The sequence below is a fragment of the Ixodes scapularis genome, unplaced genomic scaffold (assembly GCF_016920785.2).
Source record: "Ixodes scapularis isolate PalLabHiFi unplaced genomic scaffold, ASM1692078v2 PGA_scaffold0__279_contigs__length_252992795, whole genome shotgun sequence".
NCBI classification, from domain to species: domain Eukaryota; kingdom Metazoa; phylum Arthropoda; class Arachnida; order Ixodida; family Ixodidae; genus Ixodes; species Ixodes scapularis.
Genome location: NW_024609835.1, coordinates 130,953,015 through 131,025,103, shown reverse-complemented (window position 1 = coordinate 131,025,103; position 72,089 = coordinate 130,953,015). Strand labels below are relative to the sequence as shown.

General features: G+C 47.3%; 1 protein-coding gene across 1 annotated transcript; it reads left to right on the top strand.

The window, feature by feature from the left end:
* The first annotated feature begins 24,891 nt into the window (after positions 1-24,891).
* LOC121837401 lies at positions 24,892-29,773 on the top strand. Its single transcript, XM_042293018.1, has 4 exons — positions 24,892-25,051; positions 26,775-26,946; positions 27,331-27,479; positions 29,562-29,773. The coding sequence occupies exons 1-4, from the start codon at positions 24,892-24,894 to the stop codon at positions 29,771-29,773; spliced, it is 693 nt and encodes a 230-aa protein (XP_042148952.1).
* Positions 29,774-72,089: the final 42,316 nt, after the last annotated feature.

Here is a 72,089-nt window from a genome sequence, read left to right as displayed (position 1 = left end):
AACAGTTCTTCAATCGTCTTTAGTCTCTATGACCCAAGTTTCTAAATTGATTCAGCAACTAACCCGCCATCTTACAATTCCAACCGACTAACACATCACGTAATTTCAACTAAAAATAAATGATATCGACAGACAAGTGTTCGGTAATTCGTGTCAAGAATGCCTAATTATGAAACGTTCAGTTTCATGGTTTATTTCACAGCATTCTCAAAAATAAAGAGCAGTAAAGGAGTTACATATCGCTAGCATAAGTATTTGTGGCTGCTTCGTGCTTTTGAGTAAGCCAACGGCCCAAATTAACCCGCTATAGCTTGCACCGGTCATAACGTTTCAAGGAGACAATGCTGGTATTCATTTGCAACACTCTATTGGACACCAAGTGGCATAATTTCGGCTCGTTTAAAGAAGCCCTCCAATAATATTTGAGCTTCTTCCCATGTTGTGTGATTTACTCTTTAGTGATTCGGTGAACTCAGTGAATAAAAACTAAAGCATAAAATAGCAGTCCATCATATTTTTAATAGAACATACGAGAGCCTGGGACTGGACAAGGTTACCCAAGGAAGTATTTGCGATTACAAATACTGAGATACATGAAAGGGAAGGCTAAACGCGAGACGCTTCTGGTCAAGAGATCCAACGAGACAAAAGATCCAACGAGTCAAAAGGTCCAATAATGGATCTTTTGACTCGTTGGAACTTTTGACTCGCCAGACACGAGTCAAAAGATCCAATGTGGGTCAAAAGGTCCAACGAGTCAAGAGATCCAACGAGTCAAAAGATCCACGGCGAGTCAAGAGGTCCAACGAGTTAGAAAGTCCAATAATGGATCGCTCGACCCGGCAGACGCGAGTCAAGAGGTCGCATGCGGGTCAAAAAATCCAATTACTCGAGAACTGCCGCGTCATATGGCAAGGGGGTTAGGGAAGGCCCCTCACCACTCCTGCCCTAAACGCGGCCTGCGAGGAGGCATTGTGCAATAAAATTCAGAAAACAATGTTTGACTATACCCGTTTTCACGTCAAGGAACGTAGTAAAAAAAAGACCGGCTTCTCGCAGAACACTGCTGATTTCCGCATTCACGTAGAGAATTAAGATATAAGTAGGTGAATGAATTTTAGACTAGATATATGTTATCTTATTAATACTTACACGTTCCAAACGCCAAAAGCATCGCTTTTCCCTCCGCCTTCCAAATCTCGTAAGAACTACTTCGCGCCGCGTATGAATAATGCGTAAAGCTTGCTTTTTTCTTGGGGTGGGAATGGGTATAGGTGCCTTAATTTTTGTTACAAAAAAAGTTGGACATTTAAATTTTACACGCCGTTTAACTCCTCACTGTTTCCCGGTTTGCGGACGGAAAACGGGCCCGAGCTAGGGGGGCAGAGTACAGGTTGTGATAGGGTGTGTTTGTGTTTGCAAACTAGTTCGTACAATAAGGCCGATACAGATTGCGTGTATATTTTTTAATGAAAAACTGATTTGATCGATTTTGTCTGTTTGTTACAAAAAAAAAGCCCCACCACGACCATCAAAAATGACGCCCTTCGCACTTCTTTGAAACGCGATTGTGTCGCGTTCACGCTCGCTAGAAATATGTACTAAAAAGCACCTTGTAGGTGGTGTATGACTTGTTCGAAATGTGTTTCTTTTTCGCGAAAAACTAATTAAATGAGCGCCGCAAAAAAAAAAAAAGGGGGAAAAAATGACGGTCATGCGTGTTTGAGGTCTGAATCTATTCTCTCAGACACTTCATTTGACAGACATGTTCGTCGCTGTTAAGGTTTCATTGTACAACCAACTGCGAGATTCCCCGGTTGGAACTTTATCATTACACAAGAAAAATGACAGAAAGAAAATGAAGAAGATGAACCGTACGCAGTCAACGCAAATCTCAGTGGTGTTTGTGGATATTGAGGCATCGCAATGCCTCAATTTGAGCCATTCAAGGGCGACATATTTGTAAACCGCAAATGAGCAATTTAGCCGGGGCCGTACGACGTTGTACTCTGTTTCACCCTGAAGGCTGGTTCACACTGTTGCGACCGACTACGACCAAGTCTGACAGAACAAGGTTTTAAGTCCCTCGTATACACCAACTCATGTTTACAAACAAACCGGAGCGCCCGGAGCGCCCCTAGCGGACGCCACCGGCGCCGCGCATGCGCGATGGAGGTGTGGGCAAAAAGCTCGCCGTCGCCCATAAACACACCATTGAAATGCGATGTTGTCGGCGCCGGTGTGAGTACCCGCGCTCTTTTTTGCGTTGGAACTGTTGATTCCACGTCCTCCTAACGATGTCTGACTACTTGAGCAGCGTCAGCGAAATTAACGAGGCTCGTTACACCGCAAAACTTCGCGTGAATCATCTGACATGCGGCGATTTATTCCGCGTGGACGCCGTAGAACGTACGCTAAAGCCTGATTCGCATGATGAGATTTCGCTCTCAATTTTCAGTAGCGACGTCGCTCGAACTGCAAAAGCGTGAACCGTAGCTGAGATGGTCGACGTCGATACTGAAAATCGCAAGCAGAATCTAACCAAGTGAATCAGGCATAAGAAGTCGGTGATGGCCACTGGTAACAATGACCAACATCTCCTTGTATCTACTGTTTACGTCGAGCTTGCTTACCAACCTTCAAACTTACGTCTTTTAAGGCTTGCACTTAATTCTTATCGCAAGTACCGGGCCCACGTTTGGTCTACGGGCCGGTGTCCTTTAAAAGAGCAGACGACAAGCAGAAACGTTTGAAAGAGCAGACGACAGTTCGAACGATCAGGCGACCGTTTGAACTTGAAGACGCACTGAACACAGGTGTGTTCAGTGCGTCTTCAACCGGACGCCGAAAAACCGTCAAGTTGTATGGACCACCTGCGGTGGTCCATACAACTTGACGGTTTTCCGGCGTTCATTATGGAACAAAACAAATAAATTTGATGGCCAGTAGTATCCGGGAATTTAACCCAAAATGCTTCCCGCCCAAGCAATCGTGGTCCGACGGCGTCTGGTTTTCCCTTTTCACGGCACATATCCGCGTTCTCGGACGAACCGAGCGCATGAAAACTGACCTTCAAACCTTTCTCGACACTTTTGGTACAGCCCCAGTCGCAGCATTTTGACGAGAAGGCAGGGTTTCGTCTGGTTTCTTTCAAAACAACGCAGGAATACACGTCTCAAATGGGCTCTTCCGCCCACAGTCCCAGACCGGAAGTGCGTCCGACGCGCCACCACCACGCCGTGACGTAACAGAGATGAGTTCGTGTATACGACCACACCGCGCGGCAGCAATGGCGACCGTAAGCAGCCTAAAACTTCGTGGCTATAGCTACCCATAAAATAGATTAACGACGCGAACCGTTGCAGGCGCACACGGTCGGACTCATGCATGTGAGTGAACGAGCCAGCGCATCCGATCCTGCGCCGACAGTGTGTCACGTGACCTTCCGGTTCGGCGCGGCGTCGCGCGAAGCGAGATGTCCCATGACGCTCTCGACTTCTAGCACAGACTGCGGTCAATCCTTAGGTGAAACGGAGTGTAGCCTTGGGTCTTTATGTGCACCACGCAGTAGTCGTTACATGAACGCAGGCCGATGATGGTTCTCCTATACTGCGAAAAGGCATGTTGACCCTCTGGATGGGTGTCAAACATTATGCTATCCAAATCCAAAGCCATAAATGTTCTGCTTGTTCAGCTGCTGCTGCGTGTACACGTCTCGTAATTAAGTCACCGACTAACTGTTCGTTGGTTTCTAAATTCAAGAAACAACCTGCGTTCCCGCGACCGTACAGCAGGCGCAACTCGCTGGAAATTTCTCCGATAATCAAGCATTGCCGACGAAGAAATGGCGTTCTTTACTAGCCCATTGAAATGGAAAACGCACCAACGCCGTGACACAGCCAGCCATTCAGGATCCCGAAACCTCTCATCCCCGAGGGTCCATATCACAAGAGCGAATGACATTTTAGCGAACGGCGACATTTGAGCGAATGGTCGTTTTAGCGAATAACGGGGTCGCGCGTTAACCCATCCGTCGCGCTGCGCTTTACGCCGCTTCGCGGCGACAGTCTGCGGCAACTCATTACTAAAATATGAACTCACTTGGCCCACCCGAAAACGCCGCGTCGCGGCGTCCGACTTTTCGCTGAAGTGTCGTTCGATGAAACGTGGGCGTTCGCTAAAACGTCATTCGATTAAGTGAGTGCCTCCCATCCCCGAGGCCACTGCGCATCATCTTCTCCCATCTCCCACTTTTTTGTTGCTTTGTTATTAGACGCGGGATCCCACCCCGCTCCAGTGCATGACCGTCGCGCCCCTCCTTGCTACCAGAAAACCTTCATTAATCGTAGTTTTGCTTTTCTTTCTTTCCTACTCTTCTTCAAAGCCCTTCCTCCCCTTTCCCATCAAGAGTCAAGAGGTCCAACGAGTCAAAAGGTACAATAATGGATCTTTTGACTCGTTGGATCTTTTGTCTCGCCAGACACGAGTCAAAAGATCCAATGTGGGTCAGAAGGTCCAAGGAGTCAAGAAATCCAACGAGTCAAAAGATCCACGGCGAGTCAAGAGGTCCAACGAGTCAAAAGGTCCAACGAGTCAGAAGGTCCAATAATGGATCTTTTGACCCGTTGGATCTTTTGACTCGATGGACCTCTTGACTCGGAATCCCTGGGGGGGGGGGGCTGAAGGGCGTTTTTATTTTATATCTCGGGAATTTGAGAGACACTTTCGTAGAAATGGCATAAATGAGTCCTAGAGCAGAGAGACTGGAACACAGATATTAAGTTTTACAAGTCCAAAATATGTGGCCAGGCACTGTCCATTATTTAACAATCAAATACATATACACTGTAACAAATAGTATCTGTCTACTTGTCTCCGATGGCTTTATAGTACTTGTATTGTCCAAATATAGTTCAAATAGGTCAAACCGTCAGTAACCGTCACCAGCAGTCATTAATAGCAATATAACGATAAACAGGGAAGATAAAAATAAGGCTCGATGGACCTCTTGACGCGTTAGACCTTTTGACTCGATGGACCTCTTGACACAAATTGGACCTTTTGACTCGTTGGACCTCTTGACGCGTTGGACCTCTTGACTCCAATTGGACCTTTTGACTCGTTGGACCTCTTGACTCGGTTGTCACGTGGCTATTGGACCTCTTGACTCGTTGGACCTTTTGACTCGTTGGACCTCTTGACCATAAGCGGTTAAGGGGGTACTCCGGCGTCTTCTTCATGGCCCCCGATTAACCTGAAAATTCGCTAAACGCACCAACAATCATCTATGAAATAGAATCCCAGAGATTGGGTCAAAATAATGCTTGTTCGGGAAGTTATTGATTTTACAATATGGTCCGCACTCTGTTTTTTTTTGTTCAAATTGAAATTCTCTATTGCCAACAACGTAAAGGTGACGCCAGCGACAGGCAGGGGTTCAGTCTATAGACTGTAGAATTTGTTGCAAAGTGAATTCAAGATATTTCAGGGTGTCAAATGAATATTTTAGAAGTTTGCTTCAGTTACCGCGCACCAGTACGAAACAAATGCTTTGCACAGTTTATTTTTAAGATTTTCTGCTCGACTGGCAAGCCTGCTTGCTACTGACTTCACGGTACTGAAAAGTGGGGGTATATTTGGATGCTGGTTTTTCATAATTTTTATTTGCTAATTTTATAACTTTTCTGAATTTCGCGATAGTAAATAGCATAGCGGAAAGGGGCCCGTGATTCTGAAAATATAGTTAGTTGGGGTAGCTAAAAATATCACCGAAGTACCTCTTTAAATTTTCTTATATTTTACTTTTATATAAACTATTGCCAATTTGTATGGGGAACAACAACGTTTTTAAACCTACAACGTGTTTATGTATTACAAAAAACAAATGTGTTCGGTATATTTACAACGTGCCTTATGGAGCACCATGTACGAACTTGTTTTACCGCTCCCATGTGATTAGAGTGTTCAAATTGAATAGACATCGATTAATTGTGAGGTATAAATTTGGAACACGAAACAATATCAATAACATATGTGATCTTGCTCATCTTCAAATAAAATACATAACTAGTTACTCAACAAAATGTGGAGAACATTTGGATTGTGTCTACACCTCGCTCGAACTATGGAAAAGATTGCTTACGTTATGTACTACCATACCTATTAAACAGATATCGGCTAGTATATTTTGATACATTTATTTGTAAATGCAGTGAACTCCGTACAATGCATATAACTGAGACAGAATGATTTTTACGATGTTTTGTTTAAATGTGTGCACCCTGAACTTTCGTGATCACATATACTTTAAACAGCGCGAACTAACAGAAGGACAAGTAGAAGAAAGGACACAGACACAGTGCTTTGTCTGTCCTTTTGTCTACAAGTCCTTGTGTTTTTCGCGCTGTTTTGATTATATGTTTACTATGTACCATGGACTATCCGACCTCCAATCATTTCATGATCACAGTGTGTTTTTCCTTATGGTTTTTCCACAAAGCGCGTGCTTGTTTTTTTTTTTTTTTTCTTTTTTTGAGTGTGCAATTGGAAAGTATTGTTAGGAATACTTCTTTTTTTTTTTTTTGGGAGGGGGGGTCGTGCTGCTTTGCTGCCAATTTTAAGGGTATGTGCACTCGTCAAGCTGCAATGCTGCAGCTTTTCTTCAACAGCCCCTTCGTCTATACTTGTACAAGATGAAAAAATAAAATGATTTTATTTTATTTCAAGTCTTTTCGAGCTTTCTTTGTGAGCGGCGAAAGGCAAAACAACATTGGCGGTAGCCTTTTAAATACTGCTTCCACACAACATAAATAAGGTAATCCTTGCTTGTCGGGCAAAAAACAAAAAACAAAAAACTCCGCTGTGGTTAGCAAATTACCCTTGGGTCTAGTTGACCAAGCGGAGAACTGTTGCATCATACGTTTTTCTTTTAACATATAAATAATATAATATATATAATATATCCGACTGCATAGTATACTAAGCAGTCTTGTACGCGTTACTAAAACAAAGTAATAGATTACAATTACTATTACTCTTAGCTAAAAAGTATTTGATTAGATTACTTGATTACTCGACGGCAAAAGTAATTGAACATTACTTAAAGAATTAATCGTTACTTTTCCGATTGCTTTATTGTGTGAAGACATATCTTTAGCGCTCATAACAATGAACTACTTCCAACCTATATTTGACATTTGCACAAGTACTGAAGAAGAAAAACTGGCTCCCTCTTCGTGGTCGTTGCACCTTCACAATGCGGAAACAGGCATAGAGTTCGTTTGAAGACGTTTAATGATTTGGGCGTTCGCCAGTCTGTGTGTGTGTGTGTGTGGGGGGGGGGGGGGGGGGAGCGGAGGGGGTACTAGATCTTGTTAGGCTTGAGCAAGGGTTGTCGCTCAAAGTTCGCGTCGCTCATTTTATTATCCTCATGTGGATGAGCTCGCATGTTATACAAAAGAGCAGCAGCTCCAGGATTTGAAACGAATCATGTGTAGTATCCATTAGCGGAAGAGATCGCCGCGACCACTTCTCAACTCGAAACATTGCTTGTCACAAAGGCCACGTAGGGGAAATGGGGAAATATTTCAACTGCCCTTGCTATATTTTGCATCTGCTTTATGCATTCTTCGGTTCTGGTTCTTCTGCGGGCTGCGAGTAGGTACCCTAAGCAGGATTTTTCTTATAATTTCTGTGCGTGTGTGCGTGAGGGGGCTAGTTTGAACGAAGGACTCACAAAGCTACATTCTGCTTCCTCAAACTTGACCCTGAATGGCCTTTGTCACGGACTGTGGCTTCCCTCGGGCTTCCCACTCCCAGTCCAAGCTAAAAAAACAACAAAAACAAAAACGGACATTCCACAGAAACTGTACATAGAAAGAGATGGACCTCGTTTCCCACAGCTCCGCAAACATCTTTCTTTTTTCCGTTCGAAAAAAAAAAGCAAATTTTATTTTTGTCATTTCATAAAAAAAAAAGGCCTGTGCCCGGGGGGGGGGGGGGGGGGGGGGGGGGTTACCGTGGACAAATTGTAACGGTTACAAGTAATTTTATTACTTCAAAAAGTAATCAGATTACTTTTCTGATTGCTGCCTGATAAAAGTAATCAACTGATTACAAAATTACTCCAAAAAGTAATCGATTACAAGTAATTTGATTACTTGTAATTCGTACGATACAAGTCCGATACTGTCATATGGCTTTGAAATGAGTGGGAAGAGTGAACTTCTTAGAGGGGGAAGAAGTTCATTAACATTTTAGTGCCCGTGAATGGAAAACGTTAATTCTAGAAGAGCTGCAGCCGTATGCAGTATACCCGTGCAATCTGACAGGTGTTTTTCACGAGCACTGGGCGTGTTTATGATCAAATCTTCTGAACTAGATAGTTTTTTCTTTCTTGGTAAGAAACACCTAGAGGTGAGCAGAAATTCACTTTCTAAAGAGGACTAGGCTGTTTTACGTTTTACTTTGCACCGGAACACCGATATGCAGGTATTATATCTCCCAGTATCCTTTGGGTGTTTAAGAGTTAGAAGTTCAATACATTATCAAAATTTATAAAAATAGACTTTGTTGTAGCAAAAAAAAAAAAAAAATCTGCTGCTATAGATAGACACAATTAATTTTTTAATAATTTCGGGTAAAATTTAATTATCGAATAGGCAGTGGTGCGCTTCTGTCCTTTAAAACGAGAGCGCTCCGCGCAGCAGAAATGGTTAGTCGCTTCCAGCTAATTGCAACATGCCTAAAAAGAGATAAAAATAATTTTGTTCTTACAGATAAAGTCGGTATGCACAGAATGCTTTTTCGCGGCATTTCTGAGAGCTAGTCGGGGGTTTTCCTTTTTTTTCTTTTTTTCTTTATACATATAGTAAGTGCCGTGTATTTGGTAAACTTTTACCGTTCATTCTGAACATGACCTATTGAGCCCGAACACGGTGTATGCAACCCGAGACAGAGAAGGGAAAGCTGAGCGACGAGCCACCGAGATGTGTCTTGTCTAGTGTGCAACTGCGCCCCGTCTCTTGCTTAGAGCACTGTACGGGGCTACTTTTAATGCAAAAGCACTAACTGCCCCATAAAGCGAATCGACGTACTCAGCTTTTGAAGCTGAGCCAAACGGCAGCTTCCACTGTCCCGATGGAAAGAAGCCTGTCTTCTGTAGCAGAAATTTGACGGATTGGCTCGTACTGGCTGGCGCGCGTCATAGTTTCAAGGGAAGAGGTTCCTATTGGCTCTCTCGAGGCGTAGTTTCAAGGAACGCCACCAGGGAAGCCCTCTTTCTCCATGGCGGCGCAGCGCACGCAGCGGCCAGGCTGCCGGGAAGAGTGAGCCGTTGGCCGCATGCCAGGGGGGTAAAGGTGGGTGAGGAGGAGTGGCAAATCCCGTGCGCCGACATCCTGGGTCCCTAGTGAAAGATCGCGAAAGAGAGCGACAGAGTACGAGAGAAAGAAACCAATGTTGTTAGCTGAAGGAAGACAATCGCAATGGTAATCGCGAAGACTGAAAACTCTCAACAACATAAACAGCGATAATTTAAAGATGTAAGCTAAATTCTGAGCAATTCTAACGTTTATAAGAAGCAGTATACTCATTACGCTGCATTAACTTCCCTTCTGTTGAAATTTTGGAAATATGGTGGTTGCGAGGTTTCGTATTTCTGGGGCGCGGCCACCCGCGAAGCCGGTTATCTGGTTTAGTTTAGTGTTGACGGGAGGCCGCACATCTGCGCGCTGTCCAAAAAGAAAGCTTCGAAAGGAACGCGAATATCTTTCCACCGGTAAGTTCGTGGATTGTTGAAGTTCATGAAACTGCTCGGATGATATAATTATATTCGCGAAATCGAAGGCAGCTGGTATCCATGTGTCGGACCCCGAAAGTCTGCCTGCGTGCTCCGCCGCTGGCGGTAGCCAGAGTGCAAGGGAAAATGGCGGACCTCTTCCTATAGAGTTAGTATGTATGATCTCTATGCCGCAGGCAGAGCCCACACGGGAAAACTCCGGATAGGCTGCACGGCCGAGCTCAGCGCGCGCTCGGCCGTCGGCCGCTACCTCGGCCGTAACGAAACGTGGCCGACTACGCCTGTACGCCGCAGACGAACTGAGGGAGCGCTCCGGAGAAACAGCATTCATGTTTACGCATTTGCAATTCGTAAGAAGTGCTTAGGCGTCCTCGGACTTTTTTGAGGCCCGGCCCGGTCCGGACCCGCTGACTCTGAGTCTTACCTGACTTGGACCCGGCCCAATGGGATGCCTGCCTGATCAGGCCCTGCCGGGCCCGGCCCGGTAGGGCCTGGTCAGGTCAAGGCTTGGATGTCAAGACTTAAAGCACTGCACAGGACCGGACCAGCCCGAAAGCCTGAGCCCGGCCCGGTCTGGGCCGGGCTCGGGCCGGGTAGCACACATTTTCTAGGGTGGGTCCAAGCCAGGCCCAGGCTTAAACTAAAACAATTTCGGGCCGTGGCTGGGCAGTCGTGTGCCGGAAATTCTAAATTATTGATAACAAAAAGTGTGCTAAGTGATTGTTTAAGGTTCAATGAAAACAAACAAGCGAAATACAATTTCAGTACAACGCCGCTCAAAAAAAAAAAGTTGTCTTGCATTTGGAAAGCTTTCACTTGGATAAAAGTAAGCATATATGATTCCACCAGCATAGCAGGAAAGTGCGGTCAAGAAAACGAGGGCACTCCAGTCGCAAGGTACAACATAAGTGTCTTTTTCCTTTGCTTTTCAAAAAAAAGAAATGTGAGTTCGATTTTGCACTTTATGCAAGGGGCCTTACTATACCCGCAAAGATTAGCTAACTACCATGGATAATTTTAGGCTTATAAAGCCTTTTTAAAAATGCTCTAGCGTGAATGTGATTGTTTCTCCACAAAAACATGTAGCGAGGAAAGTTCTCCGTGAAATGAATTGAACAACAAAAAGTCCAATACCTCTCAAGAAATCAATTCAGTAAATAAAACATTGCTTACTTTTTTCCCCCCTAAATCATTTATGAAGTGCATATTTTTCAGAACGCTGCTCCCGGCGTTCTGAAAAATACCCTAAAGGCCGGCACCGTCGTGCATATGTAACTACCCCTACAAATTGGCCGCCGCAAAACGTGGCATTTTGTCGCCTCTCCGTCGTGTGAAGTGAGGGTAATGCATTACGGGAGCAATGGTCTTTGTCTAGCGGGTTCGGATGCGCCGGAGTCGCCGGAGTTCTGCCAGTTCTTCCAATTGTGGGGTGACGATGGTGACGGCAGCGATGGATCGGCTGGATCGCCCGTGTCGGTCCGCTAGTTTTGGTTTGTCGGAAGGAAGTCGCGGTGGCGCGTCTGGTTACAGACCAAGTGTGAATGATGTCTGGAGGGAACTGTTCTGCAAGATGTTGCGGCAATTCTAAGAAGACGCCAAATGTTTCTATGATGCTTTTCCCAATCAGGTCACAGGTATGGTTCAGGTTCGGAGCTAGGTACTTTAGTTCGTTACTGCGAAGTCCGGTGAACCTAAGTTCTTAGCGTATGTTATTATTATTCATTTAAGGTACGAGAGATGGGCATTGTATGCCAATTCGCCAAAGATCACAAGAGAACGAAAGAGCGCTATCTCTGTTCAGCTCATTTTTCGGTGGACGCATTTATAAATAAGAAGCGCTTTGAAAACAACGCCGTACCTTAACATTAATTTTTGCACTATTGACCTTTGGCTGAGCAGAACTAGAGCTTGAGATAAGACTTGTTTCAGCTTTTCTTCCTTCCTATTTTTTTTTTCTTTTGTTGATCCGCAATGGCTGAGAATAATGGTTCTTTGTTTTCAACGGCAGGAAAGAAAGGATAGCTCCCTTTTAGCCACCGGAAAGTTCGTTCTAGTATGTAACTTTTAATTAAGTTCGGCGTTTTAATATTTACAAACAAATGCACCGCCTCATTAACCCCCTTTGCGTTTTTTAGAATTTATTTGCAAGGGTCTGGATTAATTCGGACCGCATGGCTAGTTTTCTTTTCTCTCTTGGTGTGTCGTGTGGTATGTAAATAATCTTATACTATAGAAATCAGTGTAATTATTTCTAGGTTTGTGTTCATATCCGTACGTTGTGGTATGCAAATAATTCAGAGCAATCATTTCTATGTTACCCCGTTCAAGCACAAAAAAAGGAAAAAAACAATGAAAATCAGACGAAAAATCCCCTTTCATATCTTTATGCCTTCAAAGAGTTTATTGAAAGCAGAAAGAAAGGGGATAAAGGAAGCGGACGGGCGCAAGCCCCCATGGCCGTCCGTTCCCCGCAGAAGGCTGGCCACGTGGCGCAAGCCAACGCCCGATTCAAAGGAGTCAGCCGTATTAATCTAGCCACCCATTGTTCGTATTCATCGGACTACTTGCGCCCCTTGGGGCAAGCGTGGTGCATACATTAAGTACCCCTATAAAACCCTTTCCCTTTCCGCCCAACTTTGACCGTGGCGCACCCTCTCTTTTTTACTCTTCTCCCTTCCTCCTCCACTCTCTCCCTTGCTCCTCGTCTGCATTTCAATTGCCAAGGCTACGGCTGCCTGAGCGTGGCTGGGAGGTGAAAACAACTGGACGCTGCGTTTGTTGTCAAGAAATCCTTGAATTCTCTTATCAGGAAATGTGGGCCATTTAAGTCACAATCCGTTTTAGCAGTACATATATTGCAAAGAGAGTTAAAAATAATCTTAAGGTGGATGCCGAAGTCGTCGAGGTCATTGGCACTACCTCGGGCTATTTTGAGTATGCATCTATGATCAGCAAGAAATTCCTTCCTTAAAAGGGTCCTGCGAAGTGTGCTTTGCAGGCGTTGTCATTTCCTTTTTAGGTATTCCCACAGTTGTATGGGAACTTCGGGTGCCTCGCTGCTCACTTCCTGGCACGGTGGCCAACTCCGGATCATCGTTTCGATGTTATGATCCAAAAGTGTCCACCAGAGCTGCTGGTCCGTTCATTTTTGTCATCCCCAAATAACCTTGATGCAACTCGTTCAAGACCTACTTTTGGTACCTCGAGGGTACGATGACGCGTGTGTTCTCCAGATTAAACAGTCGCTCTTCACCGTGAGTTCCGTTCTGCGATAGAAGTAATGCTTGAGGCAGATGTGGACGTAGTTCAACCACTCTACTCAAGCTACTAAAGTTTAACTACTTTTTTGAGTAACTTAATAACGTTCAATTACAACTTGATTTTGGTAATTAGTAGTTTAATTTAACTACTCTAACTACTACTCAAATTACTAACTACTTTCGAAATCTAGTGCTCATGTTGTTCATCACGAAAGTTTGAGCGCAGAAATGAATGAAGGGGTGTCCGAACAGGACACTACAAAACGCACGACTCCGACAAATCGTGAAAATTGAAGCGGACGCTTCCATTTTTACGATTTGTCAGAGTCGCGAAAATTTTTGCAGGAGTCGTGAAAATTTTCACGATCACGGCTTCTTTCCTCGCCTCCTCCACTTTTCTCTGACGTCGCACGCCACCTGTATCTGGCTCACCTCGCCAAAGCCCTCGCGTACCGCCGTCGCCTCGGCTCGAAGGCCAAGGAGGTCCGGCCTCAGGTGGATTTCGGACATTCCTGCGTCGAAGGGTGCGTTTCGCCCGCCTCGGATCAGCTTTCTTTGTCGAGATTCACTTTCGTCGTGATGGCGTCCGACGCGGTTCTATACACCTTTCCAAAAAACACTCGACCCCAGGGGTCCCAAACCGTTTGTGAGCCCAGTCACTGAGTTTGAGGCTAGACTCTCACCGGCGTCCCTCCTAACCCTAACCGAGTGGACTGTGATTTCAATAGGTGCAGCCTGCGTAGGTGCAGTTTCAAACGCCGCTGGCGGCTAAATTCTCGTCTTTTCCCGCTATATTTTGTGTTTCATGGTACATGTATGTTCCCGAGGACATTGAGAAAGCATTGTGCCACATTTAAAAAAAACAAAAAAAGTAAAAAAAAAAATCTAAACTATTTTTGTTGGGTACACGCGCGACAGAACGAATCCGACTGGAATGAATAGTTCTAGTTATTTGTTTTTTTCTTGCGATAAGTTTTGACGGCACCGCGGGATTCGCCGCATGTGAAACTACAAAGGGCTTTGCTGTCAAAAATAAATTGCAACAGAAGAGGGCCGAAAGGCATGCATTTTTCACGCTCACAAATAACGTGTTTACCGATGGACAGGACTCGGGCATACAATTGAGGAAGTGTTAACATTCGTACGTACCACACGATGCAGCGTTATCCGAAACGAATTTATTTGAGAAAGATCTCAAATAACACAGTCACAGTCGACGACAGTCACATCTTGACGATCGGACGGAATCCGGGATGACTTCGTTTTAAGGCACGTCTTGGGGAGAGCTTCCTTTTCTCACAACCGCACCAAGGCAAAGAAACAAACGTGACTGACCCGTTTCTCACCCCAACCCGGACAACTGTTTTTGGAGATGGCTGAGGATTTTATGCGGATTATCTCTGGGAGGGGGGAGAACAATGTTCGCAAAATCGCGTCGAGGGTCGTTCGACGTCCTTCACGTCTTTCGTTTCCCGTGAATGTCGAGCAGAAAAGCTGAATGGCAGGCACTTACCAGCCTTATTTCTCACAATGGAAGATAACACAGAAAGGGTACGCAGCACGCATAAAAAAAATTAAGTGGAAACTTTCAAAAGGGGCGAGAAAACGTCGAATGCAAAACCGCAAAAACGTAGGTAGAGAACCGCGCCGAGCGGGTCTTCACAGTCCCAGAGAGTGGCAGAAAATTTCTAGCTGATAGAGGGCGCGAGAGTCGCACCAACCGCATCAGCATCAGCAACATGGCGGCGGCCTAGGAGCGGTTTTTGGAAAGGTGTATATTGTGAGCGGAGGCCTTGAGCGATTGACCGACAGCCAACAAAGCGTGTGAGTGGCGCTCCGGACCCGCGTGATGAGCAGAGCAAGGCCGCCGTGGAGGAAGCGAGGGGGACATTTGTCGGAGGGAAGTTTCCCCCCGGGAGCTTTGACGGAGGGAAATTTCGCCGCGACGGCCGGAAGCGGAGCGCGGCACGATTTGCCGGAGTCGTGAGTTTTGTAGTATCCTATTTGGACAGGCCTTAAAGGGCCCATGAAACAATTTTATAGTTAAAGGAATCCGGAGCTTGTCAGTTTGATTTAGTTTACCTTGGCAAAAGTAACCGAGAACACGCCCTGATCGATTGAAATGTCGTGAGTGCGCTGCGTAATCGCAATAAAAAGAACGGACTATTTGCCGATCTTTTCGCCGATCTGTGGCAGCGCTCTGGGGCGGCCGGGGGGACGGTGGGAACTAAACGTGACGTCAGTTTGGATCTGTGTATTTAGTTCGCAAGTTGAGCAAGTATATGCTCAATTTGAGGCTAAGTTTTAGAAATTTTGTCATTCGAACGTGAATAAATGCTTCAAAAGCCTCATAATATAATATTTTATAACACAAAGTTTTAGTGGCGCCATCTATGCAAGGTGCTGCACACCTGCCTTTGCACCCGCTACCGACTGGCGATCCCGGGCGTGACGAGCAGGTGCGAGCATCGAGCACGTTTCTTGCGGTTTTGCCTACGCTTGAATTTTCTCGCTCGCCTGCTTGCCTGGCCACTGGCCACCGCGAACATCAGCGATGCCGGCTGGCTGCGGTGTTCCTCTGTGTCCCAACCGGAACTTCAAAAGTGCTGTGGTTCGACGTAAGAACCTCCAGTTTCACTGCCTACCCCGCGAGGAACCCCTCCGAAGTGCGTGGTGCCGGAGCATCGGAAAGGAGAACTGTGAAATGGCAGACCTGCGCTTTTGCTCGGAGCATTTCGACGGCAATCAGGACTACCTTCGGATATCGAGTGTCCTGCGCGATGCTGGACAAACGATGAGGCACGTTCGCCTGAAGCCCGGTGCGGTGCCTTCGCTCCGACTGCCCCCCTTCGCGATGACCACCCCAGCGAAGGAGCCAGCGTCCAAACGCCCAAGAATCCTGGTAAGTGGCGCTCTTGTTTCAGTGAGAGATGGATTTTCAAGAACTTTTTTGAGTCGACGTTTGACGAAAATATTCCGTTTTCCAGGGCGACGAGCCGACTGAGGACGTCGGCTGCTCCGAGGGCAATGCGCCCCGTGGGAACTGGTGCTCTTGCGGTCCCCGACCGGCCTCTCGTGACGCAGCTGTTCAGGCCGACCTGGATCAAGTGCAAGTAGCCCCCATGCTCCCTGCCAGGGAGGACAAGGCTGTGGGAACGGATCCTCGGCTGGGAAAGAAGTTTGTCGGTAAGCATAGGAATAGTGCTGCTTTCAAAATATTCCCGTCCTAAATTCTATACAATTTGTGTTGGCCTCGATCGCCATGAAGATTGGAGCCATACTGAGCCTCTTTTATGATTTATCATTGGTACTACAAACAAGCTAGATATCTAAAGCAGTTACTTATAATTTACATTCTAGAACAAAGACAAGTTGTGTATGCAAAGCCTTGCATACTCTATTGAACGAAAAGTCCTGCTGAGAAATGTAGTTTCTGCAGAGCCCAGTTTTCTTGAAGCTTGTCCTAACTCCTGAGTCAGTCTCGGTGCAAATAAAAGATTGTTATTACTATTATTACAATGAGGAATCTGATATCTGAGTGTTTTTCCCTTTTAGGCACGCAAGGAGATTCTTATGCACGAGGGATCACGAGTCATGGGGTGCAGACTGAAGAGCTACTTGGCAGTAGTAGCAACGCTGACAACACCACAAGTGCCACCAGCAGCACCAGTGCCACCAGTGCTGCAAGCACCAGCAGCGCTGCCAGCACCGCCAGCACTGCCAGCAGCGCCAGCACCTCTTCAGTGGCACCAGAGGAACCTGTCCCGGCACCTGCCACTCCTATATCCTTGGAGGCGGCCGACAGCCCAGAATCAACTGATCTCGAGGACAGCAGCGATCCTCCCTACGTGCCATCCAACGAGTGGAGCTTTGTCGAGTGAGAATGCTTTCCTACCTGTGTACAACAGGCTAGATCAGGGGTGGCCAGGCCAACCCGGCCTAAGAGCCGCAAGCAAAACCACGGAAGTTCCAAGAGCCGCATCGAAGAGGAAAGGCAGAAAAGAAAAGGGGGGGGGGGGGGAACTTTTGTCCAGAGCAATAGACGAAATTCAAACTACCTTCAATGTATCTGAGTCAAAAGCAGTCCAACTGTGTGTAAGGTAGCAGTAGCACAAGACTACCAAACCGCAACCTCTCTTTCGATTTAAAACATGTCCATTTCTCTTTTTATGGAAGTGCTTGTGTGACTGGGAGGGAGACGGGGGGGGGGGGGGAAGGGGAGGGGAGGGGAGAGAGGTGGAGGGACACGCGAAGAGTTGCATGCGGCTCGGGAGCCACAGTTTGGCCACCCCTGGGCTAGATAGTGACTAAAAAAATAGGATGTGTGATGCACGACTTGAATCAGTATCAGGAAAGCCCTGGTAACTACAGTGCAACCCACCTGCATAGACCTACTTCATCAATTCACAAGTGTAAACACAAAAATTAATTAAATCTTATGCAGGGCTTGTCCCAGTAAATTTTCCTGCCACAGGTGACCCTAACGGTAATTTAGGGGAAGAAAAGCTATTGAGAAACTGAAAAGCCTTAGAGGAAAATCAGCTCAGGCCAATTCAAACTTTTATTTTTTTACAGTTCAAATAGACATAGTTGGCATGTTTAGACCGAACACATTTTGATGCGTAGCTTGCTGCAATAGATGACACCGTCAGTCGTTCGTGCTTGCCAATGGCGTCTTTAAACAGATTTCTGTGCCTCGCGTTCTTCACACAGCAGCTGTTTGGGTGGATGTTCGCTAGTCTTAGACCAGTCTCTGTCGACATTGGATTTTGTGTAAGCTGTCTGTGCCACCCCTTGAACAGCTAGAATAATTGCAATGCCTTTTTAAACACTCGGCAGACACCTTGCCCGATCCTAATCGTTCCCTCGTGGTGTGGGCAGTTATTTTTGCAGAGAAGCAATTGCATGTTAGCTAGGTCACTAGTAAATTTTGAATACTAATTATTAATACATTTTCCAGGGATCACATCGTTACCAACGACGTGCCTCTACACGAGGAGCGAAAGTTCCTCGTGTTCGAAAGCTCCTTGAGGGAGCTGTTCACAACGTGCAAGACCTGCTATGCCCCCTGCAAGGTTTCTACAGTGCTGAATGCCACACGCCTCACGGTGCGCACCCATTGCCCTGATGAGCATGTCCATGTGTGGGACAGCATGCCGTGCATCAACGGCAGAGCTGCTGGCGCCCTGCTCCTGTCAGCAGCCATCCTGTTCACGGGGGCATCACCAGCCAAGACACTGCGGGTGCTTGAACTGATGAACGTGAAGGTCTTCTCCGAGAAGACTTTCTACAATTATCAGCGAACGGTCTTGCTCCAAGCAGTTGCACAGGTGATAATCACGTTACTCTTAATTTTTTCCTGGCATTTTTTTTGTGCAGCGTTCCTTTGCATTGTTTATGGCAGTGTCAAGCATTTCAATATTTCTTGCCACAGGTGTGGGCAGATGAGCAGGGGCACCTAATGGACAAGCTCCGTGACCAGCCCCTGGACCTCGCTGGTGATGGGAGATGTGACTCCCCTGGCTTCAGCGCGAAGTACTTGACGTACTCCCTGTACGCGGCCCACGCAAACAAGATCCTGCACTTCGAGCAGATACAGGTTGGAGAGGTGAGGAAGTGACAAAACCACCTCATTGTAGAAGCCCATTTTAAACTGGTAATATTGTAAAACAATACTAGTGCACTGTGATATACACTCTAGTTTTGACACCTATGACATATGACCAGGAAAGTTCGATCCGTGCTCCTCTGGCACTTTGCAGGGTGTCACATTTTTGGTCTAACCAGAAAAAAAAGCAGATTTGCAGTTATTTCTTTAATTTGGATTTATCTGGGAAAATCTAAATTTTATGTTTAGTATTAGGGTTATTGCAGATTTGGCAGCACAGATTTCGTGTCCTTTTCATTAGTGTTAGACTGTTTTCGTAGAATGTATCACTAGGGAATGTCAAGGGACTACTGTCATGTAGATCATAACACCGTGGTTGAAGAAAAATATTTTTGCCAAAGCAATGATCTTAAATAAATGCCAAGTAGTGAAACAATTTTTTTTCTTTAATGTGGAGAAACTAATAAGCTGCACAATACTAGGTGTAACTAACTGTGATAATCATTGCAGATACTGATACAGGAAATAACTTGTTCTGTTTTACGCTGAATACGCAGTGCGAGGCGGTCCGCAACAGTGGGCAGATGGAGAAGGAGGGCCTGATTAGGTCCCTGGACTTTGTCAAGGGGAAGGACCTCACGGTGCGGTCCCTGACGACAGACCGGCACCGTTCCATCGCCAAGCACATGCGAGAGCAGGAAGCAGCCATTCTGCACTACTTCGATATCTGGCATGTCTCGAAAAGTAAGTATCATATTGAGGGACTCAATGCCACTGTGTGCAAACGAACAAACAAACGAAACATACTGTTTGCCAACACACGAAAGAAAAGTATTGCTGACCAAGGCAATCTTTGGTTGTAATAGCTACGTAGAGGAGAGCAGGTGCACATTATTACAAATTTAGCACAAACACGACATCAGCATTTTTTTTATTTTGCTCTTACATTGCCTTGACGTGCTTCAAATTTTATTGTTTATGTCAGGGTCCCGACACAGTTAAAAATCCCCATTAAGTTTCAATAGGAATTTCCCCATTGGTACCAGTTGGGTTTTGGGAAAACCAATTGCTCACTATCAATGGGAACCAACAAGAACCATTTGGAACCCATTCAGGTTCCAACTGGTAAAATAATTCCAATTGTTGAGACCCGTTGGCCGGTGTGCTTCAAGTTGGAACCCACAAAAACCAATTGGTTCCAATTAAAACAATTTGAACTTCTAATTGGATCTAATGGAAATTCTTAGCTGGGTGAGCACTAGCTGGCTACACCAGAAGGTTTGGTGACACTGTGCATTATAAGAGAACATCTTGAAAAAGTGGCTTTTGCTTGTTCATGCTAACCATGTTGCAGTGTGTATTTTTGTTGCCAGTAGCTAACGTTCTGTCACAAGAGCAGCTGCTAACAATATGTATCTGGCACATCTATGAGCAGGGTTAGTTGAACGTTTGTTAGTGGCACAGCGTCCTTATGTAAGCTTCCATTGTAGGCATAAACTTCGGTTGAAAGCACTTTATTTTTTTTCGTCACATATGTGATCTTCTTTATAGTTTATTTTTACCTTCGCAAATTGTGAACTAAAATGTTTCCAAAATAGAGTTGAAACTCTGCCTTTTTCAGACTAATGATCACAGTGGTGCATTTTGCACTAACAGTGCTTGTTTCCTGTGCAAAAAACATTCTGCAACATGAGAAGTATGAGTGACATTGCGCATAATTGTTTTTTGAGGGTTGTCACAGAAACCGGCTGTTCTAGAAACCGACGGGGGTCGTGCTGACGTCTGCGGAAGAATAATGGCTAGTGAAGTAAACGACCGCCTTCGGCGGATGAGCTCGCAGCCATGCGCGTGTCAGGTTACGCAGGGAGCGCTTCGTTGAAGCGACCGCATGTTCGGTGTTTCTTCGTATACACAACCTAGAGTGGTTTTGGGGGGTACACAGGTCTCTGCAGCCCCAGATTTACGAGGCGAGCTGGCGGCTCGCTGTTTGAATGTGTTTTTCGTCAGCGCTCGAATTGCCTGGCGGGTCTTAGTGTTTAGAAGAACCCTGCTTTAGGGTCAGGGGTCAGACCGAGGGGGCAACAACCTACCGTGGGAACAAAGAGAGTGCGGGAACCGCGGGGTCGCCAGGACTGACAGTGCGAGAGAGAACTCTAAGGCGGACGGTCGCATCGCGACGTCGAGGGATACGGCGAGACACTGTCGACGGCCCCACGCCAGGCACGGGACGAAGCTTCCAGTGAGTGTGCGACCGCAAAAAGTGGGCGTGCGGGGCCAGTGAGCCGCGCCCACGGTGTGCCAAGCCACCCGCCGGAATTTCTCCACCTCGGACGGACCGCGCAGGGAGACGCCAGCACCTCTACGCCAGATGAGACTTTTTCTTTGCACTCACTTATCCCCCTATTTTAGTTTACCATTTGGACTCTCTTAAACTTAGTATTTTTCTAGTACTGTCTAGGCAACCCCGAGCATGAAATTGTAACCGTTATACTGTGTGTACCTGTGCTATCTGCCGTTTGATGTCTACGTGATTTTTGCATACTATATAGCGCCTAATTGTCTACTAAACCCCTGTCAAATTAAACGTCATTTATATATCCCACACACGCCTCCGTCTCTCTTCATCGGTAAGACTCTCCACCAGAGCGTGGCCCTATCGCTCGGTCAGCGGTCCCCTTCTTTCACACCGTCACTCGGGAGGCCTACCGCCTTCCTGTGACATAAATTGGCGTCCGCGACAGGACTTGCTGACCACGGTGGAGAGGCTTCCATGACGAGAGAGAGAGCCGAGCATAGAGGCAGCTTCTTTAGAACGGATAGTGATTTCTGGATTGTTGAGGGGAGCCTTGTCGCGTAACGGATTGCCTGGTGCGACAGAAACATGGAGATAGGCGACCTTATTTCGTACGGAAAGCAGCTCGGGCTTGAAGGTTCAGCCCTCAAGGAATGGGTAGACTCCGAGCGGGCGAGGGGCGAAAGAGAAAAGGCCCTAGAGAGAGAAGCAAGGGCTGAAGAAAGAAATTCAGCCAAGGAAGAGGCTCGGGCCCGAGAAGATGCCGAGTTTCGATCGCTGGAGCTGAGAGTAAAGCTCGAAGAGGCCCAGATCAAACTACGAGAAGCCCAGAACGCGGCGACGCCTCCGCCAGCAGCAGGTGGAGGAACCGAGGGGGCCGGGCAAACTCTGGGAAAGAGCCCCCAGCGCTGGTTGCCAGCATTCAACGAGGAGAAGGACGATCTGGACGCGTACCTTCTGAGATTTGAGAGGCTGGCCACGGGACAGCGATGGCCACGGGAGCAGTGGGCCACCGCACTTAGTGTCTGCCTCACCGGAGAGGCGCTCGGGGTGTTTTCGCGACTGACCCCGGAAGACTCGGCTGACTACGACAAAGTTAAAAAAGCGCTCCTTCAGAGGTTCCGCCTGACAGCCGAGGGCTTCCGGGAGAAGTTCAGGGACGCGAAGCCGGGAAAAGGGGAGACGGGCACCCAGTTTGCTGCCAGGTTGGCCAGCCTTCTCGATCGGTGGGTCGATCTGTCAGAGACGGCAAAGGATTTTGACGCCTTAAGAAACCTGTTGCTCACCGAGCAGTTTATTCGCGGAGCGCCCCCAAAATTGTCTTTGTTCCTCCGGGAAAGGAAGAGTAGGGAACTGGGCGACATGGCAGAGCTGGCTGACCGGTACTTAGAGGCACAACAACAGGAGACTCACGGCAAGGGTGGTGGGGCTGACGAAGCGACACGGGCCAAGCAAGGTGCAAGGCCTTCGGGGAGCTCGCGCCCGCCCAGGAGATGCTTCCTATGTGATAGAACTGGACATCTGGCCGCTGACTGCAGGGCCGGCTTTTCCATCAAGAAGTCCATCGCGTGCCGACAATGCGGAAAGACCGGACACGCAGCAAGCCAGTGTTGGAGTAGGCCCCATGAGAAGAACAAGGTTTCCTGTCTCAGGGAGACCCCAGAGTCGCGAAATACAACCGCAAGTTGTGTTCAAGGGGGCTATGTGGAGCTCAAGGATGGGACGAAAGTACCTGTCCTGAACGCGGTGTCGGAGCCGGGGCCGCTGATCACGAATATGCCGGTCACGGCAGGGAAAATACAAGGCAAGACAGTTAGCGTCCTAAGGGACACGGGCTGTAATACTGTGGTGGTGCGCAGAAGTTTGATCACTCAGGCCGATCTGACGGGAAAGTCGAGTCCCGTCTATCTAGTAGACGGCACTGTGCGAATCCTGCCTGAGGCAAGGGTGCACGTGGACACGCCCTTTTTCACGGGGGACCTAATCGCCAAGTGCATAGAGAACCCGCTTTACGATGTCATCCTCGGAAACATCCCGAACGTTCGCGCCCCGGGAGACCCTGATCAGAGTTGGAACCTGCCCAAGGCAGAGAATGCAGGAGCGCCACCCAAGGGGAGCGGAGAGGAAGAGGAAGCATCCCCCGCCACCGCAGCTGTGAAGACAAGGAGCAACAAGCAGAAGAAAAAGACGAGTACTCCCCTTCGGGTCCCGCTGATCGGCGGCGAACCTGAGAAGCCCGAGAAACTGGCGGAGCAGCAGAGGAAAGACAATACCCTGAGGAGCTGCTTTGAACGCGTGGGGAAGGTCTGGAGATGGCGGAAAAGTGGCAACAGATTAAAAGCAGCGAAAATGTGGGAGCGGATTACCTGAGTCGGCTTTAGGCGCCCTCGGCGCCCAGGCTGATATGCACCTCGAGAAGACCCCTGCCAAACTATCGAGTATGAGTATCACAACGTTTCGTCGCGTTTCGCAATATTTCTTTTTTTTTTTTTGTGTGTGTGTTAAACAAGTATGAGTTCTGTGTGCATAGTATGTATCACCGGCAAACTTTGTGCAACAAAATATGTGCCACAATTTTTTTTGGGGGGGGAGGGCTTTGCAGAGTGTTGTGTTACTTACTACCTTGGCTGCAAGTGTTTCTTTTACTGTAGAGTGCAGAGATGCCGTTTCATTTAGTAGAGCTACTAGTTCCGTAGCATGTGTGGTGTGGGCCGTTTTCTTGTGCTGTTTCCTATATTCACGAGTGAATATTTTTAAGTGGGGGGTTGTGTCACAGAAACCGGCTGTTCTAGAAACCGACGGGGGTCGTGCTGACGTCTGCGGAAGAATAATGGCCAGTGAAGTAAACGACCGCCTTCGGCGGATGAGCTCGCAGCCAGGCGCGTGTCAGGTTACGCAGGGAGCGCTTCGTTGAAGCGACCGCATGTTCGGTGTTTCTTCGTATACACAACCTAGAGTGGTTTTGGGGGGTACACAGGTCTCTGCAGCCCCAGATTTACGAGGCGAGCTGGCGGCTCGCTGTTTGAATGTGTTTTTCGTCAGCGCTCGAATTGCCTGGCGGGTCTTAGTGTTTAGAAGAACTCTGCTTTAGGGTCAGGGGTCAGACCGAGGGGGCAACAACCTACCGTGGGAACAAAGAGAGTGCGGGAACCGCGGGGTCGCCAGGACTGACAGTGCGAGAGAGAACTCTAAGGCGGACGGTCGCATCGCGACGTCGAGGGATGCGGCGAGACCCTGTCGACGGCCCCACGCCAGGCACCGGACGAAGCTTCCAGTGAGTGTGCGACCGCAAAAAGTGGGCGTGCGGGGCCAGTGAGCCGCGCCCACGGTGTGCCAAGCCATCCGCCGGAATTTCTCCACCTCGGACGGACCGCGCAGGGAGACGCCATCACCTCTACGCCAGATGAGACTTTTTCTTTGCACTCACTTATCCCCCTATTTTAGTTTACCATTTGGACTCTCTTAAACTTAGTATTTTCTAGTACTGTCTAGGCAACCCCGAGCATGAAATTGTAACCGTTATACTGTGTGTACCTGTGCTATTTGCCGTTTGATGTCTACGTGATTTTTGCATACTATATAGCACCTAATTATCTACTAAACCCCTGTCAAATTAAACGTCATTTATATATCCCACACACGCCTCCGTCTCTCTTCATCGGTAAGACTCTCCACCAGAGCGTGGCCCTATCGCTCGGTCAGCGGTCCCCTTCTTTCACACCGGCACTCGGGAGGCCTACCGCCTTCCTGTGACAAGGGTCAGGTGCTTTGTAGGATGTTTTCGTGCAGACCAGGAGCTAGTAAACGGTAAATAAAGGGTGCAATTTTGCTTGCTTGTCAAATCGCAGGCGTCAAGAAGAGCTTGACTGCTGCGAGCAAAGGGAAGGACTGCGGTGTGCTCGCTCTGTGGTCGCAGCCAGCTGTGAACCACATGTATTGGGTTGCGGCTGCTAGCCAGGGCAACGGCGACCTTCTCGTGGACGCATGGACAAGCATCACAAGGCATGTGACCAACATCCATGAAGGCCACCCGGGATTGTACACAAGGTGCTTCCATGATCCCCTTGAGGAACGCGAATGGCTGGAGCCAGGTGAGTAGGCATTTCACATATTTTTAAAGGTCTTGTAAATTATTAGTAGGATTCCGTGTTTCCAGGCTTATTTCTTTATTTTCTGCGGTGGTGTTTTGTAGTTGGTGTTTTCTGGTGCACTTCCTGTGTCGGAAACAACAACATACTTGATAAGCATCATATATATCTTATCGCAATAAAGCGTTATACAATACTCCTTGGCACTTCAAGAACCGCAGTAAAAAAAGTTTGGCTCCTTGCAGAGGGTTACTAACTTCCCCCTTTATGTGATAGATTAAGATACTTGTACCTAGATTTAAGATCAGTTGTTATTTCTTCAAATTGTGCGTGTCTCAAATGTGAAACGCATCGTGGTCTGCTGCTACAACCCATTCTTGTCCAAACTACTTTGGGCAGTGCAAAAGTTATGTGCAAAACAACCTTTTACCTTGACCTAACGACGAATATAAGTATATCTCAAGACCTAAAAGAGGTCATTCCAACATGGGTAAGAGAAGGAAACGGAACAAGGGGATATTGTTCCCGAAGAAAGAAGCGTCCTTATGGAGACAGTTCATTGCAGACTGTATTCCATGCAAGGATAAGATTAGGGTTAGGGGTCTTTCGATTTTACCAAATTTCAAGAACACCGCCTCAGAGGTTACTTTTGGAGGTTTATCGGTAGATACCAGGTGTGGCCAGGCTGACCCGGCCTAAGAGCTGCAAACAAAACTACGAACTTCAGGGAGCCGCGGATGGGGGAGGGCCGGTCAAAAACAGTCCAACTGTACGTAAGGTAGCAGTAGCACAAAACTACCAAACCGCAACCTGTCGTTCGATTTAAAACGCATTTTAATTCTCTTTTTGGGGAAGTGCTCGTGTGACCTGGAGGGAGGCGGGGTAGGAGGGAGGGATGGAGGGTGGAGGAGAAGGAAGGAAGGAAGGAAGGGAGGGATCCGCGAGCCGCACTTCAACACGCAAAGAGTCGCATGCGGCTTGCAAGCCGCAGCTTGGCCACCTCTGGTACCCAAACCCGATTATATCGAACCTGGTTATTTCAACCCGAACCCGATTATATCGAACCTGGTTCGTTCAAACTATACTTTGTATCAAAATATTTCTGCACAGACTAGTAGCTGCAATGAAAATGCACAGCGAAAAATGCGGTTACATTGAATGAAAATTGCAGCGTCTTCCGATAGATTGACCTGCTGAGAGCGTTGTTTTGCTTTGCAACCTGGCTTTCACTCACCGCAGGCGGGTGCTTTGGGGAAAAGCCAGCTTGCAGAGCAAGCTGGCTTTTTTTCTTTTGAGCGGCTGCATCAACGGCCCGAAAACAAAAAGAAAAAAATTCTCTTCTGTGGAGGGCGAGGGTGAACCAGTAAAGCCTTGAAAAACAAAGAAGCAGCCACTGAATAGCCGCTTGGCGCATCCCTCATGACGTACAGACGTGCCTTTGAGAGTACACAACTTTTCTAAATGTGGCGTTCTTGTTTGTCGTCAAATTCATTAGAACTTTTATATCAAAATACCCGGTATATCAAATTGGTAGATGGTGTTTTGTTAACTCGAGTTAGATGGGTTTGACTGTAGTGCACACACACACAACCCCATTTGAAATTGCAAAAGAAAATTAGCTTCAATAAATAACATACAGTTTACCAACCTTTGAATGTTAACTTACCAAATCTTAGTCTTTACTGTTTTCTGATGCGAATTCTGATCCTGTTTTTCGTTGTTTTAGGCACACCTGCTCATGCAAGGTTCCAGGATGTTACGACGAGGAAGCAGCTGCTGAACGACCTGCGGCAGCTCTCCCCAGACACGCAGACATATGCGCTGGAATCATTTCATAGCGTGTTGAACGGCTTTGCAGCCAAGGCGTTCGCCTTCAGTACAGGAGGCATGCTTGCCAGGTATGTAGCTATTGAAAAGATCAAGAAAGAAACCCTTCAGTTGCCTACCATTTGAGGATAAAATATTAGCCTCCCTCTAGTATTTTTTGTATGTTTTCTGATTTGTGTGTTTTATGACAGTGTCATCATGATGCTGTGTTCTGGTGACTTCATCTTTTCATTTTGACATCCTAATGACAACTGCAGCAGCGACTGTATTGCAGCAGGAGGGGTAGATTTGCCATATATGGGACTCCACATACAGTTGCCAGTACATAGATTCACATTATGAAGCTGGTGAACCTTGAGGCCAGGGAACACCTGAGAATGTAATGATAGTAGACTTGCTTAGGCAGCTAGAAGCACAAGATACACATTGCTTTGCCACATTCCCTTTTTGTGTAGGACACGTCTGGCAGCCCTGCACTTTAATGAGAACAGTGACAGGGAGCAGGCCACAACCCAAGCAGGGGACTTGCAGTGGAAATTCAGGTCTCCCAAGGCCAGGAAAGGGCACCATGACGTCAATCCCAGGCTGACACCAACCACATATGGTAATCTAAGAAGAATTCTACCCCATGGTGCTCCATAATGTATTCCAGTGTTATTATTAGTGAGGGGTAGAAGCTGGAACCACTAAATGAGCTACGCTTTGAGTATCGGCACTCCGTTCCGCGATCTGCTAGTGGGTGTCGCCCTCTTGCCGCTTATTGCAGAGCAGACGCAGCTATGGATCATCACGATTCACAAATGTAACTTCCTTCACTTTAGATACCGTATTAGGAAGCTCATGTGATATTGTTTTGCTCTGTCATGGACTGTTGTAACATTTCTGAAAGATAAGAAAACGTTTCCTTTGATTACAGCTACAGCTTTAGATACCATATTTACTCGCATAATGAACACACTCGAATAATGGTACCCCACAACAAGTACCAATATTTGGATTTTTTTTTTTTTTTTTCGTAATGAATACACTTCCAATTTGCGGCTCCGCGAGTCTCGAATTGCGTCCAACTTGGCTAGCCACCAAGCCCACCAAGCCAATTTTCTTTTGCCGCTAAGCGGCCAGGCTAAGTCAAGCAAAGCCGCTCTCATAATTGCTGCAAGTGCGTAGTTGCGGAAGTGATCAGTCGTCAAACCGAGCAGCATGCACACTTGACGAAGCTTGGAACATTCTTCGCCTGTCAGATGCATTGATGTCAAAAATCACGCCATCGTCTGCGGTCCGCTTTCGAACAGTGAAATTGTGAAAGTGGTAGGCCTAAGAACGGTCGCTTTGCTGTCCGTGCTGAGCAAGCTTTGTAGGGTGATTTTCATTTGGCAAAAGGCATGCTGAAAGCGCCCTGAAAACGTTAGCAATTTATAAAGCATAATTACTGTGGCGCGCCTCCAACCAGTCATGGGTGCGCCTCACATCACTGGAGACGTGCCACAGTACCTTGTCGTGTCATATTGGCACCTAATACGACATTTACATGATGTTTGTAAATGTAAAAATTTTACCGTGCCTAATGAATGTTGCACCTCCCAGATATGTGTCAATTTTTTGGGGGAAAAAGGGTGTTCATCGTGCGAGTAAATACAGAAACTGGCAACACGAACTTTAAGCACCAAGGTGGTTGAAGTGTCGTTACTCTGAGGCGCAGCTTATTTAGTGGCTCTAGTCGAAGCACTCAAGGTTTTCTACTTTTTTAAAAATTTCCTAACATTTCACTGTAAAATTTTGGTTGTTTCGGCATCTCGGGAGGTTTCATCATAACGCAACTACTACCTATCTGCGCCTTGCTTCAGCTGCTATAGAGTCTAAGATTGGGGTTGAAACATTACATTTACTGGCAGTTCGAAGTCATTCATATCAATTGTTGCACTTGCAAAGAAACATGCATGGAATTTCAAGGCAGCGAGTTGCGAACAATGTTCAGATTTGTCGTACAGGCACCAAGTGTGAAACTTTCTACTACATATGAGAGTTTGCCACCAACACAATAAATCGAGACAGCTTTCAAGGTGAAGCATCTGGTGTTTTGAAAGTGAGATCTATGTCCACTTGCTGCTTCTCTTCTTACAGGCCGGGACGTAGGGAAATCTAACAAGGCTAATGCTCGAGACCACTGTCGAAGCATTAGCCTGAGACGATTGTGAGACTAGAAAAGAAGAGTTATCCACCTACAGTGTAATGGTTCAAAATAATTCCTATTACTAAAGGTTGAAGTGCCCACATACATGGTCTGGCAAAGCTCCAACACTATCTGAAACCTTCAGGTTCGGCCACACAGTCTAAATTTTCTGAAGCAAGCTTTTCGGCCCCGAAACTTGTTTCAGAAAAAGTTCCACCAACCACTGGTTGTTACAGCTATGTATGAAGAACTGGACCGTATTAGTGGTGTCAAGATTCTGTTTCTACCTCTAAAGCACAAGAAACAAAGGTCCGAACCCTGAGTGGTCTCCTTGGGGCATTTTTTGTAGTGTTAGTTGCTACTCAAAGTTAATCCCCAATCTTTGCTTTTTGTGGAGAACAGCACAGTCCTCTCCTTCATATCTTTATCTCATTCAGATGTGATCACATATTTACTGTGATGTGAACGTTTCCCTCCTGTTGGCAGAATGCTTAAATGTTAAAATTACTTTTGCAGAGTATGTCACAAAATTTCTGGTCAAGTCTGTGACACTCTGCGAGACGGCGCCGCCCCTGAGAGAAGCTTTCCAGCTCGATGCGGCCACACCACGACAACCCTGCATGAGCCATGGCTTCGTCAGGCCAGCAAAGGAAGACCTGGTTGCAGCGAGGGTTAGCCGTTTCGGAAAACGAGCACCAACCATTGCTCAGGAACAGTGGGGAGGTTGATGAGCTGGCTCTATGATGTGGCCATGAGAGGCTGCTTCCGCCAGGAACAGCAGCCAGAATTCTGACCGCCGTGCCTGGCGGAAGTGTGTTGAGATTGCGCATACTGTGGTGCTTGTCATAGTGCTGATGCTGGTTATCCTTGTTGGAGGTATTTCTTGCACAGAGGTTAATGGTGTCCCACTGAGGTTGCCATTCAGCGTGGTTGCTGGCCGAGCTCGTAAGGCGTCTTGAATTGCCTTACCAATCCCTGGCCACCAGAGTATTGACCGAGCTAATGCCTTCGTTCGGTGATATCCTTGTGCATGTCATGACGTTCTTGGAGGAAGGCGTCTCGTGCTTTCTCGGGAATTATCACTCTCCCCCCCCCCCCCCCCCCCCCTAACGAATGAGAAAGCCATGCAAGGTGAAGACGTCCCTCTGTTGTCAGAAGGGATGCAGGACTGGGTCCTTTCGTTTCCGAGGCCACCCCTTCCTAATAGTATCTTGAGGTAACACCAAGACTGGATCCTTTGTGGTTAGATCTTCGAGCTGCTTCTGGGAAACTGTACCAGCGTTCATTATGTCCAGTGCCTGTACTCCATGCGATCTATTGTTTTCTTATGTAGTCTTGAGCTGGTCGTGGGGTAGTGGTAGGCGCCTTAGTGCATCTGTATTCTAGTTTGCTTGCCCAGGCTTGTACTGAGTGTTGTATCTGTATGCTCCAACCGTGAGGGCCCAGCGCTGTATTCTGGCCGCTGCAGTGGCAGGGGTTGCTCGGCTTTTTCTTAAAAGTCTCACCAAGGGCTCATGGTCAATTTTGACCGTGAAAGTTCTACTTAGCAGGTAGTCGGACAACTTGGTGACCCCGAAAATCAGTGCCAGGGCTTCTTTCTCAAGTTGGGAATAGTTTTTCTCTGCACTGGTGAGTGTTCTTGACCTGAATCCTATTGGCTTGTTGACTCCGTTGATATTGTTGGACAAAGCTGCTCCAACACCCTCTGGGGATGTGTCACATTCTAGGATCAGTTCCTTTGTGGGGTCATAGTGCACCAGGAGACTTGACCGCAGCAGAGTTGGCTTTGAATTGCTGAAGGCTCCCCTCTTCATTTCAGATTTTGCCGGAGCAGGTTGTAGAGTGGAGCCAGTAGCTGATACATCTGAAGCAAGAACTTCATGAATCCCAGGAATGAGCGAAGCTCGTGTAAATTCCGTGGTGCTGGGGCTGTCATGATGGCTTCCAGTTTTATTCAGATGGGTGAAGTACATCTCTGTCTTTATAGTCCACACATGCGAGTACACAACTTGCATGCTCACGTCCAAACGCACAATTGTCTGTTCTTAGGCGGATGCCATTTTCTCGGAATGCTATGAGCACCTTCCGGAGAGTCTTGCCGAAATTCTGGGGTCCCTCTGCCACAAGGATGTCGCCCCAAAAGACGAGTTCCTGGAACGTCGCGCAGGATACTTTCCATCTTTTGCTGGAACAGAGCAGGTGCAGAGGCATTGCCGTACGGGAGGCAATTGTAGCAGTAGAGCCCCTTATGCATGTTGATCACGTACACCTTCCTGGATTCTTCGTCCAGTGCAATGTGGCAGGACCCATCTTGTAGTTCAAGTTTTGAAAACCAGTATCTGCCCTTCAATGATGCAAACATGTCCTCTATCCAAGGAAGTGCGTACTGTTCCAGATCAAACGCAGTGTTGACCGTCGCCTTAAAGTCGCCACAGATGCAGATTCCTCCGTCTTTTTCGGTAACGAGCACTACTGGGGTGGCCCATTCGGCATGAGGTACGAGTGACAGGTTTCCGTTGTCCCACAATCTGTCCAGTTCTGCAGCCACCTTGTCCTTCAGTGCGTACGGCAGTGAACGTGCTTTCATAAACTTGGGGTCAACATCCTTCTACAAGTTGAGCTGTGCTGGGGAACCCGTCATCAACCCTGTTCCCTCTTCGAACAGATCTTTGAATTCTTTCTTCAATTCCTTGACTGTTACTTCGACACTTATGTCCGGGGTCTGGAGACTGCAAACATGCTCTCATGAAAGAAGCTGGAACTTCTGGATTATGTCGCGACCATACAGGAGTGGGCCAAGATATTCCACTACTTACAGGATCCCGTTTGTCTGTCTGTCACCATACTTCACTGGTAAAAGTAAAACTCCTGCGACATGTAGTTTCCCCAAGTAGCAGAACAAACGTATGTCAATTGGACTGAGTGGAGGCCATGATGCCGCATTCTTGCTGTAGGCCCCCTTCAAGATGACGCACATAGGCGAGCCAGTGTCCAAGAGCATGTCTAGTGTCACCTGGGGAGACTTGATGATTGCCAGCACAGATGACTGTGCCATGTTCACCGGGTACATATGCTGCGATGAATCGCTTGGCCCTTCAAGGTTGTCACCAGTTGACAATCTGTTGGTGTGAGACAGTTTGGGCCGTCATGTCTTCCGTTGGTGAGCCAGGCAGGCATTTGTCAGGTGTCCCTGTTTCTTGCACTTGAAACATGTTGTCGACTTGTGAGGGCAATTGCGTAGTGTATCTAGCTGTGCTGTCCCCACAATGTATGCAAGGTCATGCAGAGCTCTTCTGGGGTTTTTGCTGGGGTCCCTTCTGAAAGTGCCCTTTCCTACCCGTGGCTTGCACTTAGCTGACTTCATTCGCCAGCTGCGGAGGTTGGCTGTGACCGTGTTCGGCAGTTGAGTGGCATTCTCTGTAGCCACTTCAGCAGCTCTTGGCATCCCCAATACCTCGCTGAGATCCAAAGTCTTTGGCTCGGCTAGGAGCACTTTCTTAACCGTCTTGTCCCATAGGCCGATGACAAAATGATCACGGAGGTTTTGCTCGAGCACATCACCAAAGTTGCAGTTGTCCGCAATTTTTGGAGCTCGGCAACATCGTCTGACACTTTTTCACTTGGTCCTTGGACTCGTGTCTGGAAGTGGTATGTTTCGTAAATCTCGGAGGGCTCTGGGCAAAGGTGTTGTGTTAAGAACTTGAGTATTTTCTTGTAGGATTTCTCCAGTGGCATTTTGGGCGCGAGAAGACTGCAGCCGTGCGCACATTCTAGCACCAACCGACGTGAGTAAAATGGATTGTTTCCGCTTGCTGTGGACGATAACATTTGCTTCGAAGGAGGCTTCGAGTTGTTCAGTGTTATTGGTCCACGATTCAGCACCTTGGTCGAAAGCGGTAAGAGTTCCAAATGTCAACAACGGCGGTTGCGGCTGTTGCGACATAGTGATTGAGACGGCGCTAATGGCGCTGGTTGAGTTAACAATAGCATTCACCGCAAATGCAGCCCTCATTACCTTCTTGTCCCACTTGGCGTTAGTGGCATCACAACATCTTCGTAGAACAGCTACTAACATGCCGTTGCTGTGCTCGACAAATCTGTTGCTTGCGGCACGGGTAGGGCCTTCAAACTGCGGAACTCTTGCGACTCAAACTAATTGCCGTGATTTGTTGGGCAATGGTCGGGTGTTCCATATTGATAGAAGACTTTGTACAAGTGCATGACCACTTCTTATGTCGACATTGACGATACCGCTTGCAGGGTGATGAATTGAATGGCAAAATTGATGATAATCAAGATGTACCGAGCAATAATGCTGAACAGTGTATTCGTTGTTGATATCAGGCCCATTCCCCCAACTGATTTTTATGTGACTCTACTGTTTTTTTGACCTACTGAACATGCTTTGATGTATCTAGATACTGCAGCACTCATTCCAGGCCACCATAGCAATCTTGTACTTTTCTGAGCGTTTGTGTGAAGTCCATGTGACCATTACTATTGCGAGTCAGTTCAAGCACTCCTTGACTCGAGAGCCGGAACAACTATGGCATGGCAGGTAGGCGAAACTCGCTTGTCGAGGACATTTTCGACTATCAGAAAGTCTTCACGAAGGGCAGCTTCAAACTGTAAGTGCAAGACGAGGAGAAAGCAAGCAAGAAGGCAAGCGAAGTTTAAAGGATGCGAAATCGCTGCTTGGTTTATTGTGTTACAATGTCCACAGAAAGTCCCCAAAGGCCAGAAGGAGGGACGGTTACCTTTTTCTTTAGTACTTCAGCTGTCTAGTTCGAGAAATCGGCGGTCTTCGGTACTGTAGTTAAATGGCTGCCAGCCATAAGGCTGAGCATCTGGAATGAAGCCAGTGTTGTATTCCGCACCAATATAAAGTCCGATATCATGTTCACTTGTGGTAAAAAGCTGGCAATGTTTGTAAAACGGTTCTCAATGGGGGAGTGTTTGGGTGGAGACAACTGCAACACAATGTCTGGATGGCGAAGTAAGTAGGTAGGTATGTTCGGCATCGGCCAGAGCGATGACGTTGAGAAAGTCTGTGGTGTTAGTCAGTAGATTTATCAGCTAAAGGCTGGCTCTCGAGGCACTCGAGGGCAGTCCAGGCAAGCTGGTACTCATCGGGCAGGGCTATTGTCTGAAGATTGTGACTGTTCTCTGGGGCATGCGAATTCTTCTCTTCTTTTTCGTCGGGAGGCTCACAGTACATTACCTTTCCCGGTATGTGTCCTGTGGTGTTGTTGTACTGGAGCAGTTGCATTTAAAATTGCTGTGGTCGTGGGCTGAGCTCATCAAGTCACTTTGTTGTCATGAGAGGTACCAGTGATTTGTGGTCCATCTCGATCTGAAACTGCAGTCCTAGAATGTACATGCGGTAATGATCACATTCCCGTGTGATCACGAGTGCTTCTTTCTCGATTTGCACATAGCGTTACTCTACTTCATCCAAAGAGCGCGATGCGTAGGCAATGGGAAGCCCCTTGTAGTAAGACTGCACCGAGTCTGTAAGAAAATGCATCTGCTGAAACTGTGAGAGGCTTCTGTAAATTGTAGTGCATTAGAACTGGAGCTTTGGCTAGAGCTTCTTTGACGGTTTCAAAGTTTTGCTACTGGTCGGGTCGGGACGCAGAGAAGGTGCTGCATTAGCTTCGTTGTGTGTGCCAGATTGGTGAAAACTTGGCAAGGTGGGTTGCCATCCCTAGAAAGGATCTCACTTCTCTCACGTCTGATGGTAAGGTAATCTGTGTGGTCTCATCCACTTTTTTTGGATCAGGCTTCACACCTTTGCCAAAAACGATGTGTCCTAAGAACTTGACAGTTTCTTGCCGGAACGCGCACTTGTTAATGTTGAGTGTTGTGTCGGCTCTTCTGAGTCTCTGAAAAACTTCGGCCAGATTCATTCGTCAGCAGTCGGCATCAGTACCCATTCTCTAACGAGATGCTTGCTGAGCTTGCTGTGGTCCATGCAAATGCAAGCGCAGGAGCGCCGGGCAGAGTTTCCATTGTTAGGGTTGCCTAACGGCGGTGGTGATGATTATGATAGTCTCGACAGATCACCAGTGGTGTAGCCAGGTGTGCCTGAGAGAAATGCGATGACCCGCACATTTCTCTCAGGCACTGCGCCTTGGGTGCAATGTGATCTCTGCCAACTCAATATTTTGTGCAAGAAAAAGGAGGAGGAGGGAGGGAGGGAGCGGCGCTGATGCAAGCTGAGGCCTCCCCCCCCCCCCCCGGCTATGCCCCTGTACATGGCGACACATGTATTTGCGGCTATGCCCCTGTACATGGCAACACATGTGGTTAAGCAGATAAGCTTCTTGAGAGCTTGTAGCAACTGCTCTTATGGGCCCCAAGTCAATATGGAACTCTTGTAGTGCAGTTTGTGCAGGAGCGTTGTAGCTGCAAGTTTGGGCGGAAAGCAAGCGAGGTGGTAGTTGGCCATACTAAGGGTGCAACGCACACCTGATACATTCTTCAGGGCTTCAAGATACTGGATCACTTGAAGCTTCTTGGAGTCAGGTTTGACCCCGTGCTTGTCAATGACATGTTTGTGGAATGCAAGCTTTTTGACACCAAACACATTTTTTATGACTGAGCGTAGTGCCGGCTGCCTTCAAACACTCCAGCATATTTTGCAAATCCTGATTGCTTCTTCAGTGTACTTTCGAAAAAATGCACATAGTCCATCACGTTGACAATGCCGGAAGTTCTGCTTGCATTTGCTTCTGAAAGTGTTTGGGAGATGATGTGACGCCAAGAGGTCAGCGCTCTCAAACATGCAGCCCGTGGGAATGCGCGTCGCTCCAGCATCCCACAAATGCAGGCATTCACTCCCCGTCTTGAGTGCCACACTGCAATGGTTTCAAGTAATCTGTTCTTCATTCCTCAGACATATTCAGCACCATGGTGGTTGCCCATAATTACTTCAGTATTGTTTCAAAACAAAACTTTAGTTGATTGATCATCTAATTTTGCAAATTATGCCTTATTCCTTCTACACTGCATATTTATAGTCTTGATCTTGGTTTCCAGCTGTTTCTCATGTTTAGCACTCACTGGACAATCTCATTTACCTTCTGAACAGCCAGTGAATATTTAATACAATTCCTATCCTAGTGTGCTGTTATCGAAATTCCCTGGGAAGCAAGCGAAAAGTGTTCTGTCCAGTTTTTCTAAAGAATTGTTGAACTGGACTCTTTCACGAGCTAATTGATCAACAAGGCCACCAACCGTGAGCTTCTACCATATAGAAAAATGCAAACATGTTCACAGGGTAGCATCGTGCTGGATGTTCTTATCAAATATAGGATCACAGTGCTCGTGTGAAACATTCAAAGTTAAAGATATCCCCGTAAAACAATCGAGTTTGCAAGAGGCTTCGAGCACAACATCCCTTCTCCACAGTATCGCAGGCCTGTCGTTGATGTACTCGGCTGCTTACAAAAAGCCCCACCGTTGTCGTTTTTTTTTTTTCTTTGCCGCCGCCTTGGCCTGTGACCCTTTGTGAATTCCCCAGGATGTCGAAGAGCAAAATTGTTTGTTGGCACGTAGCCACCGATTATTTTGGTATTTTGTCAAGCACAAAGTGCACACAAAGACCATTATTTCAGTTGCAAAATAAAAGCACACTTCCATTGGTTGTGCTGCTTCAATAAACAAATATTGTTGCTGTCAGAATGCTTCGAGCTGGAGTAGGCATGCAAGATATTGTAGAGAACAAGAGCATTCAGCTCAGGTTGAGTTAACATTTTATTCGGGGTCCAGAAACCCTGTATGGGTGTCTGATGGGAACTGCTCCCGGATCCTGCAGACGACGCAGGCTGGCAGGATGCGCCTGTTGTGACGCCCCAACCGTTGCCACATCCACCGAACAAATTGGCGGTAGGCAACGAATCGGAGCCTGCGAAAATGACAAATAACAATGACGGGTAAATTATTACTGGTGTCAATGTTACTGCCCGTTCACACACGAGCAACCGAGTACGACCGAGAGAGACAAGACCGCCTGTCAAGCTTGTTGCGACGTCCTAGGACCGGGTGCACTGCTGCAGAGCTGGTCCTAAGACGTCGTAAGGGGCTTGAAAACCGGTCTTGTCTCTCTCCCCCTACTCGGTTGCGAATGAGTGAATGGTGCTTTACTGGCATCGATTATTATTGGTATCAAAGTACAAGTCTAGATGCAAGGTTATACACCTGGTCTGCATAGGTACAAGGTTAAGAAGGTGAGACATGTGTGCGGGGAAAAATTTAAGTGAAATGCAAGACCACAGAGGACAGTGTGTCATTGGGAGCTGAATATCTACAGGAGCAGACAATTGTATTGCATCTGCTTACAGGAGACATCGATGCATATAAAATGCTGCATTATTTCATGCTTCTCTGATATCAATGCCTATGTGACATGCAACATTACCTGTGGTGGCTTGTTACCCTTTACTACCACTTGTAGCGATAATTGTAAGCTATCTACAGGTTCAGATGGCATTCCCAACATTATTGTAAAGGGCTGTCACAAATGCTTTGCCATTGTTCTTCAAAAAGTGTTCAATTCTGATGGCATGGCATCCTTTCAGAAAAATGGATATGCTCGATTGTCGTGATTTGAGACCTGCTGTTCTTGTCCCTTTGTCTTCAGTCGTCTAAATTTCAAACACGAGTACAATATCAATATTGCGCTGCATCACTTTTAAAGAATTTTTTAAGGTGTTTGGGTAGGCTGTGTATATTAGGGTGACAAATCTGAGCACATTTTTATAATATGTTTGGCCAACTGCTCAGCCCGACGTGTCTACAGTCGGAGACAGCTCATGACTGAAGCGGAAGCTCCTCCCACCTCATTCCTCTTCGGTAGAGCGAACACTGGGGATGAAGTAGCCTCCTCTAGATCATTTGCTCCGCTAAAGTGGAAAGAGGAGGTGGGACGAGCTTCCTCTTCGTTTTTGACTTGTCACCGATTATAGAGTGTTTAATAAGGTTAGCAATGAAATTGTCCGTGCCGAAGCTTGGTAACAATGGGCTGAGCCCTAATTATAATACCTCTTTCAAAAGTGTACATGTGTGTGTGCTAGACTGCAAAGGACTCGGGTTGAATAAAATTGTATGCCAAGCTTCTGCATTTTGTTTTGATCTGTAAACAAGTAGCAACCGAGTTTCCAAAAGCAATGTTCAAATGGGGAAAGAATAATGTCCCTAAATTATCTGATTTCGGAAATCTTGGGTCGCACTAAATAAGGCTGCACTGCTTCTGACCGAAATAATAAAAATAAGAAAAGAATTGGCACCACAACTGGAAGTCGCACCAAGCAAGAACTGATCATCCATCGCTCAAAGGGCCTGCTCTTATTTATGTCAAAATACGACACAGAGAGCATACACGCGAAGCACTAAATTGCACTTTACTCGAATTATTAGCGCCGCTCAACAAACATTTTCACCGTAGGTCGATTCCACGCTCTTCAGTTACGAAAAAAAACCGGCGACCGAGTGCGCGTGCCTGCGGTGACGCGGTAGGCGTACCAATCAGCGGCAGCAATTTGCGGAACGTTGGGACACGAATTACGCACATCGGTTCTCCCTGCGTCGGGGGAATATCTGCATCCTCCAGAGCCCAAAGGGCAACTCGGAGCACGGCGGGCTGGAGGCAGACCAGCACGAAGTCCGCGTACTCCGTAATACAGCCCTCCGGCTGTGCTGCCTTCGCAGGTATGCATTCCCGGCAACACAGGCACTCCCTTGAGGACGGCATAACCTCGCATCTTTTACAAGAGCACATGTTGTTAGAATAAAGGAGACGTCACACAAAAGCTACATGTAATAGCACAGAAGTTGAGAACTATGACGCTCAGCACTTACCACGCCGTGTTCATGAGACGCCAAGCGTCTGGGTCCGAACTCGGATCGGGCAGAGCTGGCACGTCCTCTTCGTCGACGGACCGCTTTGGACGTTTTGCAGGCGTGCGAGCGTAAGGAGATAATCCTATGGACTCGCTGTGCACGAGCATCTCGCGCTCCAGGTCGCTCAAACCGTCCCTCCACGTCGCCATGTTGAACGAGAGAGAGCTTGCTCTCGCTGTAGCACAATGCTGCTCGTCGGAGGCGCTAAACACAGAACAAAACCGGAAGTTCTGCGGCTCCAAACTGACGTCCGATGCACGTGACCCGGAAAGTGCTGGATGAGTTGAGGGGTTTCACAAACCTCAATTTATTCTAATTTTTTAATAGAGGAACGCGCGCACCTGGACAATAACTGTTTTCTGATCTTCCTTTTGCTAGTTACAGAGAGGACCGGCCACACTTATTTGGCCGAAGTCCGAAAATTGTTTCATGGGCCCTTTAAGACGCCGGCAGATGAAGTGGCATTCCCGAACAAGGGGACCCCTTGTTCGGGAAGGCGTCCTTGGGCCAAGGTGGCGACGAGCAGCCAAAGCATAACACCGGCGCGCACGAAGGCAGGAAGAGATGCCTAACAAGCCTTGGTCGGGTATTCCTAATCCGGTAATGCACACAGGCGCCGCGTTTCCAGCTGCAACCGTAAAAGGCGGGGACACTCCAAGGGCTGTTATTGTTTTCGTGTTGTCTGTCTTTAGTAAGTTCTGACTCACTCAAGCAGTAGGTTCCACGGGGGGTGCCACTGGAATGACCTCGAAGCTGGGCGCCTGTTCCAATGGTCGCCTCGTCGTCAGCGCATACTTCCTTGCCAAAGCCGGGCTCACCCGCGCACAAACGCAGATACGAATAATCCGTTCATGGGAGCTCGTTCCCGCTTCCAGCTGCAGCTGTACGAGCGACGATGCTTGTTCACGTAATCGTTCGCATCCTACCGACCTTTAGTGCCTGGGAGACCTCCTCTTTGTTAAAAACGATTTACTTCTCAGGCGTGTCTGGCGCGTCAGAATATTGTAGTCGCCGGCGATGATTGCAAGTTACCCTTGAGAGATCCTTTTGTTGGATCCGGCGTCAGCGGCGAGGTATACTTCGGTTTATCTTCTCTTAAACCAAAACAATTTTGTTTTCTCAGTAGCGTAGCACTAGCACTACAACGAAACGCGCAGTCGTCCGGATGATCTCATCGTCGTGGCTCGAGACTTGAACCCTTGACGGACTGGTGCACTCGCTCAGCGTACTCTCAGAATGTTGTCGGAATAAAGAGGGGCCAGTCATAACAATCTCAACTTGCCAAAGAAAAAAGAAAAAAAGTAGGAAAGTTTGTCATAAAAGACCTACTACCCGACGCAAACCTCACATATTTCGTCATGGACACGATGCCGACACTCGCTTACCCGACCCTGCACAGCCTGTTTCTCAAATTCAACGGTGCCGTTCCATCCAGCGTGTCGGTGGAACGTCTTTTTAGCTTGGCTGGGGACGTCTTTAGAAGGAAAAGAGGAAAACTTCCCTATCAAAAACTTTGAAAGTCAATTGCTTCTGCGAGCGAGTAAACTATTTTGGTGAAAACGCAAGCCATAAATAGACTGCATTTATTTTAGGCTCGCGGGGTTTTTTATTGATCAAAACTGCTGTTCATTTTGCTACCACAAAAATACAAAAAAGTAACTTCGAAAATAACTTCAAAGTAACTCGCAACTTTTTACAGTAATTAGCAGTTTACTCAATTACTATTACAAATGCGTAATTTCTACTCTACTCCAATTACTTTTGGCGTCGATACTCAATAACTTAACTTAACTACCTTTTTGAGTACTTTGTATATGTCGGGCTTGAGGTCCTCTGAATTCCCTTTTCCCGGCCATCCTTCTATGGTGAGCCTTAAGACCTTAAACAACAAAGTGTAATTTCGCGTTTCTCTGCTAATCTGCCTATGTCAGTGCAAGTACTTGAATCTTTTCTCAGTGAGAACATTGAATTTCTTCTATTCTTGTGGTTTCTTATTTTGTAGAGCCCTTGTCAGTCATTGCGTGTCTTAACAACATGTCTGCAATACGTTTTTGTTGGTTGACACATACTTTACGTTGAAGTCATACGCTGACATTCTGATTGCCCATTGCTGCATTCTTGCTGCAACCGTGCCTGGTATTCCCTCACTAGGATTGAAAACCAATCCCACAGGATTGTAGTCAGTTCAAAGCGTGAAGTGGTGTCCAAACGAATACTGGTGAATTTCCTTTACACTTTCAACTATGCTCAGCGCTTGTTTGTCGATCTGAAAGCGGTTTCACTCACCTTTGGAGAGCATTCTTGACATAAAGGCAATCGGTCTCCGTTGCTTGTTGGGTAGTACGTTTTTAAGTACTGCACCTATGTCATGGCTCGATGCGTCAAAGTACAGTAACAGAGGAAGTGCAGGGTCACAGTGCACTAGCACGGCCTGCTTGGTGAGTAGCTTCATCGCTTCGTTGAAGGCCCTCTTGCATAATATCGACAATTCCCACCTTTTATCTTTTTGCAGCAGTTCATGTAGTGGATGACGGATGTCGGATGTCGGCTGTGTTGCTGATGAACTTTCGATAGTATCTCAGCAGTCCCAGAAATCCTCTGAGTTATTTTTGGGCTTTTGGCGTTTCGCTTGTAGGATCGCATCCAGCTTCTTTGGATTTGGGTGGATCCCTCCTTCGCTTGCCTACGATGTATTCTTGACACTCGATAGAGTCCTGCATGAAGTATCGTTTTTTTCTTTTTTTAAGCGAAGTGTACTTTCCATGAGTTTTTATAGTACGATATCCAGCATGTGTAGGTCATGCTGATCGTTCTTGCCCGTTACCACGATGTCATCCTGAAATGCACCTGTGTACGAGAAGTTCCCGGCGAGTTCTTCGATTACGCGTTCGAGAACAGCTGATGCTGCTGTTATTCCGAATGGCACTCTGTTCACCGGGTAGAGCCAAGCTTTGTGCGTGTTGATCGCAGTGAGATTTCTCGATTCTTCCACTAAGGGGATCAGAGGCAGGCTTGTCTTCAATTCAGCTTGGTGAACTTCTACCCCTGAGCAATCGTTACAAGAATATCTTCAGTCTTCGATAGTGGTGCCTATCTGGCTTCAAAGATGGGCTGATAGTAACTTGACAAACCCCAGATATCCGCACTTGCCCACTTGCCTTTATGGTGACGCACGCATCGACAGCGGCTCTCGAGAGAACACTTCTCCGCTCGACTTGAATAGCTTTTCAGAACATCGGATCGCTATACCCGATTAAAAAGCTGCGTCGTTGGCCGAACATTTCTGAAAACTTGCATCAGTTCCGAACAATATCCAGATAGCAAAATATTGGATAATAGCCTCATGGCTCACCATCTAACCGCGGATATTGCTCCATCGTCTGGTTGCCATATTGCCTCGCAATTTCACCAGTTCACGCCACCACGATGTAACCTTACGCATGAAGGTGTAAGAGAATACGGCGCAAGATCACCAGGAAGGCTGCACAAAGACTTCACAAACGAACAACTCCATACTACGAAGACTGCTACTTGTCTTCGGACCTATCTTAACTAAATAACAAGTTCGTGTTTTTACTAACAATTCAAGACCATTTTTAACTTCGAGTCGGGAACAACCCAAGACGCTACAGTGGTGACCCGGTTTTCCCAATGCGACCACCAACAACCGCAGCTCAGCCATGCAGGACGAGGAGCCCATCTCCAGCACCGTCTCCGTAGTCACCCTCAAGCTTCCTCGCTTCTGGTCAGCGGACCCGCTGCTGTGGTTCATCTAAGTCAATTCTCAATTCACCACCCGGCGAATTGCAGCGGACATGACGAAGTTACACTACATCGTGTCCAGCATTTCTCGAACCATAGTCACAAAGGTGTAGAATGCGCTGCTCACACCAACAGCTGTCGATTTCTCAAACACGCTAAAGGCACAGCTGATCCGCCGGACAAGCGCCTCAGAGGAGAAACGCCTACAGCAACTCTTGACCGCAGAACTTTGCGACCGGACTCAAACGCAGCTCTAGAGTCGGATCGAGCAGCTCCTCGGGGACAAAACGGCAACCCTCGACGAGTCCCTCCTTCGTGAGCTTTTTCTTGCAACACCTGCCGAGAAACATACGGATGGTGCTCGCATCGGCGGGAGATGTCGGCCTCGACAAGATCGCCGAGCTCTCGGACAAGATAATCGAGGTCGCGAAGTCGTCGCCGAACATCTCAGCAGTCCACATCCAATCCAGTTCAGACTAGGTGTGTGAACTCCGTGCCGAAATCGCTCGTGGCGAAGCTTCAAGATCCTTGCGGCCGCCGCGCATCACGCGGTCGTTCTCCCGCCCACCGCCAGCCTCGCTCCTCCTCACGTACGGACTCTAGTGCTGGTAACATCGACGTTTTGGCGCCGATGCTGGCAAACGCGATCCCCCTTGCACTCAAGCAGAAAACACCAAGGCCGAGCACCGATGGAGGCAAGTGCTCCCCCCGGTCCCTGCATTCGCCGATCTTCGTTTTTTGTGACGAATCGCTACTCTGGTGCTCGCTTCCTCGTGGACACCGGGCCGAGGTTAGTAGAGAGCTTTAGGAAACCGGAACAAATACGATCGATAAACAAAAACGATCGATACCTTGAATCGGGCGTGTGGACCGATCGTGTGCCTTGAAACGGCTCTGGGGGAACCGTATTTGCAGACGATAGCAGACGATCGGTACAGGTCGCGCCCCCTGGCAACGGAATACTGCATCCGCCTCATCGAGAAAAGACAAATTTGCGTGTGTTTGTACAAATCGCAGAAACTCAAGTAAGTAAAGATAGCACCCTAAATATATAGAGAACCTAAAACATTGCATACCTATTTATAGTTCGTCTCTTTCTTTTACTGGAATGAATACGCTTCCGTAATACAAAACCTGGCGCACCACGGCGGGTCGCCGCTGGCACTGCAAAGCTCTAAAATGTTCGTCTGCTAAAGAAGCAGACGAGCTTACCGACAACAATGGCGCTCGATCTTTTTGACAGTGACTTGGAGTTGGCTCTATTCGGCGAAAACAATTTAGAAAAAGTTATTTTGTACGACTGTCTGTGCACTAGGGGTAGGTGCTTGTTGGCGGCAAGGCATGGGACGTTCAACTTGGCGTAGCTTTTAAGTAAACAAAAAAGTTGTGATACCACGAATGATGTGCGGATACCACGAACTATGTGCCACCGTATTTTGGGTTTTTTCTTTCAGTTTACCACATTTATATACTCGGGGAATAGAATAATGCCTCAACCGTACATGGTAACTTGTTTTCTAATAAGTCATGCGTTCTCAGCGGGCAAGCTTTAGTGTTTTGCAATAACCATATATGATGTTTACACCAACCACGTCCTGATATGCAGAAACGTTGCCGACAGCAAACTCGATCTGGCACAAGAACACGCTCGCGCGCGCTTATCATCAAGATTCGAGGTCGTCTGCTAGCGATCCTGTCTCTTTCCCTCGAGGCCCACTGCAGGGTCGAGTATTAAGAAAGCTATGGACAAATAAAACTAGAAATATTAAATCGCGAAGAAAATACAAGAATGACCAAAATATACTTACTTTCTCAAGTTGATGTGGTCATTTTTCTTGTACAAAGTTACGAGGAGGTCAATCCATTCCTTCGCTCCTCGCAACAAGAAGTTCTTTTTCGACGCTGCGTTTAAGCATTTACGGACGTCATTCCAAGGGGCTGGAGTAAATAAGGAGTAGCGCCTAGCACCTCCCGAAGTAGAAAGATGCTGTCTTCTGCTGTAAACCGCTTGCGAAAAGGAGGCGGAGGGACGGAGGTAGATGCGGCGCTCATGTTGCTCTTTTACGGTACAGATAGCAGACGATGACGGTCATACGCCCGCGTACCGATCGTTACGCCGTGTACGGTACGACCACGAAGAAAATGTAAAGGAAAGCCTGTAACTTTACTGCTGTGCACTTATTAAAAATATCACCTAATATTTGAACGGCTCGTTTTATAGGATATATGGGATTAGCATTTGTACAGAAATTTTTAATTCATGCAACATTTTTAAACTGAAAAGTATCCAGAGCCTTGATGCAGAAGGCTGTTGCTCACTGTGTTGCCACTACAGATAATCTTCAGTCATAACAGCATCTGGAAAAAACGGTGATAAGTGCTCGAAATGCACATCCAATGTTTGTATAAAAAAAAAAAAAAAACTTATAATACGAAAAAAAAAAAAAAGAGGTGCATGGGCCAACGGGTTCGAACTCTCCATTACCGCTCCCCTACGAGCTCAAGAAATAGGCACTCCAATCCACTGAGCTACTGAGCAGACGATTTTTGGCTTTGCTAAACGTTTATTTATTTCTATTGAAAAAGTTTTATTGCGTTTTGTTCTTTATTCTTTTTCTTATTTGCTGACTCAAACTTTATGAACCTGCTGTCACACTTGGCGCTCCTGGCAGGCACTGCCACGAGTTATGTTTGTCCCTTGTCCCTCTTGTTCCCCTTCTCCAGAGATTATTTTCATCATTATTGTCCAGCTCGCTTGCCCCTTTGCATTTAACTGCATTATAATTATTTTCTTCATGTTTGGAGCCACGGCACGCTCTCTCCGCCAGCGGAATAGCCGTTTTGCTAACCAAGCGAGACTGCCCATGTGGGCCATTGGTCGTGCCGGTCGTGCCTTACGGTTCGACTAGCGCATTACGGTAAGATCGCAGAAGACAAGCGCATGCGCAGTTCGTACCGGAGGGCCCATCGTACCGTATCGGATGTGCAAAAACGGTTCCCTAAAACTCTCTAGTGTCATCTCCGCAACCGTAGAAGTAAACCAGTACCTCAGCACGTCGCAGCAACAACTCGGCCATTTCGACGCTCGGTGCGCGACCCCTGGCACAGGATATCGGACTACGGAGCACTTTTTGCTGGGTTTTCATCTGCGCGGCGATTTCGCACACAATTCTAGGCGACTACACTGCCGAGTGCGCATGGATAAGGCAGTTTGTGGATGAAAGTGGGGTTTACCTTCTAATGGCGCGTGTTAAAGTGAAAGGACCGTTGGTGCTGTGCGCAGTGGCGGCGGTGTGTCGAAACCTTCCGGGGTTCAAGACTTTTTTGTTCTTAAATCGGTCAGACGCAATGCTGAGGGCGAAGGGTTCGAGCTTTTCGGAGGTCACCGCTCAGTCACTAGCCACCACCTAGGTTCGCGAGCATGCAGCATTGACAGAGACCGCGGACAGAGGTAAGATTGAACGTGCTAAAACATCCCGCAAAGTCGGGGCAGGCGTCCTATCCGAGCCAGGTGTACTAGAGACGCGGCCTTGCGGGGGTGTCATCCATGACGCCGCGAAATGGAATATCAAATCGAGTGGCGCGATGCTTGGGGCGGGGGACTACTGTTTTCACACCGCGAAAGGGTCTTTCTAGCGCACCACGGACTCTTAAGAAATCGAGGTTGGCCGAAAAGGAAGGTGGCCCAGTTTTGAAAGCTAGGAAATTGCGGGGAAATAATGTGGGGTTACAACGTTACTCAGAGGTTGTGCCTTCCCCGCCTGATGACTCGAACGGTGTAGAAACAATTCTGCGGGTTCATGATCAGGCGGGGAATATTGTCACGGGTGGTGACCAAAAAAACAGGAAATAAACAGAAAGAAATAAACGTTTAATGTGGCGAACTTGTGCCGAAAATAAACGAGTACAAAAGATAATAGAGCGTCGCAGGCGTCGAAGTCGGCGTAGCAGCAGAGTCGAACGCTGGTGCGAAACTGACTCCATTCGCCTTGCGGAATCCCTTATGTACCCTCGTGGGTTTCTGGATCGTTCGGCGTAGAAGGTTCGGCGCGTAGAACATTCTGACCTCGAACAAGCAACATGGTTCTCGAATTTACCAGAACATTACTTTACAGAGTCAAAAAATGCGCCTCCGCGGCCAGCAATCGAACCCTGGCTTTCAGCGTGGAAAGCAAGCGCGATAACCGTTAGGCCACGCGCGCGCTGCCTACTTGGCCGGCTGCGCGCGCGGCATTACTCCCCCCTTTAAAAAAGTGCATCGTCCCGATGCAACCCAAAAACAAAATGAAGCAAATAAAACAGAACGGTAAACTAAAGAGTCACATAAGGTCCACAGTCCTATCGAGCGTAGTACGGCTTCAGTCGCACGACTTGGACGACTTCTGGTCGTGGAGGGCAGCGTGACGAAGTCCGTGTTCCGTCGGGCATCACCTCGTAGTTCAGATCCCCGAGTCGACGAATCACTTTGTATTGTCCAAAGTATCGTTTCAGCAATTTCTCACTGAGGCCGCGGCGACGGATGGGCGTCCATACCCACACCCTATCTCCGGGCTGGAAGTGGACGTCCCTGCGACGAAGGTTGTAGCGGCCGGCGTCGACGCGTTGCTGGTCTTGAATCAGGAGTCGCGAGAGCTGGCGAAATTCTTCGGCGCGTTGAGCAACCGCCTGGGCGTCGTCGCTCTCGTTGTCAGATGGCTCATGGGGCAGCCTGGCGTCCAGCGTGGTCGTTACCTTCCGACCATGTCCTGTGCCAGGATATCCTGTGCCAGGTTCGGTTTTCCCGGGCTGCGCAGAAAAACCCCACCAGCTGCATGGCATGCTTTCGGGTGCAAGGAACTCCAAAGCCGAGCTCACTTGGACGAGCGCACTACATTGACTTTCGATCGTGCCTGAGAGCTTCTCTTCCCAACGACCATGCTTGTGCATCCCAAGAAAGCAGTCTTACTTTCGGTGACCACCAAGGCTTCGGACAACGCCATCTGCACTGTGATTCAATAGGAAGTACACAGATAGTGGCAGCCGCTTCCGTTTTTCCCCGGAAACTAACTCCCACAAAGCAGCGTTACAGCACCTTTAGCCACGAGTTACTGGCGGTGTACTTGGCCTTGCGGCATGTCAGGCCCTATCTTTAAGGTGGACAATTTTATTTGTGTTGACCGACCACAGGCCCCTCGTTCACGCCTTTCGTTCCCTGTGACCCAACGGTCGATGGGTGGTTGCGGCCTGCAACCACGCTTTGACGGGACACTTATGGTGTTAAATCGAGGTTTAAAAAGAACACCACACTTGCGATTTGTGGCCATAACGAGGTCGTCGCGATGGACCGCGTGAAATCAGCTTATTTGGATGGCGTGCCAACTGAGACGCCTGCAACTGTACCACCCCACCCGGAAGTGCCGTCTAAACAAACAGTGCTCGAGCCGAACTCTCCTCCTCCTCCACCCGACCACCCACAGATCATCGCCCCGAACGTCCAGCAATCGGAAATCCAGACACGCTCCGGCCGCCACGTGCACTGGCCACAGCGCCTGGGACATGCAGCTCTTGCGACACCCGCCACACCCTTCACTCGCTCACCCGCGGCGAGACGAAAGCATGGGCTCGGATAACACCATTCTGCAAACGTTCGCCTACTTTCTGGGAAGGGAGTACTGTCGCGACGCCCGCACCAAAATACAACGGCTCCCGAGAGATCGTTTCTCCGCTCCACTCGATAGGCTTCTTAGAGCACAGGGTTACGATACCCGATTCAAGTGCCTCGTCGTCGGTGGAACATTGCGGCTCCCTTGCCTCAGTTCCGCGCAGAATCCGGGTTGCATAAAATAGAATAACAACTTCATGGCCAGCGGCGTAGGCTTTCCATTTTCCCGGGGGGGGGGGGGGGGGGGGGGGGAGGCGTCTCAGATGCTTTCCAGGGGGGCGGGGGGGTGCTTTTCCGCGCAATTTTTTTTACACCGGCAATTGTCAGTAGTTTATTTTTGGGGGTACATTTTACAGTGTTTGTATATCGCCATGTGTCCGTCGCTGTGTGCGTTATTTTGTTTACATACCACTACTAGAAGCTCGTTACATGGCACGTAAACAGCGTCTGGGTAAGGATCATGGCCTGGGGGGGGGGGCTCTGGCACCCCCCCCCCCGGATGTCGCCAAGGGGGGCACAAGCTCCGATGCCCCCCCGTAGTCTACGCCTATGCTCATGGCTCATCACGGCAACCCGGATACTGCTCCATCAACTGGCTGTCGTGTTGCCTCGCAATTTCACCAGTCCACGCTACCGCGATGTAAACCTAAGCACGTTAGGAGAAGAGAATACGGCGCAAGATCACCAGGGAGACTGCAATGAAAGGCTTCATAAAATAACGGCATTACACTACAAAAAACTGCTCCTTGTCTTAGTACCTATCTCAACTAAATAAAACGTTCGTGTTTTTACTAACCGTTCCAGACAATTTTTAACTTCGAGTCTGGAACAATCAAAGACTCTACACCTCCATCACCGGAACGATTGGAGTCGTCCACCCACTCCCCACCAAAGGAGTGATTATGTGATTTTTTTCAAGACGATCGAGCTCAATTTTCTTTGATCTTTTGTGGAAGAGCTCATGGAACTGGCCTTGGTCTGAGAAACTTGCGCATCATATGGCGACCGTTGACCGCCCTTCCCCAATATCCGATATATATATAACGGCCGTGGTTCGGAACGCCCGGCCTAGTTGCCGTGAGCTCCAACCTGTTTGTGAAGCATAGGAGAGCGCCTGGCTTATGATGCTCTGCCCTTCACTCTCTCCCGGGGGGACCTTTTCCCGTCCTCCAGCTCGTTCGGGAACCTTGTTGTTTTGGGTGATGACACCCACGGGAGGCGGAGGTCGACGCGCGTTCCCAACTTCGGGAACGGGGGGACTCTTCCCGGGGATGCGAAAGAGATCGGACATGTCGTAAAGGCCTTTTTTTGCTCTAGCTGGACTGCACTCTCCGCACAGTTTCGATAAAGAATTTCATTTGACCTTGTCTGCGCGGGGGTTTGAGAGAGGGTGTATTTGGTGTTCTTATAAAAACCATTGTACCCAGTACAAACGTGGTACGTGCTTCTCCTTTCGAGAGAAGCGATCAGTTGTACGCCTGACGTTCGGACCCGACCGTAGCGGTGACATTGAGAAAACTTGCGGGGTGTGAGAGTTGACTAGGCGTCTCCCGATTAGAGAACGCCGCTGAATCCCTCGGTTACTATTACCGTCACCATCCCACAATTTTCATTCACGCAGAGTTTCATGCAGACGTGTACAAATTACTCAAAAAAGATAGTTAAGTTAAGTTACTGAGTATCGACGGCAAAAGTAATTGGAATAGAGTAGAAATTACGCATTTGTAATGGTAATTGAGTAAAATACTAACTACTGTAAAAAAGTAGCGAGTTACTTTGAAGTTACTTTCGAAGTTACTTTATTATATTTTTGTGGTAGAGAAATGAACATCAATTTTGATCCGTGAAAAACCCAGCGAGCCTAAAAAAATTGCAGTCATTTAATGGCTCGCGTTTTCACCAAAATAGATTATTCGCCCACAGAAGCAATTGACTTTCAAGGTTCTTGATACGGGAGTTTTCCCCTTTTCCTCCTAAAGACGTCCCCAGCCAAGCTAAAATGCGTTCCATCGACGCGCTGGATGGAACGGCAGCGTTGATTTTGAGAAAGAGGCTGTGCAGGGTCGGGTAAGTGAGTATCGATCTTAGGTGTCCGGGACGAAACATGTGAGGTTCGCCTAGGGTAGAGGGTCTTTTATAAGAAAATCTCGTGCTTTTTCTTTTTACTTCGGCAAGTTGAGATTGTTATGAATGGCCCTTCTTTATCCCACGACGTTCGGAGAGTACGCTGAGCGAGTGCATCTGACCGTCAAGGGTTCAAGTCTCGCGCCACGACGATGAGGTCATTCGGACGACTGTACAGTGCTACGCTACTGAAAAAAAAGATTGCTTTGGTTTGACAGAAGATGAAACGAAGTATATTACGCCGCTGATGTCGGGTCCAACAAAAGGATCTCCCAAGGGTGACTCGCAATCCTCGCCGGCGACTACGGTATCTTGACGCGCCTGACACGCCTGACAAGTAAATTGTTTCCAACAAAGAGGAGGCCTCCTTAGCGAAGGAAAGTCGGAAGGACTCGCAGTCGAACTACGTGAACAAGCATCGTCGCTCATACAGTTGCAGCTGGAAGCGGGAACGTGCTCCCAAGAACGGATTACCCGTGTCTGCGTTTGTGCGCGGGGGAGTCGGGCTTCGCAAGGGAGCACGCGCTGACGACAAGGCGACCATGGAACAAGCGCCCAGCTGCAAGGTCATTCCTGTGACGCTCTCCGTGGAACCCCCAAACTGCTTGAGGCAGAGGTCACTAAAAGCAGAAAACATGAAAACAACAATAACCCTGGGAGTAGTGTTTCCGTCTTTCACGGTTGCAGTTGGAGGCGGGCGCCTGCGTGCATTACCGGATTAGGTGAATACCCGACCAAGGCTTGTTAAGCATCTTTGCCGGTGTTATGTCTTGGCTGATCGTCATCACCTTGGCCCAAGGACGCCTTTGATGCAGTTTCTGAAATGGGATGGGGCCCCTTGTTCCGGAATGCCACTTCATCTGCTGGCGTCTTATTTATTTCTGCGCTCAAACTTTTGTTATGAACAAAATTAGCGGTAGATTTGGGAAGTAGTTAGTAGTTTGACTAGAAGTTATCTGAAAAATGTAGTTAAAATAAACTACTAATTACCCAAATAAAGTTGTAATTGAAAGTTACAAAGTTACTCGGAAAAGTAGTTAAACTACAGTAGTTTGAGTAGAGTACTTGAACTACGTCCAAGTCTGGTTTCATGTTGTTGTCATATCACTTGAAAGTCCTGAAAGCATATCCTTCCCAGAATGGGAGGTCCCCAAATATTGACCACTTGGATATAATGACGCTTGACTTGCTCATTCTACCGCATCTCCACTTGAACCATTCTCTCTGGAGCAATTCAAAGTAGCACAAAGTGGGTTTCAAAAGAGGGCCGACGAGGACGCACGTGGGCAGCCCAACGTGCGTCCCACGTCGGTTTTTGAACCTTTCTGGCAGTTGTCCGCCCCACTTGGGCTTCCCTCGTGGGACCCTCAACGGGCCTATTTGGGCAATCCACCTCGGCTTACCCCGTGGGACCTACAGGCGGCCCACTGGGGCAGCCGACATGGGCTGCCATCGTGGTACCCATCAAGGTCTGTCTGCAAGAAGCTGGTTAACTTTAACTGCGGTAAAATTTAACCGCATTCCCCATGAGGGGGAATTTCAGGTCACGTGACCGGCAGAGTAAGGACGGCGGGGAAACATGGCGGTGAACCTTCGAGCAAGCACCGCTCGCTTTCGAACTAATATGTCATAAAAGCTTTTTTATCGACCGCGTTAGTCAGCAATGAAAGGTGCGGGATGCTTTCGCTTTGCCTTTTCTCACTTAAATCGCAAAGCGTGAACAATGACCTTGCCGCTATTTTTTAGATAGTCTTTCGACTCTGGCCACTCCTAAGCCTAATTGAAGGCAATAATTGTCGGCACGACAAAGTCTTTGTAATACTATAGAGGGGCGCAAAAGCAGACAGCGTCACCTTTTACTAAATTTCCCAAGCAACAAGTCGCATGCTACACGCGCTGCACGTGCTGGCGTCCGCATTAGTTACTGTTATCAAGCAAAAGCCTAAAACAAATCTTGTCATGCACGCGAGTTCGGGAAAGCCTCATTATGATTAGTAACTTCGAAACTCTTCACGGGGAAGGCCAGCGCGCGCGGAGCGTAGAATTACACTTTCGGCATTCTCCTCGATGCTTGGCTAATTTAATAATAGGTCTATTTTCACTGGAGCCGAATTACACGGTTTTCAATTTATGATGGTGTTATATACAAAGTATTTCTGAGAAATCGAAACCCGGCTTTTCGAACCGCAAAAATATATTAGACATCGCGGGGAGCTCAAACTCTTTCAGAACGTAGCCCCAGCCGTTTGAGCAAGATGCCAAAGTTTCAGCACCAACCGTTAGCTAATTCAAAAGGCATAAGTGATTTTGTGAAATTTTTAATGGTAAAATGGGGCCCATTTTCGCCCGTTTTTTGGTTTCTTGCGCCCTATAGCACCATGTATTCCAGAGCTCCGTCGGCCGACATTTTTCCAATGAAATTTTCAGAAAAACGCTTTTAACTTTTGATTAAGATCACTTTTGGTGATGGAACTTTGGCATCTTGCTTGAAAGGCTGGGGCTACGTTTTGATAAAGTTGGAGCTCCAAGCAATATCTAGTATATATATATATATATTTTTTTTTTTTTGCGGTACGAAAAGCCGGGTTAGGATTTCTCACAAAAACCCGGTACAGTTCTTAGATGCTGGCCAAACAAGCTGCCGGTGTGCCGGCCGCCTTTCACTGCTCACTCTTTCCTCGTCGTTTTAGGTCTGAACTTCGTTGTCCTCTTTCGAACCTGGAAGGAAATTTTAACGAGGCTTGTGTTCAATTTAGGCAACCAAACATTTAGAAAGTTTCTATACATGAGTCAATTAACACTGAATTAACGAAAAAGGATGTCTGTAGTTCTCCCTAAACGAAGGAACGGTCTTGCAACCTATGTTCCGTCAGAAAGGAAGGAAGTTCGTCCCTGAAGAAGGCAAGCAAAGTTCCTCCGTTGCCTGCATCTCATTATGGCGGCCCCGAATCAAGCGAATCGAGCTCAATATGGCTTAACGAGTACGCTAAGTTTCTTATACGGGACGAGAGGAGTAGCAGATAAAATCGTAACACGAGCTTTCCGCGGACTGTGTTTTTTTCCAAAGCCAGCTTCAACCCACCAGGTAAAGAAACCTGCGTTTCAAAAGCAGTAACTCAGTCTTCTCGTCGTCAGCACTGCGATGTTAAAGGGAGACAACCGATACCCAGTTCGCGCACTTTACGTCTTACCTTTGCTTTTCCTCGAGTCAGAATTCCTTCGTCGACCACACATTACGGAGAAATGGTAAACCGATTCGCGAAACCAAAAGCCGCTCTCAAAAGAACAAACCCGAATCCACTGTTACATGGTAACTACAATTTATCGCGTAGCGTGAAAGAAGGTTAAAGCGCTTGCCACCAGATGGCAGGGTCAAGCAGCGTAATTGCAAGTCACAAGGCTAGGTGGCGCTAGGTACCGCCCAAATCATGTTCCACAAAAATAATTTCATATTCTAACGCCAGGATTGCGCTTCGGGAACCTTTATTATACAGACATGTAGACACATTACGTATACTACAAACATTAGCTGAACGTATACATTGAGCGCATACACATACACGGCACTGTATGTGTATGCACATACACATACACGATCACTACTTCTGAGCTCTCCATTTCCGTCTTTTATACTGGTCATTTTCAGCGTACATTCCGTACGTTGAAAAGGTTTATTGCTTAGGCCTTCTCGGTGACCACCTAAGCAATAAACAATTTTACCAGCATGGTGATTTTTTTTAGAAATGTCATACCTCTGAGAGTATTCTAAACGGCTCAGGGGATGAATCTCTTAGTAAAAAGTAAACGCTCAAGTCCTAATTATTTGAAAGCCAATCAATCAAGCCGCTCCAATGCGGTTCCAAGCCATGTGTTTGTTTCCCCCCATGGCCGTTCGTAGCCAGTATTTCTATTCGAGTGTTTGTTTTTCTATTTGTGCTGTTCGCGCACGGCTGAAATGGTCGTCTTGGATTAATCTTGTAAATATATCAGCTTGAACTTGATAATTAAACTAGAACTCGAATAAAGAACAGAGAGGATAGGACACACAACTGACTACCAACAATGTTTTAGTGTAAACGTTTTCCTTGCGCGTTTCCTCTTTCATTTAGAGTCCCGAGTAGAGCACGATAAACCTATTATATAAATTACCCTATTCCACTAATAAAGATCACTACCGATATTTACACTTATCCTATTCCACTAATAAAGATCACTACCGATATTTACACTTATACAAAAATATACAAAGCGTTTACACAGAATTCCCTAAAAATTATTGTCTTTTTAAACTAACCCGCCACAAGCTCGTGCTGTAGTTTTTTGAGGTGTGACATTTTGTATACCCTGTTTCATACATAGTGTGCAACGCTGTCAAAGCTACTGGCGCGAGCTTGGGGCTTGATCTCGTTGATCATTTGCACGCGTTCTCGCGCAAACAAAACCATAGATGAAGCCACGCGCTCACTCCAGTAGCTTTGACAGCGTTGCACGCTAAGTATGAAACAGGTATAGGTATTGTCTTTCTTTTTTGTGAACGGTGATTGATGCGGTGCTGACGCAATCCTTCGCGTGATTTTTGTTTCTGGCAAGAATGGTGGTGCTGCTAAAATCTGCACTGGACGGGGATATCCTCCAATGAGCTGCCAGATGTCCTGTCGCTGTTCCTTTTAGAGAAGGCTGCATTCCCGCGGGCTCTTTCGTTGATACATGGGCCTGTTTGGCCGATGTAGCATTTCCCGCAAGAAAGACGGTCAGTAACGACACCGGAGTGTGCGCCCGTACTGCCGCGAAGTACAAGGCGCAGTGTCTATCTGGCAAGGTGGCGCCCCCGAAGCGAAGACCTCGCAATGTAGAGTTTCGAGCACGGGGACCGCCAAGCATGCCGAATTCACACACAACGCCATTCGCCTGAAGCTGCATCGCAAGTACCCCGAGAGGGGGATTCCTACCCTTGACAGCTATTTCAAAATAAACTGTACAGGCCACAAGTCACAACTATTGTCGATTAACGTCCTATTATAATTTGTGCGTACTCCCGTGAATGTAAGGTAGCACCGTGATCTTCCTTCGAGGTTTGTCTGCGTTTCCGTTTTCCGGCCTTGTACGCTTCAAGATTTTGCAGATGCTCTCACAGACGGATACTATGAGACTAGTTGGATATCCCGTATCTCGTAAGTGATACATCTGTTTTATAAAACTTTGCCCTATTTGATGTTCGCACGATTTGTGTAGGGCAGAGATTAGAGCCGTGCTTGGGACACTTCTCTTGATGGTTCTTGAGTGTCCAAATGTGATCGGCAGAAACCCTTTTGCTGACCGGGTTTCGTACCTCCAGCACACGTGTCCTTGATTGAAAGTCAGAGTGAGGTCTAGAAATTTTATATTTTTGTCGACAGGTGATACATAATTGAAAACCAAGTAAAGGCAACTTTCTTTGAAGCATCCAAGAACTGTATTTCTGTATTCGTTTATCTTGCCATCTACCTCCGTGGCACTTGGTATTAAGAAGTCGTTCACATACCGAAAATTGCCTTGACGCTTGTATGTTTCAAGTTGTTTTCGATGATCTTGCCGCATGCCGCCGGGTACAGATCATATAGCTGCGGCTCCACCCGAGATCCAATACATACTCAGCTTTTTTGCACCATTTGTTGGTCTTAATATACTACCACAGTCGCGTTTAGATATACACCTAATAGCTCTAAAAAGGTGTCTACATTTATTCCTGTGGCGTTCTCAAAAGCTGTGGTGCCTTGCTTCTCAATGGTAGAGTGGAGAATTACCATCAGGTTAGTGTGCGGAATCGAAGAGTACATGTTTTGAACATCTATTGAAAATCCAGATGTGACACCGGCTCCCTTTTCTCGAAGATACATAATTAATTGTTCCGAATTTTTGATTTTGAATGGATCATCCGATCGTATCAAGGATAGGCGATTGGATAGGAATGCCGACCGATGGATTTGCCAGGTTTCTTTTACCAACACAATGGCCCGACACGGTATGCCCTCTTTGTGGGTTTTCATAGAGAAAAAAGACTTGCAGTTGTTCTTTTTTTTGTTTTTCTTATTTTTGTGCAGAGACTGTTCAGGTTGTTATTATCAAGGAGCTTTAGAACTGCTTGTTTAGCTTTTTCTTTCTTTTCGCGCCCGAGTCAATGAAGTTCTTTGACTTGGCTACAGAGGCTTTTTCTTTTGTATGTGGTTGAATCCAGGACAACGAACCCGCCTTCTTTTGTCGGAAACGCATAAATTAAGATCTTTGCTAATTATCTCCTGTATTATGAGACGAAAGCTCATACCTGATGTTGCTGAGCTTCTTTGGCTCGCGATGCAGTTGATTCCCTCGTTAATTATCTGAGCAGCGTTTTCTACATCAGCCTTGGATGCAATATTTCTGACAAGGGCCACCTTGTCAATGAGTTGCAGCCGAGGTGGCAAAGCAAACTTTGGTCCTTGTTCAAGTAATTTTCTTGCCTTATCGGAGATGATGACGTCTCCAATAACCTGGAGGGCCCACCTTTCTGGATGTTCTCTGTCTTTCCATACCAGGTGCTGTTTCAATTATGCAATGTACCAATAGGTCCACATGGTTTCTGTTGTGTATCTTGCCATTGTCATGTAATTCATAAAAACGTTGTAGTGAGGACATTTGGCACGTAGAAAAATCTGTGGGGTGCCATTGTCGCCTCCATGTCTCGGACCTCGGAATCTTACTCAGTCGCATAGCGTGCCCTTGTGAGGGTGTTCATAGTCCAAATATTTGCCTGACATCTTCCAGGATGATTTTTTGTTGATGCTACGCGCTATAGGCGGCATGCGGCAAGATCATCAAAAACAACCTAAAACATAGAAGCGTAAAGGCGATTTTCCGATATGTGGACGATTTCTTAATACTAAGTGCCACGGAGGTAGATGACCAGATAAACGGGTACAGAAATACAGTCCTTGGATGCTTCCAAGATAGTTGCGCTGACTTGGTTTTCAATTATGAATCACCTGTCAACAAAAATATGAAATTTCTAAACCTCACTTTAACTTTCAATCAAGGACACGTGTGCTGGAGGTACGAACCCCGATCAGCAAAAGGCTTTCTGCCATTCACATCTCGAAACTCAGGAACCACCAAGAGAAGTGTCGCAAGCACGGCTTTAATCTCTGCCCTACAGAAATCGTGTGAACATCAGATAGGGCAAAGTTTTGAAAAACAAATGTTCCACCTACGAGATTCGGGATATCCAACTAGTCTTATGGTTTCAGTCTGTGAGAGCACCTGCAAATTCTTGAAGCGTATAAGGCCGGAAAACAGAAACGCCGACAAAACTCGAAGGAAAATTGCGGTGCTACCTTACATTCATGGGATTACGCACAAATTGAAAAAGATTGCCACAAGGAATGACGTTCAAGTAGTATGCTCCGCGCCCACCAAAACCTACTCCACGTGCAGGGAAGTGAACCGAAGTACAAAGTAAAAATCCTGCAACACGGCCCACAGAACGCAGTATCTCCCGTCCACAACAGGAGTGCACTCTTAAAAAAAAAAAGGAGTCCAAAGAGAGTCGCTGCTTTTATGACTTTCTTCGCTGCCTCCATGACTTTCTTTGACACTTCACGACTCTCTTAGAGAGTCAATGATTCGTGTGACTCTGTTTTGACTCTTGCCCTCCTCAACGGGAGTCACAGGTCAGCAGCATTTGCCCTACCGAAAAAAAACATTATGAATGCTGCTTCGCGGCGTCCAGCCGGCAACCAAAGCCTCGCCGTTACCCTATGCACCTCTAGAAAGGGAGTCCCATACCAATTAGTTCAAAGCTTTGTCGACAACATTTTTTTTTCAATAATAATTGTGCGCGAAAAATTAAAAAAACGAAAGGAAAAAAAAGTATGCACGAAGATTCGTCGGCATTCATTTTTCTCAATAATAATTGTAAAAAACAACAACAAAAAAACACGCATGTTTATTTTTTGCATCGAACCTGGGTTCGCTCTGTATAAAGCGGGCATCTTTCCACATAGCTACACCTGTGAGTACTTGTTTTGAGACTTCGTTTTATACGAGTTCCAAGAAGTTTCGCGTCGTGCGTATTATTCTAAACCGAATCCTGCGTCAGCATTTTACATATTTATAGAACTGTCGTGGGCTGCGTCTCTGGGAGTGAGTGAAGGCGCAGCAGCTTATTCAAGACAATACTCCGTTTCATACATAGCGTGCAACGCAGTCAGAGCTAGCGCACCGGTTTGCATCGCCGACCGTGTCTACGTTCACCCCATAAAATAGTGCGTCCTCTGCAAAAACATTTTTAAAAAAGTCGAAAATGTGCCTTCTTGGAGCTGGTAACTGATAGTGGCGTTATGATTTCGACGGAGCACAAATTGTTTTCAATAAAAAGGAAAAGATAATGCAAACTACTTTAAATTGTTTTCGTTTTCGTTCGTGCGGCAGCCGCTGCGGGTTTTCGGGTTGTGTGGCACTGGCTGGTTTTGAGAAGATGGTGTCTTACGCAGCAAGCTCAAGTACCTCTCCTGCTCAGATATTTTCTAAGTTTCGTTGTGCGAAGACCTTGAAAGAGTTCAAGCAGGTGGTTGCCAACGTGTACACGAATACAAAAACGCGTTTCCCGGAGAAGTCGGTCATGACATCCTGGAGACGGTCAATAACGACACCGGAGTGTGCGTCCGTACTGTCGCGAAGTACAAGGTGCAGTGTCTATCTGGCAAGGTGGCGTCCCCGAAGCGAAGACCTCGCAATGTAGAGTTTCCAGCACGGGGACCGTCAAGCATGCCGAATTCACACACAACGCCATTCGCCTGAAGGTGCATCGCAAGTACCTTGAGAGGGGGACTCCTACACTTGACAACTATTTCAAAATAAACTGTACAGGCCACAACTATTGTCGATTAACGTCCTATTATAAATTTGGGGACAAGGCTGCTATCAGTGCGATTTGTCATTCCATGCTGCACGAAAGAAAAATATAACTCGGTGCTAAAGGCAAATAACACTTGCAAAGCGGCAAAGCAGATGGTAGAAATGTGGCCTCTCGGTGACTTATCAATAAAAAGCAAGAAGAAAGGAGGAATTGAGATGTGCCGTTCGGCAATGCGCACAATCTTGCACAAAAAGTGTGCCTACAAAAAAACGAAAAAAAAAAACTTTGCGCGTTAGTGGGTTCGAATCACTGCCGCCGAGACGTCGGCATCGCCCGAGCAGCGCAATTACTCGTCCACTTTTTTTTTTGACGACTTGGCTTTTTTATTGTTTATCTAAAACAAGGGTTATTTACATGGTTAAAATACACTTGGGCAAAGACAGCGCTCGGTGTGGTCATTTAAACAACACTGTTTCGTGTACCCAGTCACATTCATACAGTGGCTTCGAAGTTCCGCACTTATCTCCTCCGATTTCGAGGCGTTTTTGGCATTTTAAAGCGCGCTTCCAATTCAGCCCAGCGAGCCATTTCGGGGTTTCCCATCTCAGCAATGAGGCTACTCGCAATCATGTAGCCTTCTTCAAAATGACGCCATGCTGGTTTTCCTCCTTCGAGAACCAGGAGGTGATCTGTGCGGGACTTCCATATTGCATGCAGTCCAAGCAGTGCTAATACCTCCAAACATTTGCTGTCAGGGCCTGTGCCAAACTCAAGGAGCTTCGCGCTGCACTAATCCATGTACAATTCAACCTGTAATCTACAGCGTAGTTCCGCCCAGAATAACTCCGCGTTCGGGCAAAAAAGAAAAACATGCTGTAGAGTTTCCGGTGTGGGACACAGCACACAGTTGAAATTCCACGGAACAAAGAAGCCTTACTTTTCCTGCCACGTCTTTAGTGGCAGCACTTCGGTGTGAAAAGAAATAAAGAAGTCGATTGCGGCTTTGCGAACGGGGTAGCTGCGGAGGCGCTTGAAAACCGTGGATTCTACATCAGTTCCAAGGAAGGAGCGATAGAGCGGCGGTGGAAAGACCGTGTCGACTGTATCCCAATACAGGGTTTTTCTTTTCACCTTGCTGAGGTACTGCCGAGAAAAACGTGCTCAAAAAATTTGATGGCAGCAGCGATTTCTTTATAAAACCTCAGTACAGCCACTGACGTAGCTCCTTCCTGGGTTACAACAAGCCATGGTGCTAACAGCCGGCCGCCAAGTTTAACAAATGACTGCACAATCACAGAGTTCCTCTCGTCGCGGAAAAATAAAAACCTCTGAACTTTGAGTTTAATTTCTAGGTTTGCAACACCAAATCCTCCTTTAGCTTGGTTAACAAAAATGTTAGTGCGCCTCATCCGCTCAAAGCTGGAATTCCAAATTAAGGTTGCTCAAAAGCGGTGCATTTTATGGATTTCGCTTGCGTGACATGGCACAAGTTGAGCTGCATACCATACAGTGGAGAAAAATACTGAGTTGCATACGAAGGCACAATTTAGAATGGAAAGGTTCCGACCACGCCAGTCTTGCACTTTTGCCCTCAAACTGTTGAGGTGAATGCCCCCTTTACCACTACTAAGCGAATAGGGGTCCAAGCTGACCCCAAGATAATTCGTAAGAGTAGAGCTCCAATCAATATTAATAAAGCGCTGTGGTTTCACATCCCAGTCTCCGAGCCATGCGCCTGTGGACTTAGCGTGGTTCATTTGGGCACCGGATACTTCGCAGAAATCAGCAAAGTGCTGCACCGCAAGAACAATTTCTAATCTGGTGGCGGCAACAACAGTGACATCATCGGCATATGCTTGCGTTTTTGTGGCATTCCTGGCAAGGGGGACGCCCTGAATCTTGGTGTCGCTTATAATTCTTCTACAGACAGGCTCCAAATATAGCGAGAACAGTATAGGCGAGAGGGGGCAGCCTTGCCTGACCGAGCCCTGAACTGAGATTTTTTCTGTTACGCTCCCATTAACCAGTAATCGTGTCGAAATATCTTTGTAACATAGTTTAATATATTTCGCGATTCTTTTGCCAACACCACACGCTTCCAGCAGATTGAATAGAAAAAGGCATGCGATATCCGGTCGAAAGCTTTACTGAGGTCAGTCTGCAGAACTGCTGCGGAGAGTCCTGTTGTTTCAGCTGTTTCGGAAAGAATCCGGAGCGTGTGAACGTTAGAGGTAATAAATCTCCCCTTGAACCTGTAGGTCTGATGGTCGCCCACTACGAACCTAAGGCCCATCTCCAATCGTTTTGTCAGCATCCTGGCCAGCAGCTTATAATCCGTCGTTAGAAGGCTGATAGGCCTTAATCTATCTGATGTTAAGACGCTAGAGCCCGTGCTTTTTTTTTGGGATTAGCACAGTGAGTGCCTGTCGCATAGAGGGTGGTAGTAGGTCCCTCCGGAGAATGTCAGCAAAGGCGTAATATAATACGGGAACAAGAACGTCGGCGAACATTTTATAGCAGGCTGATCCTAAACCATCTACTCCAGGGGATTTCCGTGGTGGTAGTTATTTTATTGCTTTAGCAATCTCAGATTTAGTGATTGTTTTGTTCATGCGTTTTTGAATACTTAAAGGAATTTTGGGGAGCGCATTTACTTATTCATCTAGCGCCCTGTTGATCCCTTCGTCTCTGCTGGTGGATAGTTCTCGGAACTCTCTCACGAGTTCCTCTTCGATATCTTTCAGTTCTGTTAAAACTTGGTCACCGGCCTGAAGGGAGTCTATCCTGTTGTGCTGAGCTCGCATTCTTTCCTTTGTTTTAAAATTTTTACAGGGGTCTTCTTCTTTTACTAACGCTCTGAGCCTGCTGCGAACCATTGCTCCTCTGTATTCACTCTCCATGAGACCAAGCAATTGCGCCTTGCAGGCACGGATATCATCGGTGAAAACGCCTGGGGTTTTGTTTTTTTCGGCGATTAAAGTTTGCAAGGCTTGTAGTAATGCATTCTTTGTTTCCCGCGCCTTTCTGGCCTTTCTTTGCTGTGGTCATAACAGAGTAGCTTAATCTTTTCTTTAATTTCTTCCCATGCTACAGCATCAACATCCCCCTTCTGTGTTGCTTCCGATATAGTGTTTTTTTTTATCTGAGAACAGATGGCCTCGTCGTCGAGGAGACTCTCATTAAGCTTCCAAGAGCTCCAGCAGAATGGTTTTCTTGTGGTTTTGTTCACCTTTCCTACCCGCAGCGCAACCAGTGCGTGGTCAAAGAAGGCCACCGGAGACACCTGGTACGCGGTGACTGCCCTGATGAGTTCGCTCTTCATATAAACGCGATCTAGCCGGGCGTGGCAGCAGCCTTGCCAATGAGTGTGGCTAGGACGTGATCCCTGAGACGCTTCGATCGCATCCACGAGGTCAAAGTCTCGCAGTAGTTTATCAAGTTCTGACCGGCTGGAGTCTGATTGCAAGTTGCGTGAGCAATCCTGCGTGTTTAAAACACAGTTAAAATCTCCTGCGATAATTGTCTTTACAGGACTGTCAAGATACTTCCGGAGATTGGTAAAGAAAGCCTTGCGGTCGGCCGCGTCGCAGGGGGCGTGTACTGATATTATTTTTACCGACTCCTCATACCTAATCACTTCCACCGAGCAAACCCGGCCGTTCCTATCTGTTTCCCATTCAGGTTAGATCACAAATCCTCTGTCTTTTCTTATCAAAATTCCGCTGCCGCCACTGTGCCCGACCGCCCTTGTGTGAAAAGAATGATAATATTTTTCGAAAAAAGATTCATGTCATTCACATGTGTTTCGGAAGAAAGTTTGGTTTCCTGAAGACAAATAATATCGACATTTTCTTTCAAAAGCAAATTTAGAAGCCACTGTTTTCTTATTCTAGAAATTAAACTGACCGAGGTAAACGTGGCGATCTTAAGTTGCTTCAATTTGAGGGGCGTAATGTGAGGAGATAAACTGCGGAAAAATGAATAAAAAAAGATCACCGCTTTGCGTACGCTTCTTGGTGTCTCGGATTTTCGGCGGCGTCACTGTCTACACTGGGTCTTGTCGCCGGCGGTCTTCAGGTGGGATACGAGGCATTGGGTTGAAGCGTCCTTTCTTGATCAAACCACCCTTCCACTTTTGTTCTGCCTTGTGTGGCCTGTCCGGAGAAGGGCTGAGAGAAAACGGGTTGAGGGTTTGCAAGGCTGGGAAGTCGTCAGTCAGAGGTGCGTCGTCAGTGTCGATCTCAGTTTCTTCTTGACGCTCCTTGCTCAGCGGAGTGTCGGAGGTCTCTGCGGCTTGTTCAGTCAATTTGACAGGTGTTCCAACTGGTTCACTGAGGATACCTGTCCCTTGAGCTTTGGGTTCTGGCTCAGCGTTGGACTCGGGGGGACCGGTAGCAGAACTTGACGTTCCGGAATTCTCCTGTTTGCTCGTTGGTGGAGCGGGCGGTGGTCGCTGAGATTCGCTCCGAGCCGTATCCTCTGCTTCCTCCTCGTCCATCTCGAGGTCTTGCACATCATCCGTTGAACGATCCCCGGTGACGGTGGCGTACGTACGCACGCAGTCTTCAGGTACATGCCCAACCCTGTGGCACTGCTGACACCAGGGTGCTTAGCAATCCTTCCGGATGTGTGCTCTCGATTTGCACCGCAAACACAGGGGTGCCCGTCCGGGAACCACGACCAGGACACCTCCGCCGCAAACTTTGAGCTGATGAGGCAGGCTATCAAAGGTGACGCCCTGCTTCAGGCTAAGGCGCACCATCCTAGTGGACGACTGTATGCCCTGAAAGCCTTCCGCCCTCCAGGTTTCGCTAGTGACCTCCTGAACCTTCCCGTACCGCTCAAAAGCTCGGAAGAGAGCCTCGTCCGGAACGTGGAATGGCACCCAGTGCACTTTTAACCGGACTTCGGAGTTGTCCGGGTCAAGCACTAAGCACTTCTTCTCTTTCACAGAGAGTTCTCGTGATTCCACTAACCTCTGTTTGGCTCTTGCGGTGTGAAGTGTCAGCATCCACAGGTGGTTCATTTGGTAGGCACCAATCGCCGCTATCTCCTTTATCACGCCAAGGCGTTCCAGTTCGGCCCTGAAGTGGTCTACTCGGTAAGGGCGACCGGTCACGTCGCAATGAAGGAAGACGGTGTTCCCAGCAAAGATTCCTGCTGGCGGGGGTGGGAGAACAACACGATAATCGTCCGCCGAAGAAAGAACAGATAAACCGCGGCCCGAGTTGACCGCCGTTATCACTGCTCCGTGGGAGCCAGCCATTCTGCGTCCGAGCGGTACGAACGCCAGATGCAGAATCCAACCACTCGTCCACGAAACGGGCGGAGGAACACAGTTTTTTTTTCTGTATTTTCATGCGCACCACTTCAGTACCTTTGACAGCTTTGCACGCTATGTATGAAAATTAGTATAAGTGCCCATTTTGAGAACCACACCACCACACTGCGAGTTGAAGCAACACCGAAGGCTCGCGTCTCGCAGCGCCGCCTGTTGAATAACCATTCGAAGAGTTTGCACACTGTGAAGGTAAGAGCGTTCACACCGAAGAGCTCTCTTTACAAAGCCTACACACACACAGAGCTCACAATTGAAGGGGGGCCACCGAGGCTTTAAGAGCCACTGATCGTAGTAATCGCATTCCAAAGACGCCGCGTTGTCGTAGATTGTTTTTCACCAGTTAGGTCCCGTAGGAATGAGGCCAAGGCTGGGGGATTCATCGCCGCAAACGTAAAGGAACCAAGCAAACGACGTGACGCTCGCGGACGCGGTTCGTGGGAGCCGACGACGTCCAAGCCACGATCCGAGCAGCCCTAGTTGCAGCCTTGCTTCCTAGAAGACTGGATATTCTTTCCGGCGGGCACACAATACATTAACAGCATGCTTGCGGCTGATGTGGATTGCAGGAGGTGGATAACAGGACAACCAATGCACAAAAAAGAGGTTGAGCACGACACAGAGCAGGCACAGAGAACGATTGTCGCCACCATGTTGAAATAAAACGAAGCTGAACCAGGCCAAGCTACAGTTTATTACACAACAACGCTGAGACAGGCCAACATACTTTATTATAACCAACAACCAACATACTTCATTACAAAGAATTAGATAAATGTTAAAACAAAATTTTTTACGTTTAAAAGTTCTAATGTATGTCGACTAAAACAGGAACATTCACGTTGCGCCAAATGGGTTTCGTCGTAATCACTGTCGTCGGAACGAGCTAACGTCGCCGCATCGCCATCGCCACCGTAACCAAAATCAAAAACAGAGCAAGCTGTAAACGTTCGGGCGGTTCCAGGCTTTTAGGCTTTCGAAGAAACATGCAAGAACGTTCTTCGAAAAACAAAAAGTGCCCAGGTGCCGGCGTGCCCATGGAACCAGCTGTGGGTTTGAGTCTACTTGGGGAGTACTCACCCATTCGTTTTACTTTTTCAGTGCTTTCTTTTCGGAGCGTTTGTGACTTGTCCTTGTGTGTTTGTGCAGGAAGTGTGAAGGCGAACGTGTGCGGCTCCTTGTCGCACAAGTGCTTTCCGCATTGGATGGCCTTCGAGTTTTTCCCATGGAAGTCCCGGAACCAACCTGTCACTGAGCGAGCAGTCAGATTGCGGGAACGCACACAGAGGCGAAGGTCCCACCGAAGCCGGGGGGGGGGGGGGGGGGGGGGGACGGGTCTTGGTAAGTGTATCGGGGAGCTTTATCTCGTAGATCGGTGGACAAGACGAGTTCTACAAATCGGGTGGCGGCTTGGTATTACCTAAGTAGGCGGTGTGTTTCGCGGAACCAATGACTGCTAAAGGTACCCGTTACGTGCTAGCGCTCGTATTTGCACCCCGTTTGCTATCACTGCGGGTGTTCAAATTCAAGTTCGATTCTCTGCATTGATGATGTTCCTTGCGAAGAGTATGAAGAGTTCTTTTTTTACTAGGGCACGGACGTTTTATACAAAATGCTGTATATGTTGCACTTATTTGCTAGCCCTCTGGCTGTAGTTTATTGTGAAGGTTGTGGGAAAAAACGCGAATTGAGTAGTTACAAAAAAAAAAATATATATATATATATATGTCTATATATATTTTTTTTTCATTGATAATTCTTCTTAGGCAGGCCTTCAAACTCTCAGAACACGGAACAACGTCCAAAGAGCAATTGGACGCCGAAACCTCATCGCAATGGTTGCCTCGATTTTTTCATAGCCGCTGTACAAAGAGGCATAATGCGGGAATACCATAAACGGAAGGGAAAACGGTACAACTTAACAAAATCGGAAAGGGATTGCCTGAAAACTCTGGGAACCAGGACCGATATAACGATAAAGCCAGCTGATAAAGGGGGAGCAATTGTGATCCTCAACACTGTCGACTACACTCGAGAAGGATACCGCCAACTTAATGATCCAAAATTTTATGAGCGTCTTAAGGGGGATCCAACGATTCAATACTCACGCAATGTAACGTCAAAACTGAAATATCTTTTGGCCACCGGAAACATAACCCTTAACGAACATAATGTGATGAAACCACTAAATCCAAGACCAGGTCGCTTCTACATCCTTCCTAAAATTCATAAAACTGGTAACCCAGGGCGCCCAATTACATCAGGCATAGGTACGATAACCGAACCTATCTCCGGCTTTATAGACAAATTAATAAGCAATATTCCTACAACTCTCAATTCGTATGTCAAAGACACCACTCAGTTTCTAGGAGAAATCTCGGATATGTGCGTACCTAAAGGAGCATATCTGGTCACTCTTGATATTTTTTCCCTATACACAAACATTCCCCACGATGACGGAATAGCTGCTCTAATTGACATGAACGAACTTCATAAGAAACGAGATACCCCGGATTGTCACGTCATTTCCTGTTTAACGAGGCTGGTCTTAGAACTTAATGCATTTGAATTTAATAATGAGTATTTTAGGCAAGTCAGCGGAACTGCTATGGGCACTAAAATGACCCCCAGTTATGCCAACTTATTTATGGGAAAGCAAGAGTCCAAATTTCTTTCTGAATTCCCCCTAACGCCAACTTTCTACAAGAGATACATAGACGATATCTTTCTTATTTGGACACACAGCGAGGAGGAACTGCTGGATTTCGTAGCCTGTTACAGTTCTGTACACCCGAACATTGACTTCACTTACGCCTACTCTCAAACGGATATCAACTTCTTAGATGTAACTATAAAAATTTAAAATGGTAAACTCTCCACAAATCTCTACCGTAAACCGACAGATCGACAACATTATCTTCATTACCAGAGCGACCACCACCGCCATTGTAAAAACAGCGTCCCCTACAGCCAAGCCCACCGTTTCAAACGGATTTGCACGAAAGAGGAAACTTTTGCTGCGAGCGCCCAGAACCTAAAGACAATGCTGGGAAAACAAAAATATCCATTACCTGTAATTGACGACGCAATTCAAAGAGCTAAACCATTGAACCGCGAGGACTTAATTGCGAACCAGCCCCCCAAACCCGACCTACAACGCACGAATCTATGCCGAACTTACAGCACAAACTTTCCTAATGTAAACGGTATACTGAGACGGCACTATAATATTCTAGAACAAAGCGAACGTCTGAAACGTGCGTTACCGTCCACTCCCAGTGTGGTCTACAGACGATCACGTAACCTAAGAGATTCACTTGTGAACTTTTGACTGAATTCGTCATTGTCGAATGACGAATGCAAGCCGTGCAAGAAACCGGGATGTCTGGTCTGCAAACAAATGCAACATACTAGCAGGGCTAGCAGCACATAATCGCAATTCTGCTTAAACATTCGAGGGAACCTGACGTGTGACTCTTCAAATGTGGTTTATTTGCTTGAGTGCAGTGTCTGCAAAATGCAATATATAGGGCAAACGAAGAGAGCATTCAGGGAACGCTTTAATAATCACAAATCTCACTCAAACTCGCTCCCAAGCCTACCTCTTTCAAAGCACCTTAGCCTCCCACATCATTCGTTCGGGAAACTTTCGGTAACGATCCTCGAAACCAGATTTAAGTCAGACCGCGAACGCGAGCAGCGCGAATCGTATCTCATATACCGACTCAACACGATCGATAAAGGAATAAATGAAAATCCAGGAACACTTGCAGCGTTTAAAACGTTGTCTAAGAATTAACAGGGAGCACCATTTTCACCCTGACCAAGTGGCACTCTAATTGGACCATTATTTTGTGTGTGTGTACGAAACAGTGTGCCTTCCATATGCGCTTCTGTGCACACTGCGTCCTTTTTCGTCGGTCTACCCATTTATATGCGGGATCCGCTAATATTCAATTTTTTTTTCTTTTCATTGAAAGGCGAAGAAAATCTGCGCCTTTCGCGCAATGCTGTCCTGCTGCACACAATGTTACTCGGTCTTAACCCTTGGCATGCGTATTTATTTGCATTTAAGTTTTACTTTCATGTTTTATCTTTTAAATTTGTATTTTTAATTCTCTGTCCGAACGACAACGGCTTTGCAACTATCCGGGGGCATTAGCCCCACCCTCCCCTGTGCCCCCCCTGCCCCGCGATCTGCTCCTTGCTCCCCTCTCCCCTCTCTTCCGCGGCGTGCGGCGCCCGACGGGACGCGGGGTGACCGTCGCGGAGACGGACAGCCACATCGGCTTAGCCGTACGGACAATTAGTAGCGAAGATGTCGTTCCAGAGCCTGTGCCGTCCGTTTACGACTAATTGTACCCACCGCAGTGTCGGAGGTCTCATATACGCCTCTTTAGCTTTCAAACCCGCCGCCCTAACGTGGGAACGCGCTGAAACAAAATTTTTCTTTTTTCGTGCGTTTGATTTTGTTTTAATTGTTTGCTTTTTTTCATATGCCTCTTTACTTTTATTTTTCGTGACGTCCGTCCTCCTCTCCCCATTGGCCACTTACTGCTTTGCACAGTCTGATGCCCTCACATGTATGCCATCTCCTGACGACGCCGAGCCTCTCGGCGAAACTGTCGAAATACATGCAATAAACTCCTAGCATAGCAACTCCGCAAGTACGGATCTCTGACTGATATATATATATATATATATATATATATGCAAGAGTGCCGTCCGACGGCACTCTTGCAGAACGTTCACGTGCCGCGCAATGGCACTCCACTCACGCCTTCAAGTGCCGTCCGAATGTCTTGTGTAAAGCGAATTGTCAACTTTTTCAAAGTTGTAGCGTACCTCGCCTCATAGGTGGCGGACCCGGGTTCGATCCACAGTTTGGGCTTACTTTTTTTTAAATCTTTTTCTCGAACATTTTGTTTCGTCGAGGCATTTGGCAATATTTACGACATTCCTTTTTACCATCAACACTGAAAAAAATAAGAAACGGATGTTGTCGACGAAACTTCGTTTAACAAAATGGTATGGGCATCTCTTTCCGGGGGTACATGGGGGACAGCGGGCTTGGTATGGGACAGAGGGGCTGGACGCTGCGAAGCGGCATGTGCAACGGGGCCAAGTAGGTTAATAGTTTTGTAATTAGCAGCCGCATACTGTCGCCGCGAGGCAGCATGAATATAGGCGGGGGGTTGGTTAACGAGCTCCCCAGGGATACACGTGCTGTTCGACTTTCTTTCGGACGGCACTTGTAGGCGCGGGTGGAGTGCCGTTGGACGGCACCGTAGACAGCCAAAAAACAACAGAAAACGAGGTGTTTCGAACAACTTTCTTGAAGAGAATATGAACTGATTTTTCAACTATTTCCTCCTCAGCTTTCCTCCTCAGTACACAAGCAAAGTGAGAAATCGTGGGGTCGTATCTCACTGAAACCCAAAATTCTGCCAGCAGTCTGAGAGCCGGCATGGACACAGCCCTACATCAAATTAACACTTCACATTTTTGCAAGCGCCGCGCCGACAACCATGAAGGGAGCGACGAGACAAGCGATGGCAACCCTTTTTGCTCTCGCTCAGCCGCACGACGAGGCACACTGCATGAAAGCGTCAGGAGCAAGCGATCAATGCAATGAGCGACGTTTTCTAGAAATTCAAGAACTGAGCAGCGTTACAAGCGACAGTGAGAAATCTCCGTCGCTGTCGCCGATGCTTGTCTCGTTGCTCGCTAAATCGCTTACATGTGGTCTAGCCTTGATTGTCTGAAAGCGAGAGACACGTGCCACGGGTGTGTACTGTGCTGTCACTCACTTCCATATACCTCTCATTTCAGGGCTACACTGCCATTCGCTTCCAAGTGCTGCACGGGCCTCCTGCTCAGGCGCTACAAACTCATCAAGGGGTTTTAGGCTGGGTTAGCCATCCGGTGTGTTTGCCGCACCATTCTTTTCGGTGCCACGACAGTCCACAGTCACTTCACAGTCACAAGTTGGGACGCCACGACGACAGTGGCACTTGTGCCTGCTTGTCTTATTCAGCAGAGCTTTGAAGACCAACTGCAAACTTTCGACAGCATGACACTTTCGGTTTCGTAACATCATTGTTGCTTCCTTGGGACAACTCTTAATACATGGGAGGAACAGGATGGCAATTTCACCAGTGGGGAATACATCCAGGCACTATACCTGTAGTAAAACTTGCTTCAGCACCTGTTTATTTAAGATTATGTTTACACTTTCAGCGTTACCTCGGAGGCGGGGTTTCCCTACCAGAAGAAAAATTTGACTTGGCCATAGGTAAGGCCAAGTTCGACTCGCGCTGCTGATCCTGTTGGCCCGGTGCCTCTGCAAGGGCGAGGACCTGGTCAATAGGAGTGTGACAGGCCGACCTTCCAGCCGTGACAAGGTATGGCGCCGTGGGAAGGAAGCCCATTGCACCTGCCAGAGTGGATGCAGTTGCAGGTGCGTGCCTTGCTGCATGTCCACCTTCCCGGCTCTAAACTATGCAGCAATTGGCAGGTTCAGCATCGTGCATTATACAGGTTTTTAGACCATACGCGAAACAGCTTTTGGGTATCATCATCATGCCGCTCGGAGCCGACATGTGGTGGGTTTTTCTATCTGGAATGTGCAAATTGCACTATACCTCGTCTCGCCTCAGCATGAACTAACTGCGAAAGCTCTGCAAGCGCAAGCGGATAGCCTTGAGTGGAGGATGGAACTGCAGTATGTGTGCGTCCAAAGGTTTCCAAAGTAACGGGAGAAGCTTCCGAAAGTGTCCCAAGCATGCACCAGCAACTTCGGGAGGATGCATGGGCACTGCTATCTTGGAAGCACTTTCCAAGATTCGAAGAAAATGAACACAGTTGGCAAAAACTTGAGTCTTAAGGTTCGTTCACACTCTTGCAACTGAGTACGACTGAGAGAGACGAGATCTGTTAAAACTTCTTAAAATTTTTTAGGACGGGGGAACACACTGGCATTCTGGAGCCATCTATGCGGTGACCCTGGAAATGCATTTTACAAGAGCGAAGGTTTCGCGGGATTTCCGAGGTCAAACCTGCGTAATACCTATAAGAAAGGATTGTTTATAACGTTGACAAAAGTTTTTAGAGCCAAAAAACAAAGGATAATGCGCAAGAGAAATAGTAAATATGCCGGACCGCCAAGTTTACACTGCTACCCACTAGATGGCGCCAGTGTGTCTGTTTTGCAGACGCTCGTTGCAAAGAGCAAGCGACGCATAAATACATGCATACATACATACTTAAGAGGTTTTAAGGAACCCTGTTTTAAGAGGTCGCAAGAGTGTGAACGTGCCTTTAGAGAACCATGCAGTGAACGGAAACTTAACAGTTCATGCGTTCTTGGCATTCAATACACTGTTCATCAGGTTGTCGGCAGGCCTC

What these genes read in the sequence shown, in the direction of transcription:
- LOC121837401 (XM_042293018.1), top strand. Translation starts at nt 24,892, where the DNA reads ATGTATTGGGTTGCGGCTGCTAGCCAGGGCAACGGCGACCTTCTCGTG. An exon ending in ACGCGAATGGCTGGAGCCAG is followed by an intron (nt 25,052 to 26,774) that starts GTGAGTAGGCAT and finishes TCGTTGTTTTAG; the next exon opens with GCACACCTGCTCATGCAAGG. An exon ending in GCTGACACCAACCACATATG is followed by an intron (nt 27,480 to 29,561) that starts GTAATCTAAGAA and finishes TTACTTTTGCAG; the next exon opens with AGTATGTCACAAAATTTCTG.